Source organism: Microcaecilia unicolor, unplaced genomic scaffold (genome assembly GCF_901765095.1).
Source record: "Microcaecilia unicolor unplaced genomic scaffold, aMicUni1.1, whole genome shotgun sequence".
In the NCBI taxonomy this organism is placed as follows: domain Eukaryota; kingdom Metazoa; phylum Chordata; class Amphibia; order Gymnophiona; family Siphonopidae; genus Microcaecilia; species Microcaecilia unicolor.
In genome coordinates, this window is record NW_021962870.1 from 201,002 (window position 1) to 273,090 (window position 72,089).

The 72,089-nt window shown below is 41.6% G+C and overlaps 2 long non-coding RNA genes across 2 annotated transcripts; both read right to left on the reverse strand.

Moving 5' to 3' along the window:
- Nucleotides 1-23,816: 23,816 nt before the first annotated feature.
- On the reverse strand, nucleotides 23,817-27,407 carry LOC115458584. The gene is made up of 3 exons (XR_003940089.1): nucleotides 27,393-27,407; nucleotides 26,638-26,733; nucleotides 23,817-23,911 (listed from the first exon to the last, which is right to left on the reverse strand). It is a non-coding gene; the product is annotated as an uncharacterized LOC115458584 (long non-coding RNA).
- A 1,754-nt stretch (nucleotides 27,408-29,161) lies between these two features.
- LOC115458586 lies at nucleotides 29,162-38,589 on the reverse strand. The gene is made up of 3 exons (XR_003940092.1): nucleotides 38,396-38,589; nucleotides 29,377-29,414; nucleotides 29,162-29,201 (listed from the first exon to the last, which is right to left on the reverse strand). It is a non-coding gene; the product is annotated as an uncharacterized LOC115458586 (long non-coding RNA).
- Between the last annotated feature and the right edge of the window lie 33,500 nt (nucleotides 38,590-72,089).

Consider the following 72,089-nt stretch of genomic DNA (forward strand, 5'->3'; position numbering starts at 1 on the left):
TGGAATGAAGAGTTTATTTGCAAATCAGACTTTAATCAGGTACATTCAGCAGACAGATTCTGGGTACAACTGGACAGAGCGTTGCTGCTTCCAAGGCGTTGGGGAAAAGTTCCAACGAGGGCTTGCATGCACCCTGCTTTTATACAATTTGGTCACTATACAAGTCTATGGAGAGGGATTTTTTTTCTAATCTTGCTCAATCTCTCTGAATCATACCCGGTCAGGTGCCCTTCTTTCCGTTTTAGCTATTGCAAGTTATTGTGCAATTTCCCTTTTTGTAAACACTTCCCTAGATACGGACATCCAAACATCCAAACATGGTATCTCCCTAGAAAGGGACATCCAAACATGGACAAATCTGTCTTATATCATCTTGTGATCTGGCTTAGGATTTTAGCCATCAATTCCTTGATCTTGGCTTTTGCACTGCTTTTGAATGTCACACTAAATTCTAATGAGGCTTATCAAGCAGCCCTGCTTCTGCAGGTGCTTAGCAACAAGGCCATCATCAGATTTTTAGGCCTAGTCAGTGCCTTTTAGCAGTTTAAGCTGTTTAAGGTATGTAAATTGACCCACCACTATTCCAGTGGATGGATCCCAAGCGGGGACACATATTAACTTACAGGAAAAGCACGTCCTTGCTCAGCCAGTCATAGATTTTTAAACCTAGCTGGTATTTTTACAGCCTGAGTCCTAAAATCTGGCCTTCCACCCTTCCGGTGGTCATCCAGTGAGGGCCTCTTGCTGTACTATAATTATACATTCCCCACTTGTCACCCCCTCTGAGGAGGGGTGACACAAAGCTCGTCAAGCTTGTCATCATCCATTCCAGAAGGTGGCAAGCTATCAAACTAGAGGGGGAGTTTTGGTCTTACAAATTGCTAGAAGGTATGGTGCAAGACAGGAAACTTCATTCTTAGGTGGTATATTTTGGACATATGGAATTCCCTTTATATTACCCCACCCCTTGGGCTTAATCCTGATGTCATCTCTCTTGAGGTTTTATGAATGGGACAAATCCATGAGTTCATCTACAAAATCCCATGAAGTATAGGTATGTGGGTAATAGCAATTTCAGGTGGATCATACTAATAAACACTTTCAGTCTTTCTATGGCCTTCTATTATATCTGTTGTATAGCGCATGGAGAGATAATCTAATGTATCTATCTCAGTGGTCCTCGGAAAGGAATAGGTTGTTTGATTAAGCATTGTATGGTTGGCTCAACAATATATGGTTAGTACTCAGATGCAGGCTGTTTTAGGTTGTAGGTATTCAGAATCCTTAAAAGGTCGGAATTCCTGGACCTTACTATTACTCATCATTGGCATCCAATCATGAGCACTAAAATTGGATAGAAGTATGAGGTTGGCCTCATAAAGCAAAAGGGTCAATCCTAGGAAAATTTTATATTAACAAAGGTCATGCATGGAACTGACATATGCATAATGATCTGGAAGTATGGGAAGCATTTTTATATATCCGTTATCCCACTTGGAGCTTAGTCAAACTACAGAAAGATATGCAGCTTAAGTAAGCCTACACCAAAGTTAAACAATTGCATAACTGGTTGATACTAAACAGGGTTTACACCTACATTATGATATCATTAGCCGTATTTAGGCGTTTGATGTTACCCCTGTGTCTGAGCAATATCAACTTCAATTTAATTCACATAAACAGAAATAACGGGGAAACTCTTAGAAAACATTTAGAACAATAAAGGAAATAATAGGAAATAAAAAATAAACCTTTTGCAATATATAGACAGGATTACTGCGAAACTGAAAATAAAACAACATATGAATCTATAAGTCCATAAACAGCAACAGTAAATCTCAAGTTAAGTATCAGTTCTGAATCTCTTTCATCGATCATGGTTGAGGCGGTGGAAGCGCTGAAGAATCTGGACGGAGATCTGGGTTTTCAGGCTGGCCTGCTGAAGGAGTGGCTGGTCTTGAGATGGTTAGGCTGGTAACCTCAGGTTCTGTGGCTGAGTAAACCCGTATATCTTTCACATGGACCCAAAACTTGTGGTCCAGTAGTTGCAAGGTGTAAAGATTATTGCCACAACCTTGGGGGATCTAACATCATTTGGGCCTGGATAGATCTTGAAGATGTACTTGTGGTGTACAAACTTGGATCTTTCCATGTCTTTATTCTAGGCATGCCACCATCATTATTAGTCCATCAAGAGTCAAATAATACTATAGATGTCAAGAGAAGATGAAGACAATGTAAACATGGAGAAAACAGTGCTAATTAAGTGCAAAGCACAAGGGAAACCATAAGGTACAATAATGAAAAGCCAATTTACTAAATAGCAATAGTATATATGAAATTATATCTCCTGATTGGTAGGGATCAGAGCTTCAACTTCAACCCTCTTAATACCTAAGAATTGGGATTTGCATAATATATCCCCACTTCTGGCTTGCATATATGCAAGACAGATTGGTAATTACTACTAAGAGATGATAAATTGAAAATTAAGAGATTGATGTTGATTGTTCAAGTTATTGAGGTATGGAGGGTCAGGAATATGGTGCACAAAAATAGTCAAAAGGCACGGGCAATGCGTTGCAATCTATCGCCAGTAGGTATGAAATCTTCACCTGCGATGACTAAACATTCACCAAGGGTTTGGGCCCTCAGCTTGCAGGAGGCCAGCAGGACTTATGAGTTAGATATTCAGAAAGAAGGGTAGCTTAGGAAATAGTCCTAATCAAAGCAGAAGCCTAATGTGCAGTCGCTGTCTGTTGTAACAGAGAGCTCATACGTAAAGTGCCATGTAGGTTCTGAAAAAGAGGAGCCTGCAAAAATATTTAATACAATAGAATAGTTAAGAGCATAACCAAGAAGGTCTAAATTAATGACATCATTTGACAAAGAAATTCTCATTCGAGAAGTTGGCACTTCTTTTCTTGCCAGAGGTCAGTGGTAGCAGAAGTACCAAACTGGAATAGAGGCGGTTATGATAGATCAGGAATTGGATTAACAGTCTTCACTCAACCTACAGGACTTAATAAATAGAGATGAGATACGAGTAATGCCTAGTAGTTAAATCTTAGCACAGGATCATTAGAAAGAAAAGTCAAAGAGAGCCTTGCTAGTTCCTTGGGGGCACCAATAGGTGGATGCGTAGTTTCAATATATAAAATCATAAGTTACAAGTAGAGAAAACAATTTGTCTCTGTAGATTAGATGTTGCTGGCACAGGAAGTCAGCAGAGTCTGAGGAAACATTGTGGTCAGAGTGTGCTCTAGGAAAATGCAGACTTTAACATGATATTTTAAAAGATAGAGAAAAGCCCAATATCAGAAAAGAAAGATGTAAAAACTATATATTTCTATGAGGCCTCCTCACGTGACCTTTACAAGGTTTAAATAGGTCAAATGAGAAGGACAATAACCTATAGTCCTCTGTAATACTTCAGAGCCAAATTTGGAAATGAAAATTATATTAAATTCTAAAATGATCCTTTCTATGCTTTCACAATTTGAGCCCTAAATTATGAGAGCATATCAAGATTCACATTCAGAGGGATAGCTAAAAATAAGCGTATATATTCCCAGGAATCAATTTACAATTTAGAGTATATTTTAAATTACAGAGGAGGAGCAGCTTTATAAGCAGGAGACAAGTAGGAGCATTTCTTAAAACATTTTAGTAAAATTCAAAATCAAGGATATAATAACAATTTTTATTAATGCAATAAATGCATAAATTGACCTGTAGGATATGTTCATATAGACCAGTATGATAATGGAACCAGCTTGTAAGCCTACATTGTAATTGAATTCTAAACAAAGAGTAGCAAGGATAACATCAGAATCACAGAAAAACCCCATCCAGTTATTTAAAAATCTGAAACACCTAATGAATTACTGAGTTCAAAGCTTTTGTAAAATGAACTTAAGAGAAATAAAAACTACAAGGGTTAATCTCTGTCATTCGGTCCTAAGGAAATCACGAAATAACCGTGCTTCCTGTGCTTAATTTGAGTTTACTGCTCACTGCAAGCATTGGATATTATGGTGACTGAAAATAGGACTATACATCAAACAACAACTGTAAGTTCAAGTTTTCGTATTAAAACTTCTCGTTGGTGGAATTGGTCTTCATAGAATTAATACTTCAGGAGGGGAAAAGGAGAAAAAGAAGGTTATACTTTATCTGTTTCCAGAGATACGGTTCTCAATGAAGAGGAAATTGGCAATTGTAGCTAGTCTGATCTGAACATAGCTCTGAAATAATAGCAAACTAAATTTCTTTAGTTCTGATTTTCAACTGTGCCATTTGGGGTTTGAGAACCAAAAATGCTGGAACTCTATACAATAATATACAAAACTATTAATCTTTAAGAGGCAGGGAAGGAAGTTTGAAATTAGTAGATAAGACGTGAAAAGAAAATTTAAAACAGTTAATTCATTCTTACGGAACACATCCCCAATAAAAGCCAGGAAGTGAACATCAGCACTAGTTATTTTAAACAACGTCACAAATAAACAGTGTTTTAGATGGCATATAATATAGAACCTTTCATAGGAAATATCTGAAATAATATGCAATTTTCAATGAACACATACACGGAGGCACACCTATAAAATTAAAACTAAAAAGGTGCTTGTATTTCTAGTAAAAGCAATTACCAGAAGTCAAAAACAATCAGGTATTTAAACATCACGTCACAAATCAAACAAACATTGCTCAAATGAAATAACATACACTCCTGAAAAAAAACACTCCTTTGAGATTTTACTACCACTGCAGTTGATAGGCAATCTCTCAGGTAACCTTAGAGCACTAATTTAAAACTAAACAAATGATTCCTTAATAACTAGCTGGTTTAATTTATGCCATTTATCACAGGACCACACAGGAACATACAGACATAAAATTAAACAGTAACCTAATCCTGATACGTAGAAAATTTAAAGCTTAGAAGAGGAAGCAAGATATTCTAAATGTAGTTCAAAACCAATCATGGAATTGTGCACGGTTAAGGAATTGTTTAGGGTTTCAAAACAAAAAACATAAAAATAAATATTCAGTAGCCAATCACAAGTCAAAGCACACAGAATAGAAAAGGAAAACCACACTCATACACATACACAGTTATTGTCCCACATACAGAGGTGTCCCTGTGTATTGAGGACAAATCTTAATGCTAAATTTGGTAAATAAAACATTTAAATTAGAGCTAATCCAACAGGCTATGAAAGTATATAACGGCAAGCTTAATAGTAACACATATACTAAATGAAAATATACTCACGATTCGTGCAATGTAATCTCCAGTGCAGAAAATCAATTGAGAAAGAGAACAGTTGGCGGGATCACTACGCCCTTCCGAACTCTCGGTGGCATTGGGAGGTCAACCGCAAAATAGAAAGGTTTTGTTTCGGACGGAAAGTCTCTACCAGAGATCTGAATAGATGTCAGATCACAGTATCTGGTGTTTGGGTGCGGAGAGGAAGATATGAATATAATGGGTACGTGAACAACATCACCCAATATGTATAATACGGGACCTAGTGAGCAAGTGGTCTACAAATAAGTTCCAGACCTGTAACATGCTATAGGAAAAGAATTAGGGTAGTAATATATATATTGATTAGATCTAGAACTGGTACAAGGTCAGTGGTTCAAAAGGCAGCTTCAGGGATAGCAAGTAGACCTAGAAATGAGAATGTGCTAACAGTTTACAAAAACATGCAATGATTATCCTGATAGTAGAACATGCAGAGACATAACACAATCATACTCACGCATCTGCCAATGTACTCCAACATAGGGACCCAAAATAAAAATTACCAATTGGCGGGAAGCTCAACGCTTTTACCGCAGATTAAAATAACAGACAAATGACAGCCACAAAGAGAAAAGGAGAGTTTAAGAAAAAAGTACAAAAAGTGAATGGTGTCAGCTATTATGTATCTATACTACTCTACCCCTAATTAATGAAAACCACTCCCCAGAGTGTGCTTCTAAAAGCATAAAGAAAATCCGGTTTCCCTGCTGCCAAGAGCTATCCAGGTTACTTGGCCAGAGCTCCAGCCCATGATAGAGCCCCCAAAAAGGGACATTGCAAACACTCCCAAAAAGAACTCAAAAACCAGCGAATAAGGTGTCCTGAGTTGGAGAGCAGCGGTCCAATGGGTTTTCCGCTGATTAGAGAACTTCTCGTGTACAACTAACCACCCCAAGGGACCTGTGATTTGAGAACTTCTCGTGTACAACAATCCAGTCAAAAATTTGTGATTAGGAAACTTCTCGTTTAAAAGCTAACCATTCTACAACATTGAAAAGTTAGGAAACTTCTCGTTTAAAAACTAACCATCCAAAAATATTAAAAAGCCCTCGTCAACTAGTCCAAACTCGCAACGAAAAGCGTCAGACGTCTCTATATTGCTCCCACGCTCATCTGTACTAGGTAACTCATATGTGGGCAATAATGCCGAATCCGCAGGCCACTCCGAAAATGGAATGGAAGTGTGCTTCTACTAATTGAGATACCGTCATCCATTGAAGGGTCACCTCCAATGGGTGTAAGCCCCAGGCATCGATATCAAACCCAATGGTTATAGCGTGACACTGGTATATAAGAAAATAAAAATAAAAAATAAAATAAAAATATAGCATATCCCAGGGAAGAGCCCCTGAAACAAACTGCAAAAGTGGTAAAAATAAGTAGATGTAATAAAAAAAAAAAGGAAATTGAAAGAAAGATTTGTAACACTGAACACATGTAAGCTCTTGGGGAATGGTACAACCATAAAAGAGTCATTAGACAATAGATTTTCTATTAAATAATTCATAAGAAGGGACTCAAAGCATTAAATGAAACAGCCGACAGTAAGGAAGCCTGCAAAACCAGGACAATACAATACAAAATAAAATCATTCACACTGTTGTGCTGCATAAACTGCATTAAAGTCTGAAACAAAAGTGACACACGCAAAATAGGAAGTAGGTGGGACTTAGAGAGGGAGAAAAAATTAATTTTGATAGACAAGTAGAGCAAACCAATGAACAAACGACTTAGCATGTTCCCCATATCAGAGGAAGAAAAAGCTGTACAACAAAATTGGAATATCAAGTAAATGAACAAAAAACCTGGAAAAAACAGACTGTAAATCATTATTATTATGGAACTTGCAATATTACACTGCAGAAACAAAGGCCATTCTAGACAAGCAACGATCCAGCGCTGCAACCACAAAAATGAAACCGAAAACTTTCAAACACTGCTGTTCGTGGGAGAGTGCACATACAAAGAACCTAGAGAACCGGCAAGTGGATTAACAAAAGATAAGTGATTTAAAAGAAATATGTACCATTACATAGGAATATCATTATGCATGCTGAGAAAATGTGCCATAAAACAAGGGTTAAACTTGCAGAAAAACTGAATATATGATTGAACTGAAAACGATGGCGTACACCATTTATTTATAGAACGCGAACACAGTCTCGCAGCCTTAACTAAAAATGAAAACCCAAGCTTTTCACAGTAGAGCAAATCAGTAGTTTACAATCTAACTTGCATCCTGAAAAGTTACGGGCAAGCAGTTCTACAGGAAATAAGTGCATATTAATCATGCCGTTCAGAAACAATGGCATAAACTATGTCCCGGAGCCAAAAATAACATAGTAAGAAGGCTAAGGATACTGAAATTGCTTCTAAGTCATGTTATCATGAAACTACATAACGGGTTGTCACGTCAATTATCCCCTCACTGCTAAACAAATGCTGCATATGTTTGTCCTAATCCAAAAACGGACTCACACAATTACTGTTCCCAACATTACATAGCAAAGTATCAATTCTAAATATAATAACAATAATCAACGGAGGGCCACACATTTAAATGTTACTACTTTTGATATGAGGGACAATTTTGTAGGGAGGAAAATAAATAAAATTATGTAAGAGGAGAGCATCAGAGAGGAGGGCAGGGAGGTGTATTCAAAGTATGGAGCGTCACCAGTGGTTATGTCACAATAAAGCCCCATTTCAAACTACAATTCAGGAAAAACCTCAGCAATTATATATGAAATTATTGCAACAGCTTGGGAGAAAGAACATCGGCTGCATTGTCAACAACAGGAACACTTAATATAAAAGTGAATTCAGAACCGATTACACAAGCTAGAAGGGACCAAAAGCCAATGTCAAATAGGAAACAATGACAAACCTTAAGCATTATTAATTAAAAAGTATAACATTGTCCCAAAACAAATTGGTAATTAAAAGGGTGTGATAACAGCTACTAGACAAGTACAAATTTAAATTACCAACTGAAATAATAGCCAGAGACCTTTTGCAAGGAAAAAAAGTATAGGTGAAGTGAGATAAATTTAACAGTCGTACAGCCGAGGCTGTGACAGGAGAGAGTGGGTACAGGGAAAAAAAAAAGTGGCAAATTCACGTCAGAGAAGCAGTAACAACGGGAGCTTAAGGCAGACAACTGTCAGGATTAGTGCAGGACTTTTGGGACTTTTAACAAAGACAAAATACAAAGGAGGGCTTAGAGCATAGTAACAGTTTCATATATAGTGAGTATGGCAGAAAGGTGCCGAAAGTGGCAGAGACGGGGTCTATGCAGCGAAAATTAAACCCGGAAGCATCTAAAGTGGCTGCGGGGAACAGAGACAGAATACAGACCGGGGACTTCTCAAGCGGAGATTTCTAATGTCATGAAAGTTTCAGACGGGGGTTCCCAAAGCAGGCAGGCATAGAAATAAGTGTGGTTTATCAAGTATAAAGCTGTATGACAGGAAGGAAGGGGGGGGGGGGGGGGCAGAAAGAGTTATCAGAGCGGAAGATGGTGACAGTCTGTCAAAAGTAATGGCACAAAACATTTACAGCGCACGAACGGACAGCAAGCTCTCAAGGCATGAGACGCACTTGCAAAATAGAGACACCGGTTAACAATACTTAGAACTGGCAACAGACCTGTCATAGGGAATATTTATAATCAAAGAAATAACTGACAAAATGGTATGGCTGAGAAATAACTGACAGAGAAGGAAACGTAACCTTACTGACAGATAGCCTGTATATAGGAGCAGGGAACATAGCCAGAAGAAAAGGAAGGTGCCGTAGCAGTAACCAACGGAGGCAAATACAAAGTACAGGGCAAGACGTTATTACAAAAGATTATGATAGATTCCAAAGCTAGAGATTAGCAGATACGAGAAGGAGAAAATGCAGAGAAGAGGAAGGAAGTGGGCACTGCCCAAAGAGCTACATTGAAAGAGTCAGTGAAAGACTTTAGGTAAGGGGGAGACACTGAAAAGAGCAAGGAAAAGCAAAATAGTGCAAAGAAGAACCACAGCCATATATAGGAAACTGGTCATCCAGTGAGGGCCTCTTGCTGTACTATAATTATACAAAGTTTTAGATACATAAGAGCATTGGGTAATATGTGGAAAAATAACAGGCTATACTGTAAATACTGGGCTACATCTTTCTGTGCTAGTACTGATGTCATCAAAAGTTATATTACAGGAGGGAAAAAAACCTCAAATTGTAAGGGAACACTCTATCGTTGATAACATCAACATTAAGGAGGTCCCTTAACTCATCATGGGTAAAAAACCTCCTTTATTGTCTCAAAGAAATTTTCATTTTTATATATGGCTCATGCTCTACTTGAGACAACCCTCCGTCTATTTCTGTAAATATAGTACGGAATGGTGCACTTATCTTATTAAATCTGCAGTCAGCTCAAGACCCACCACGGCCCGACTTTGGCCACAGTTTCAAATCCTTCCTCAGGGTCCGTGGTGTCTGACTGGTAAAATCTGTAAATAAAGTGCATCAAGATCACATCAGTTCGCTTATCTCTCTAACTAGACTTCACAGATTCAAACTCAAAATCGGTTTAACTTACACAGTGCTTTCTTCACAGCTAGCTCACGCTTCATAGTCCATCAAAGATGGCTCCGATTTATATATGTCGACGTCAGACGCTGACTCAATAAACCCCTCCTATCTCAAACGTTAATCAAATGACGTCATTTTATGGTTACGCGTTAATTCAAAAAAATTTATTCCATTCGATCTTGGTGTTCATACCAAATGGACATAATGTATGTAAACGAAAAATCCAACGTTCTTGTCTTAACAAAAGGAGTTTCTTATCCCCTCCTCCAGTCTGCCATCCTGTTGCAGTACAAAGCACCTTAAGCTCTCAAAGGAGTGTTCTTCCTTATTACAATGAGCTGCTAGAGGTGCCGTTGTTTATTGATGTTAATATCACTTTTATGTTCATCAACCTCGTAGAAAGTCTTCTCGACGTTTGTCCAATATAAAGTTTATTGCAACTACAAATTATACAATAGACCACCCAATCAGACAAGCATGAAGTACTTTGTCGCAAACTATATTTTTTCTTAGACTGGGGATCTATAAATTCATTAATTTCAAGCATAATGTCACACATGTTACATCCTCCACATTTTTTGTGTCCAACTTGACTTTCTTGTCTGTGTATCGGTTGTCTTAATACTGAAGGGGCCAGAATTTCTTTTAAATTGCAGCCCCTACTATAAGCCAGTCTTAATGTACTGTTCTCAAACTCAGGTAAAGTCTGGATAACATGCCAATGGGATCTAATCGCTGCAGTGGCTCTATTCACCATAGTGGAATGCATAGCACACAGGTCATAACATCTTGTTCCTCTTCATCAATCCTTATAACAATCTGATCGTTGCCTCTCAAAGATTCAATCGCTCATTTTTCTTCTGGGGTACAATTAGAAGATTTTCCTCTGTGGCTACATTCTATTTTTTCTAATTCTTTGAGGATTAGTTGTTTAAAAATAGTCACAGCAGGTTCTGGTGGAGTTGGAGGAATCCACTTCGATTTTAATTTAACCCTTGAGACATCTTTCCTATCAATAGATTGTTCTTTAAAAAAAGATTTAATGTATATCGATTGTATAAATCTCTCAAGGTCTATTCTATTCTGAAATGGATCATAGGACAACCGTGGGTACATAAGATAATCCTTCGCAAGTACTTTATATTCACTGCTGACAGAGGGTATTTCGATAAATTAATTACCTTCGAATCTTCCTTTATTGTGACCGAGTTACTGGTCGGTCGGACCTGTCCGGTCCATAATTCCGATCTTGTCTGGATCCTCGTCTCGAGGCCCTGCGTCTGCCTCTGCGTCGACCTCGTTTCCCTCTGCCTTGTTCTAAAAAACGATTATCACTTCCCGAACTGGTGGAATCAGAGTCTATGCCATCGCTTCCTCCTTCAAAAGTAGGTTTCTGTTCGCTGTTATCTTTATAAAGCCAAGGATATACTGATTTATTTTCATAATCCTTTCAATCCCAACGGACCTTTTTTACTTTCATTTGCTGGATATCATATCTCAAACGATCCATCTTGTGTTTAATATCATCTTGTTGTTTATTAAACATTTCTAGAGATTCTTTTTGTTTCAAGAAAACTTCTGTCACCTCTATCAGTACATTAAGCTGGCTTATAGTAAGGGCCACAATTAAAAGAAATTCTGGCCCCTTCAGTATTAAGACAAACCGATACACAGACAAGAAAGTCAAGTTGGACACAAAAATGTGGAGGATGTAACATGTGTGACATTATGCTTGAAATTAATGAATTTATAGATCCCCAGTCTAAGAAAAAATATAGTTGCGACAAAGTACTTCATGCTTGTCTGATTGGGTGGGTCTATTGTATAATTTGTAGTTGCAATAAACTTTATATTGGACAAACGTCGAGAAGACTTTCTACGAGGTTGATTGACATAAAAGTGATATTAACATCAATAAAACAACGGCACCATCTAGCAGCTCATTGTAATAAGGAAGAACACTCCTTTGAGAGCTTAAGGTGCTTTGTACTGCAACAGGATGGCAGACTGGAGGAGGGGATAAGAAACTCCTTTTGTTAAGACAAGAACGTTGGATTTTTCGTTACATACATTATGTCCATTTGGTATGAACACCAAGATCGAATGGAATAAATTTTTTGATTAACGCGTAACCATAAAATGACGTCATTTGATTAACGTTTGAGATAGGAGGGTTTATTGAGTCAGCGTCTGACGTCGACATATATAAATCGGAGCCATCTTTGATGGACTATGAAGCGTGAGCTAGCTGTGAAGAAAGCACTGTATAAGTTAAACCAATTTTGAGTTTGAATCTGTGAAGTCTAGTTAGAGAGATAAGCGAACTGATGTGATCTTGATGCACTTTATTTACAGATTTTACCAGTCAGACACCATGGACCCTGAGGAAGGATTTGAAACTGTGGCCAAAGTCGGGCCGTGGTGGGTCTTGAGCTGACTGCAGATTTAATAAGATAAGTGCACCATTCCGTACTATATTTACAGAAATAGACGGAGGGTTGTCTCAAGTAGAGCATGAGCCATATATAAAATGAAAATTTCTTTGAGACAATAAAGGAGGTTTTTTACCCATGATGAGTTAAGGGACCTCCTTAATGTTGATGTTATCAACGATAGAGTGTTCCCTTACAATTTGAGGTTTTTTCCTCCTGTTAAAATTAATTTTTGAGACATCAGTACTATGCAAGGATAATCATTTTTGTTATTTGTATTATGAACTTTATGCAGATATCCATTAGAGCTCTTTTTGAGGTTTAGATTGATCTACGTCTTTCTGTGACAGGAAAAAGGATCCTTGAGGACAAATTCAGAGGGTATATTTCTAGACATTTAAACTAGAGGATGAGATGCGGGGAACCTGGGGAAAGGAAGAAGCTTTATGGATCAACCTAGAAAGAGAAGAGAGAACCTGTATCAATAGGTTAAACAAGGGGAGCATTGACTAACAGTGGAAAACTAAGCAGGGTGGGGAAACGTAAAGGGGAATATTAATCAGTAGGGGAACAAGGGGAGTAGGTGGCAACAAAGAAGTAAGTCTTCAGTAATTTCTTGAAGAGGGCGTGGTCCATTTGCATTTTGAGGTGCCTCGGCAGAGCATTCCACATTTTTGGGCAGCAATAGCGGAAAGACGAGGAAAAAATCGTCTTGTATTTGACGCCCTTGCAGTTTGGAAAGTGGAGTTGAAGATATGACCGGGCAGCAGGCACAGAATTCCTGAGTGGAAGATCAATCAAGTTAAGCATGTAGTCCGGGCCGAGCCCATAGATAATTTTATGGGTTAAACACAGACTTTAAAGGTGATACGCTCCTGTACAAGTAGCCAGTGAAGGTTGTAGCACAGAGGCTGCGCATGTGCAAATCGATTCTCACCCAAAATGTCTTGCAGCTGTGTTCTGGACTGTCTGGAACTTTTTTAGGAGAGAGAGTTTGCAGCCCACATAAATCCCACTGCAGTAATCAAGGTGGGACAGTACTAGCCAGTGCACAAGGGTGTGAAACAGCTCTCTTGGAAGGAAATGTCTAATGCGCCGGAGCCTCCACATAGCATTAAACATTTGTTTGCAGACCAGTTGCACGTGATTGTCTAACTGTAGGTGCACATCCAGATTCACACCTAAAAGACACAAACTGTTGGAAATTGGTAGAACATAGCCTTGAACTGGAAGAGTAGTTTCAGTGAGTGGGCTATGGGGGGGACGATAGTATGATACATTGGGTTTTGTCCTTGTTGAGTTTGAACCGAAACACCTGAGCCCAGTGTTCGACTGTGGAGAAGCTAGCTTCAATGAGATCAGCTATTTCGGATATGGTGGTATGAAAGGGGATGTAGATGGTTATGTCGTCGGCGTAGATGAACGGATTGAAGCCAAGGTCCGCTAGAGCTGTGACTAACGGTACCAGCATGATGTTAAATAATGTTGGCGAAAGGGGCGAACCCTGGGGTATCAATGCTTCTTATGTTTAGTACTCTTTTTTGCTTGATGATGACTTTGTACCCAGTCATCTTATATTGCATCAATGTAAGGATGCTTTTCAATTCTAGATGAAAAGTAACAGATTATCTTTAAATTATGACAGAAATTATGCTTATCAGTTAGGCGAGTGGTAGGCAGGTTAGTCCATTACAGCTCCAAGGCTGTTTTATTCCTGTTAAACATCAGATTGTGAGTCTTGAATTTTACATGTAACCCCACCTCCAATAGTGCAATGTTCACCTTACTTCACCTTAAACAGTTACCTCAGGTGAACATCATCAAAATGGAGAGCAGAGTACGTACATGCAAAACTATGATTTTGTGCACATTAGTCCACAAAATCATTCACGGCGAAGCCCCAGCCTACATGCCTGAGTTAATAGACTTACCACCCAGAAACGCCAAAAGATCATCCTGAACCTTCCTAAACCTCCACTTCCCCAATTGCAAAGGCGTGCAATACAAAGCGCTACATGCATCAACCTTTACTCACATGAGCACGCAGTATTGGAATACACTGCCACGCAACCTAAGAACAATCAACGAGCAAGCTTCCTTCCGCAGATCATTGAAGACCCATCTTTTCGAAAAGATTTACGGAAAGAACCAAAACACATAAAGTCCACACCTACTATTCACGAATGCATCACACAGTCACCTCTGAACTCTCATTCCCGTAATATCACATCATTCATACCTTCAATCACAGAAAGATATATATCATATGTCTTTATGCCTTTTTATCGCCCTCTAAGCTCCCATTGTTTCCTTCCAATGTTTCAATGTCTGTGCTCCATTGTTACATTCCTTAACGACACTTCAATTGTTTCGCATAATTCTGCAAAATGTAATCCATAACCAATCTGTAACAAATTGTATTTCCAACATTTAACTCATATTGTAAGCCACACTGAACCCGCAAAAAGGTGGGAAAATGTGGGAAACAAATGCAATAAATAAATAAATAAACTAGCCATGCCAGTCTATGCCTGTGAATAGGAGGGGAAATCATTTAAATTATTTTAATTCAGAGCCAAGCATTATATTTCAACTATGAATTAAATTTATTTTTACTTTATCAACAGTTCAGTTTATCTATTCTCAAACAGGCATGTTTGTGTCTTTTACAGGTTATACATAAACCACTAAAGTCAAATCTCACCACAATATTCACAGACATCTAACAGCACATTGTCAGATAAGTATATTTTGTTATAGCAGGAATTTAAAAAAAACAAAAAAAAAATATTAACTTGCTTAAACATACATTTAACCCCAGAATTTGATTCTTTTTGATTATCTTTATATTTTTCAGGTAGCACCAGATAACCATTCTGCAAAATCGGTAAGTATATATTTCCCTTATTTTTATTCCCACCATTTTTCTCAGTTTTTTCTTTTACTTTCTGTAGAAACTTAGGACTTAGCTGGTCTTCAAGCTTTCTTGAAAATTTTTCTTTCTTCTCCTTTCTTTATGTTCGGTACTGGTCTTCTTGCAGAGATGATCAGGAAACAGGTCCCGTGGTCCCTGCTACTTTGGCAGTAACAAATAAAAAAATTGAAACCTAGTCCCTAACAAATTATATTATTGCCCATACATAAGAATACTGGGTGAAATTAAAATTTAGATGAATTTTCCTCACTAATTAAACCAAAAAGTAAAAAGTAATTCTTCAGCCCTAAGCTTGCCCTCCCCCAAGAAAAGTTTTTAAAATATTCATACTCAGACATGCCACAGTGGTTTTTCTTTGCCTATTTATCTACTACTTCATTAACGTCTCTGAAATAAATATACAACAATGAATTCAGACTTCCTGCTTTATTAATACCTTGTTATTATTTTGGTTGTAATATTTTGTGATATGTATTTCATTATTGTGAGTGTTCAATTGTTCCCCACCTAGTTAATTGATAGACTATATATGAAATGAAATAAAATAAATAATACTGTGAATATGCGATATATATGTATTTTTACATAAATAAATACATTTATAAATTCAGTTTTGCAGTACTGGTTTGTGAAAATATCAACAGTGAAGTAAGATGTTGATAGGTATTGATACAGAATTAGGATTAATTACACACCAATGAAGCTACACCTAATGCCCAGGGCCGTGCCAAGGGTCTCTGGTGCCCCCTGCAGACTATCAGTTGGTGCCCCCCCCCCCCCGTCTCACTTCTTCATTAGATGTTTCTCCATTGCTACCTGTCTTTCCTTTAGACTGAAAACTACAGCCCCAGCCAGACCTGACAAAAGGGTCTACCACACCCTTCAATGTCAAGCATATACTAGAAAACTGTAAATTAGCTTACACAGGAAAGCAGTTTAAAAAAATAAACACAATTCCTGCTGTTTCTTAACACTGCTCTCCAGAGAAAGCACTGCCTTTATAAAGAGGCTTTTCAGTGGGACTTAGCCTATTAAAAACTATTAGCATAATTAGGAATGGCCAGCCCTTGTAACTGCAGAGACCTAAGCTTTGATTATGCATGTTCCTGTCTTTGTTACAGTGGGGGTGGGGGGTGTCTCTTCATCTCATTTACACAGTCTGACCTCCCTGGCTCACTGGGAGCCCAGTCTCTTGGAGACTGCTATACATTGCAAAATAAGATAGCAGATGTAAATTCTCAACGTGGACATATTCCAAACACTAAAATGAAAATAAAACGATTTTTTTCTACTTTTATTGGCTGGTGACTTTCTTTTTCTGATCATGCTGGCCCAGTATCTGATTCTGTTGCTGGTATCTGTCCTCTTAACTCTGTTTCCAGGGCTTCCTTTCCACTGTATGTATCCCTCATTGATAAGTCTCTGACTCTAAAGTTTAGCAATTTCATTAAAGCAAAATGTATTTTCAAATATCACAAACTCTCCCTATCCAAGCAGAATGTTTTATATAAAAACAAACACACAAAACAAGCAATCAGATTTTTACTTACCAGCTATTCTACACTATACGTCAGCTAAACTTCCTCTTTGAACCTCAGCCAATTAAATGGATTTTAGCTGTAGCTATGATAATTATGTACACATCATTGCAGTCATGCCTTGCCCTCCTCTCAGTGTACATGCTCAAAAAACAAAAACTTTGGACCACTTACAGATAACAATTACACTATTTATTTTTTATTTCTCCCCAGTCTCACTTGCACACCTGCCTCCAAACCTGTTCTCTTTAATATGAATGTTGTTCCAGCTCACCCTGAATGAAAGTTGTTCACACACCAAGGCCATAAATAGCTGCTGGTTGTACTCTTTGAAGCAGCTTTAGCAGAGCAGCGTGTCTGTCTCAGCACTGCTAGGCTACCTTCACTTCCTGATGCGGGAAGGGCAGGGGAGAGAGGAGAATCACAACTTCAGGTAAAAGATTTTGCAAGTGAATGGCACCCTCTAGAGGTCGGCGCCCCCCTGCATTGCTTACCTCGCTTACCGTGTCAGCACGGCCCTGCTAATGCCTTAAGACATGCAGGGTACTAAATTTAGCTAACACCCTTTTTTATACATTAGGATTATAAATTTAAGTTTATGTGTCCTTGAATGAAGGTATGTTGGTGTGAGTGTGAGACATTTCTTTTGGTTTAGATAATATATTTCTTACTGTTTTGGGGTAAATTTCATTTCTATGTGGTAAGAAATCTCTTTCAGTGCAGTGACAGATGTATCAGACTGCTCAAATGTTCTTTCCTGTGTTGTTACTGGAAGAAAATTCTGAGGCTCTGTTCCAGAGAGCAGTCAATCAGATCTCAGTAATGGGTGGTCCATGAGGGCCTGAACTCAGTGAGGCTTTCACAATGAATATGCATGAGATTCATTTGCATGTACTGCTTCTATTGTATATAAATTGATCTCAAGCATATTCATTATGGACATCTTGCAGACCCAACTGGGTTGTAGCTCTCAAGGATGGTGGCTTCCCACCCCTGATATAGATGTCAGACACAAGGTTGCTGTCTCGAATCACACGTTCCCTTGTGCTTGGGAGAGCATGTTTAAGAGTTTGCATGTTGGCAGTTTTGGGAGTTTAGAATTGGGATGGAACTATCTAAAGCCGTAACTGGGCTGCAATATGAATGCCATATAAGGGTCACTTATGTGCCGGACAGACTCGACTGCAGATGGAAGACCTACACACTGAAGCGGTTATGATTACAGGGGACAACAGGATAAAAACATAGGAACATACAAATAGCCATACTGAGTCAGATCAATGGTCCATCAAGCCCAGTATCCAAATTCTCCAGCCCACTATAGGTCACAAGAACCTGGCAGAAGCTCATATGTTAGCAACATTCCAATTCCAGGCAAGCAGTGGCTTCCCCATGTGTGTCTCAATAACAGACTATGGACCTTTCCTACAGGAACTCCAAACCTTTTTAAAACCTAGATACGCTAACCACTGTTCCACATCCTCTGGCAACGAGTTCCAGAACTTTATTATTCATCGAGTGAAAAAATATTTTCTTCTATTCAATCAAAAAGTATTTCCATGTAATTTCATTGAGTGTCCCCTGGTCTTTGTACTTTTTTGAAAGTGTGAAACATTTATTTATTTATTTATTGCATTTGTATCCCACATTATCCCACCTCTTTGCAGGCTCAATGTGGCTTACAATTCATCATGGAAATTGGAAATTGAAGAGAATATACATTTGGTTTACAGAGGGTATTGGTTACATGGTGTTGAAATACATAATAGTTTTAAAGTAAAAGACATTACAAGACATTTCTGGATATATTAAAGAATATACAGTTACACGTACTGGTCTTTGTGATATATCTTGTCGAAGAGATAGGTTTTCAATAGTTTACGGAAATTGGTCAATTCATAGACCGTCTTCAGGTTGCGTGGTAACGCGTTCCAGAGTGGTGTGCTCATATAGGAAAAGGTAGATGCGTGCATTGATTTGTATTTCAGACCTTTGCACTTGGGAGGATGAAGATTAAGGAATGTGTGAGAAGATTATTTTGCGTTCCTGGGTGGTAGTTCTATTAAGTCTGACATGTAGGCTGGGGCATCACCATGGATGATTTTATGGACTAGGGTACAGAGTTTGGACGTGATGCGTTCTTTAAGTGGGAGCCAGTGTAGTTTCTCTCGTAGAGGTTTCACGCTTTCATATTTTGGTTTGCCGAATATTAATCTGGCTGCCGTGTTCTGGGCTGTCTGGAGTTTTTTGAGTATTTGCTCTTTGCAGCCAGCCTAGAGTGAGTTACAATAGTCCAGATGACTGAGTACCAATGATTGTACCAGATTGCGGAAGACAGTCCTTGGAAAAAATGGTCTGATTCTTTTTAGTTTCCACATTGAATGAAACATCTTCTTAGTTATGTTTTTCGCATGACTCTCAAGTGTTAGGTGTCGATCAATGGTGACTCCAAGAATTTTTAGGGTGTCCGAGACTGGTAAATTTAGTTTAGGTGTGTTGATGGTGGTAAATTTATTCTTATTGTATGGCGAGGTGAATACTAGGCATTGGGTTTTTTCTGCATTAAGTTTCAGCTGAAATGCATCTGCCCAGGAGTTCATGATATGTAGGCTTTGCTTGATTTCATTGGAGATTTCCCTTAGATTTTGTTTGAATGGGATGAAGATCGTTACATCATCAGCATATATATGTGGGTTTAGGTTCATATTCGATAGTAGTTTGGCCAGGGGTGTCATCATTAGGTTGAATATAGTCGGTGAGAGTGGTGATCCTTGTGGGACTCCACATTCAGGTGTCCATGTAGCTGATGTAGTCGAGTTTGATGTCACTTGATATGAGCGTGTAGTTAAAAACCCCTTGAACCAGTCGAGAACGTTGCTTCCAAGTCTGAAGTATTCGAGGATGTGTAATAGAATTCCATGGTCAACCATGTCAAATGCACTTGACATGTCGAATTGTAACAGTAGTATGTTATTGCCGTTTGCTATCAATTGTTTGAGTTGGGTCATGAGCATAACTAGTACGGTTTCGGTACTGTGATTGGAGCGAAATCCTGACTGGGAATCGTGTAATATTGAGAACTTGTTTAGATATTCTGTGAGTTGTTTAGTCACGATTCCTTCTGTTATTTTGATGATTAAGGGAATGGATGCTACTGATTCACTTTTACCAGTTCTACAACACACAGGATTTTCCACTCAGTACAGATTTGTAGACACCTTCTTAAACTGGTCCCCTTTGTCATCTTTGAAATCGGCACAGACCACCAGTTATTTGTTTTGTTATACTTGAACCTTTATTTTAATACCAGCCCTCTCTTCCCTTTTCTCCCCTCTCTTTTTAATACTTCCCTTTTCTTATGCCTCTATCTATTGTTTTCTGCCACACAAAGTTCTTCAAAGTTGTTAAATTGCGAGCGGATTGTGAAAAATTGCAAGAGGAGCCTGGGAGACATTGAAACCCTCTGCTCAGTGTGCAGCGGTGGCTAAGAAAATAAATAGAATGTTAGGTATTATAAGGAAAGGAATGGAAAACAAGAATGAGAATGTTATAATGTATTTGTATTGCTCCATGGTGAGACCACATTTCAAATACTGTGTGTGGAATTCTGGTCAACGTATCTCAAAGAAGGTTTAGCAGAATTAGAAATAGTACAGAGAAGACTGACAACAGTGATAAGGGTGATAAGAAAAGACTAAAGCAGCTAGGATTCTTTAGCTTGGAGAAAAAATGGCTGAGGGGAGATATGATAGAGGTATGTAAAATACTGAGTGGAGTGGAATGGGTGGACGTGAATTGCTTATTTGCCCTTTCCCAAAACACTAGGACTAGAGGGCATGCAATTAATTTACAAAGTATTAAGTTTAAAACAAATCAGAGAAAATATTTCTTCACTCAATGTGTAATTAAAATCCGGAATTCGTTTCCAGAGAATGTGGTAAAAACAGCTTAGCGGGGTTTAAAAAAAGGTTTGGCTAGCTTCTTAAAAGAAAAGCCCATAAGCCATTAAAATGCTTTGTTCTAGGATCAGCAACATAAAATCTTTTTTACTGCTCTGGGATCTTGCCACATACTTGTGAACTGGATTGGCTACTGTTGAAAACAGGATACTGGGCTTGATGGACCTTCGATCTGTCCTAGTATGGCAATGCCTATGTTCTTGTGTATTGTTAACTGCCCAGATGGTATATCCCAGAGTGGTATATCAAAACTGAAAATAAAATTTTATTTCATAGACCTCTATCATATCTCCCCCTCCCCCTTTTCCAAGTTGAAGATCCCTAACTTCTTTAGCCTTTCCTCATTTACGAGGAGTTCCATCGCTTTCATAATTTTGGTTGCTCGTTGAATTTTTTCTAATTTTGCTATAACTTTTTTTTGATATGGCAACCAGAATTGAATGCAATACTTAAGGTGAGGTCACACCACAGAGTGATACAGAAACATTATAATATTTTTGGTCTTATTTACTATCCTTTTCCTAATAATTCCTAGCATCCTGTTTACTTTTTTCACCATCGCCACACACTGGACAGAAGATTTCAGGGTATTGTCTAGAATGACTCCACAATAAATCTCATCTGCCATTTGGTTATCTAGTCTTCCAATTTGTTAAGGTCTTTCTGCAATTTTTTCACAGTCCACAAGTGTTTCAACAACTTTGAATAGTTTTGGTCATCTGCAAATGTATTAATCACCTCACTTGTTCCAATTTGCAGATCATCTATATAAATAAATCCCACCTCGAACGTTCTGAAGCTCACTCCAAGGCACTGAAGCACTGAACTCCTGTAGTCTTCGTAGGCTAGGTTATCAGGACCAGTCACCCTCACTCATAGACCCGCCCTCAGCCATGCCCCATCTGTACATAAAACGCTACCTCAACGTTCTGAAGACAAAACCTGATGAAGCCATCTGCACACTCCCTGAAGGGTTCGTTATTTCTTGGTGGTGAAGCCATGAAACTCACCATGTCTGTGTTCCCCGCCCTCGCGTCAAACGTCATGACGTCGAAGGCGCAACACAGACAGCCATCAACACACCAGCCCCCGCCCACACACATCTCACTCCCTCCATCCCTCCCACTTCAAGGCCCGTCACACCCCTAACAACCACTTACACGCTCCCCCCTCCCTCCGATTCCAACACCCCCCCTCTGCATTACTGCCCCCTGGACCCCCCTGCCGCGACCCTCTGCACACCACCCCTTCCTCCAAAAAACCTCCCCCGAACCCTTCCCCTACCTCTGCTAACGCCGATGAACTTCTCTTCTCGCCTGCGGGGCCTGCCTTGATGAAGGATTATCTGTCATCTCTTTGCGTGCGTCTGACATCAGACGCACGCACAGACAAGTCAACAGATGCTCCGTCAACAAGGAATGCCCCGCAGCCCTGAAAACAACTTCACCTCCCTCAGCACAAGTACGCAGAGGCTTTGGGGCATGTTTTCCGGAGCTAAAGGTGGTGTCCACAGGGTCGCGCCGCAGGGGGGGGGGGGCAGGCAGTAACGCGAAGGGAGGGGGTTGTAATCGGAGGAAGTCTAAAACTCGCTGGGAGGGCCTTGAAGGTTCAATTTCGAGCGACAGGGTGTGCAGCTCGGGAGGGAGGGAGACACGAAGGGACGGAGGGGGGCCTTGCTAGCACTCGTTTCATTGTGTTTTGAAACGGGCCTTCTTTACTAGCTTATAAATATGTTTAATCTCACCGGTCCCAGTACTGATCCCTGTGGCATTCCACTATTCACCCTCCTCAATTAAGAAAAATGGCCAACTAAACCAATATTCATTTTCCGAACTTTGGCCAAAGCTGGAGCTGTAGAGTGTAAATAGCTTAATGCAACAAGAGACAGAATCCATCCATGGACTTATCCACAAACCAGTTCTAAAAGGGAAAATTTAGCACTGGGTAATGTAGAACCACAGAGGATTGAGAGATAGGGGTGTGTAGGCAAAAATATTTCAGTTTGTTTAATTTCCTGTGGGTTGTTTATAGATTTTTCCAGCTTTCTGCAAATCACCCCGAACTCAACTGATCACAACCTAAATCCCTGATGGCAAAGTGCAACCCTCATACAGCATCACCTAACTCAGCCCCTACCAATCTGGCAACAAAAGTTGGCAATGTTCATCCTTTCCCAAAACCTGAGTCATTCTATCCCCCCCCTGCAATTTATAGGGGATATTTGTTGTATACTTTGGGGCAAGAGCAATCTCACCCTGTTCTCGGCCCCATTGCACTAAGCAAAGGTAGTTGTAATCACTTGACAGGACTCTTTGGAGTAGGGAGAAGAAGGGCATCCCCAAACCTCAGGATCATGGCAGTAAGAAGCATTGAAACAGAGAAAAAATGAAGGCAAGTAAAGACCCTGTGGCCTAACCAGTTACAACGTCTTCCAGATTGCACAGAAGTAGGCTGCTCTCTTCGAACAAGGGGATAACCCAGGATAAAGGTGTTTCCTTGAAGAGCAGAGAAATGAATCCTCAGAAACCACTGGAAACACTTTATAGGGAACCTCTAATGCAGAGCTGCCAAGTTACCTAGTTCCAGGAGGGAGACATTTGGCCAATCTTGGTTTGGAATTTAAACCCTAAAGCATTGTGGGATATATAGTCCATGATTCTACCCTTTAAAATCCAGGCTGCAGACCCTGTAATATATTAGGAAGTAAAATATAAGTAGAAACCAGTTTCATACCCACAGTCAGAGAGAGGAGAAATATTGGGCTTAACCACTGCCCAAAGGGTTTCACCATAAAAGGGAGGGTGAGGATTTTCACAACTATACCCTCTGTGAAGAAGGGTGGAAAATGCTTGAGAATGAGCTGGAGAATATTTGTGTACTGCCTCTGGGGTATCTCTCACCCTGTCAATCTGAGATACTTGCTACAAATATTAACCTCATTGTATTTAGACAACAATAAGACAATCACTGAATGATGCTGCAAAGGTTTTATTTACTCTACTAGAAAGTAACCAGAGCTCCGGTAATGTCACCGGGAGTCCCTGGAGGGCTGTTGGAGTAGAGGGTACAGGGGTGGTGTCCTCAAGCGGGAGAAAGACTCTTCTGAATTTCAACAGTGAGGCTGGTCCAAAATCAAGTACAGGTCCGGTTCACTAGAGGAGGAGAGAGAGGTGGAAAAGCATGAGCAGAACCAGGGGGAATATCTCGCCCCCACCTCACAACATCATATAGAGCACTAACACTCCTACCTAGACCCTGAAACTCAGAACAGTGGAAGGAGTTCCTGATATGTCCTCAGCTAAGTAGAGTCACAGAGCTCAGAGCAGGAGTTATTAAAACAAACTTGGCTACAGTCCCAGTAAAGAGTCCTCAGAGGAGTCTCAAGTTACAGTAGAGAACATTTTGAAGAGTCCCAACCTTATTAATTTTTGAAATATGACCTATTAGATCCCACGACTGCCCTCATTAATAAGTCCTGTGACTCTAAAAAGGGCTTCAGTTTATCCTTTATTGAAGGGGAGTGTTCTGGATCTTACTCAGGTTGAGAGCTATCGTCCTATTTCATCTTTGACATCATAAATATTGGTGGCGGAGCTGGTGGTGGGAGGCGGGGATAGTGCTGGGCAGACTTGTACGGTCTGTGCCAGAGCCAGTGGTGGGAGGCGGGGCTGGTGGTTGGGAGGCGGGGGATAGTGCTGGGCAGACTTGTACGGTCTGTGCCAGAGCCGGTGGTGGGAGGCGGGACTGGTGGTTGGGAGGCGGGGATAGTGCTGGGCAGACTTATACGGTCTGTGCCAGAGCCGGTGGTGGGAGGCGGGGCTGGTGGTTGGGAGGCGGGGATAGTGCTGGGCAGACTTGTACGGTCTGTGCCCTGAAAATGACAGTTACAAATCAAGGTAAGGTATACAGAAAAAGTAGCACACGTGAAATTATCTTGTTGGGCAGACTGGATGGACCGTGCAGGTCTTTTTCTGCCGTCATCTACTATGTTACTATGTTAATTGGATTTCTCCTTCTTCCTATATTTTCAAAATTAAATCTCAGTTCACTTGTGTGGTAAACAGGAGTTTCAGAAAAAGTGTGAATTGTCTCTCTCTCTTCCTCAATTTCCTGTATTAAGTTGTTTCCTTCTTCAAGAGATCTCTCCTTTAGAAGTTGTCTTTCATCGATTTGACTACCTACAGCAGGAACCTGGACTGTGCCAAGCTAAAGAAACTTCCTACCCTCTAATTTTCCTGACTCAAATTATTAAACTGAAAATTTATAGCCCTATCTATGTAGATGGAGAGCACTTCTTCCCTTTTGAAGCTCCTAAAATGAATGAAACTCTCTCACTCACACACTCATAGATGCATTCCCCTCTCTACTCAGTAAGTTTACTAATCTGGCTAATTCAAAATGTGAGCAAAGTCTTTTTTGAACTTATAGGATTTAAACACTCTTAAACTGAAATTCTCCCTTTTCTATTTTTCATAAGCTTCAAGTAATCCTGAAATATTCAGATCCTTTTCTCAGAAGAAACCTCAAACTTGTAAATCTCCACCAATCTCTTTTCACACATATAAGGCACTCTTTTATAATTTCAGTCAACTTAGATCAAACAACAATTCTTTCTTTCAATTCTTACACACACGGAGCTCACAGCTGCATGTCTGTCTTGGCCAAATCGTCAGTTGCTCTCCCCTCTCTGTTCCTGGGCAGCAGGGTTGCCAGGTGGAACATTTTTTCCCCACCCAAACCAGCCCAAAACCAGCCCAAAACCTGCCCAAAGTTAAACCCCGCCCCTGATACCCCCACCCCCACCGTCATCAACCCCGCCCCTGCCGTCATCGGCCCCGCCTCACCATCATCGGCCCCGCCCAAAACGTCACTAACCCCGCCCAAAACGCCACTAGCCCCGCCCCCACGGCCCGAAAAATCGCTGAAAAAAACGCAACCCGCCGCGGGCAAAAATTTCCCGCGGCGGGTCGCGGAAAACCGCCCAATAGGGCGGGAAAACCGCCCACCTGGCAACACTGCTGGGCAGATTTCTAACAGGAGCTGATCATCCAATCAGAAAGCTCTATTTGATTGCAGATTAACATACAGACACTCTAATGGGAATTTTTAGTCAAAAACACTAGATAAACCCTTCGTTTTTGTATCAAACTTCACATTTTGGATCAGAGCCATGCCCTAACATTAAGGCTGTAAACATTCCCATCAATGTTTACCCACAAATATGCAAATGAGAACCTCCCAAAAACGGACTAATTTGCATAAGGCTTGAGCAAATTTGAGTACATAGCATACCAATCCCATTTCCTAGCACCTAAATTCTGCAATTAGATTTAATGCAAATACTTTTAAAACTTCTTTTAGCACTTTTAAAATCTCAGGTGTCAGTGCAGGTCTCCTTGGAATGAATTGCTCATGTGCAGGAATTCATCCTAATTAAACATCTCCCTGGCAACCCAGGACACCTCCATCCGACCCCCCTGCTCTCCCAGCAGTAAGGTAAACAAATTAAACCAATTCCTACAACTATGGAATTTATTAATTTCATTTATCTGAGAGAACTAAGCAGGACTGTGAGATTTTCATGTACATACTACCTAGTTGTATATATGGTAATGGAATTATACTAATTCACATTCTATTGGTCTGGTGTCCTTTTCCTGCTTCCCTGGGTTTCCATCTCAGTCAGATTTAGCCTCCTTTGGGCTGTGGTGTCAGGAACCTTCATTCAGGTGTTGCTCCCTGAGGTTTAATCCCCCTCACTGGTAACCCCATTTCCATCCCACCCACCCATTTCAGCTCCAAAACTCTGCCTGGGAGGCACAGATGCAGGTCCAGGGATACCCTGAATTATTTTCTTTCTACAGAGCTCAATACTCACATTTTCTCTCATGGTAGACTAGAAGATTCTCCCGTATACATTGCACAACAACAATCCAGAGCTTCTATAAATGGTAATTGGGACTCATGTTTAGCTCTGTAAATATAAGACACAGAGATTGAGGTTTGTACACAGAACACACACCAACCCTCGCCGATGACAGAACATGGGGCCAAAATTAGGAATGTTTTGCGCAATAACAATGATGGGCCCTGACGCAGCTTTATGAAACATGTCATGTTGGCTCAAGTCCAAAATATATAATAAACAAGCTTTAAGATATGTGAAGTATGAATTTTAAAATAATTATGACAAGATAAGTTTTGATATTTTGGATTTCTGTGATAAATTTGGGACCGAAGATGAGACAAGTGAGTTGTCGTTATCAAGAATATTTTGCCTGTTCTGGAGTCTATACAGGGGAGAATGTTTCCTTTTACAGCTTACTAAAAAAATGATTCAGATCCTGGTATCACCTCAGTGGCAGCAACACACAGTCCCTCCACTGCCAACTACTTGTCAAGCAAACCACAACCCTGCAAGGAAGGTTATTCCGAGTCTGTAAACCTTCCAAACCAGATTCATACCATCTCCACGTCATGTCCCACTCTTCTACAACTTGTCTCAATTTCCCCAGGCATCTAATCACACTTGCAGATGCGACAGGGGTGGTCACACAAGGCCCCATGCTCCTTGGGGCCTTGCATCTCTGCTACGTCTGTCCTCCTGTCTCGGAACACCTTCCTTCTCCGTACCTTAATGTGCATCTACATTTCCTTTTGATGCCACTTCCTGTTTCTGCAAGGGTAGGATGCAGCAATGAAGAAACTCTGGGCTCAGCAGCTGATGGGATATGAAAATCACTGCTGCTGTATGCCACTTTCTACTGAAATGTGGTGGATGTACATCAAAATATGGGTAGAAGTGGGGTTTCGAGAGCTTTGAGCCTCCTTTTACACTCTGATAATAGCTTATGGTGGTGGGCGCTGGTAGGGGTCTGCATAGGGCCCCCCAATTGCTAAGACCGGTCATGGATGCATTCTTCCTCTTGCCTTGTGGGCAGGGACTGAGAGGAAACTTGCCGTGCACTTAAATGTATGACCTGGTAGCACAACACTGTACTTTTCACTGCTGACCCTGTCAGAGACACACAGAGGATCTGCGATGAGAAGGGCAGACAATGAGGGAGTGTTAAGAAAAGGAGATGCTGGACTGAGGTGGACAGAGAGGGAAGCTGCTGAGCCAACAGAGAAGAGATGCTGGATAAAGGGAAGGAGAGAGAGAGAGAGAAAAGGAAACTGATGATTGCATTTGATAGGGTGGTAGAGGGTCTGATGCTAGGGTTGAGGATGGGAGAAAAGGGCCGATGGTGGCAGATCTAATCTAATCTAATGTCAAGTTTATATACCACAAAAATCCCAACATGAGATTCTAGGTAGTTTACAATGCAAGAAGTTGCACAGAAGCAGGAAAGAACAGAACAGTAGGATTAACAAAAGGTCTTCAGTTTCTTATACAACCATCCATAGTTACCTAACGGTAAAGAATTCCATTCAGTAGTAGCATCAACCTGATGTTTAAATCTTATATTTCCAAAAACCGGTACCTCAGTACTAAATTTTCCTGCATTCTGACAGAATTATTTTTAAAAAAGAACTGAGTTAACAGTTCATAATTCCCATACAGCACTTGATAGACTAAACAAATAATTTTAAAAATGATTCGTGCAGGAGTGGAAGTTAGTCGGATCTGATGTGGGGTCTGGGAGAAAGGGGAGATAACTGCAGACCTGAGGATTGGATAAGGGGGCTGAAGTGGGAGATTGCAGAGAGATGAGAGAAGAGGTGAGTAGAGAGGAGAGATAATTGGAAGGAATAAAGGTGGAGAGAAGAAAGGAGAGAAAGGGTGGTGAAGAAACAGAATCAAGAAAGAGGTTAGGGTAGGGACAATACAAGTGACTGACAGATGTACTTACTTTCTAGGGACACATATTCTACATGAATTGTCCAAGATTTCCGGGTGAAAGTCACATTTAGCGATCTTTATTAAGCCATCAAATCTGAGGGGAGATATGATACAAGTTTATAAAATACTGAGTGGAGTGGAATGGGTAGAGGTGAATTGCTCGTTTACTCTTTCCAAAAATATTAGGACTAGGGGGCATGCAATATAGCTACTAAGTAGTAAATTTAAAAAGAATCATAGAAGATATTTCTTCACTCAATGTGTAATTAAACTCTGGAATTTGTTTCTAGGGTAAAAGCAGTTAGCTTAGCAGGGTTTATAAATGTTTTGGATAGTTTCCTAAAAAAGAATCAATAAGCTAATATTAAGATGGACTTGGGAAAATCCAAAGCATATTCTAGGATAAGCAGAATAAAATTTGTTTTGCTCTTCTGGGATCTTGCCAGGTACTTGTGACCTGGATTAGCCACAGGATACTGGTCTTGATGGACCTTCTGTCTGTCCCAGTACAGCAATGCTTATGTTCTTATGTTCAAAATATTCTTATAATCTTACCTAGGTGCACAAACCTTGTCCATCCTCAAGTCTACACAAATCATCTGTAAAGAATAAAAAAGAAGAGTCAAAGGTCATAGGAATCTTCACATAGATGGTGCCTGGGAGGGTTTGAGAATGTGGAGTGAGTAATAATTCGAGTGTTGGGGGTGTGAAGATGGGGAGATTTAGTATCAGAGGAGTCCTTAGACGTATGGGGTTAACTAAATTTATATCTACCTCGTGAGTCACTGCACGGACACTCAGACTCTCTAAACCTAGAAAGAGGAAAAATAAAAATATTTAAATATCATAATTTGCTTGAATAACACTGAAAGCTACAACTCTGACAGTCTGCACCTCTCTTCCTAAAGTATTACAACATTCTTCTGAGGACCAGGTCTAGTTTAATGCTATATTGGACCTAGGGAAACATATTTTTCTGAGCCCCACCCCATGACCCCTGCATTGATCTTTATTTATGATTTCTTCCCCACCCCAATATTTGATTAATATCTATATGCAATTGCCAGAACCCTAAGAAATGAAGATGGGAGAGTTAGAACAGATTGCACTAAATTAGATATAATTGTCATCTCTAAGACCTGGTAGAAGAATAACAGTAGGACACTGTCATACCAGGATACAAATGATATCGTAGTGATAGGGTGGATCGAATTGGTGAAGTAGTCACTTTGCATGTTACGGAGGGCTGGAATCAAAACACATCTTGGAATCCCTATGGATTGAAATTCCATGTGTAAAGGGGAAAAGGATAGTGATTGAAGGGTACTACTGTCAACCTGGCCAGAATGGACAGATGGATGTAGAAATGTTATCAGAAATTAGAGAGACAAACAAACAAGACAACACAATAATAATGGGTGATTTCAATAACTCTGATATTGACTCAGTAAATATAACACCAGGGCAAAGTAACATAGAGGAGCATTTTTGAATGGGGACGCCCATCTCTGAGGATGTCTCCGCAAAGGGGCGGGGCATCCCGTAATATGGAAACAAGATGGCGTCCATCTTTCGTTTCGATAATACGGTCGGGGATGCCAAAATCTTAACATTTAGGTCGACCTAAGAGTTGGTCGACCTAAATGCTGAGGTCGCCGGCGTTAGACATGGGAGCCCTCAGTTTTTGCCGATAATGGAAACCGAGGGCACCCATCTCAAATACGACCAAATCCAAGGCATTTGGTCATGGGAGGGGCCAAGATTCATAGTGCACTGGTCCCCCTCACATGCCAGGACACCAACCGGGCACCCTAGGGGGCACTGCAGTGGACTTCACAAATTGATCCCAGGTACATAGCTCCCTTACCTTAGGTGCTGAGCCCCCCAACCCCCCCCCCAAAAAAAAAAAACCCACTCCCCACAACTATCCACCACTACCATAGCCCTAAGGGGTGAAGGAGGGCACCTACATGTGGGTACAGTGGGTTTCGGGTGGGTTTTGGAGGGCTCCCATTTACCACCACAAGTGTAAGAGGTGGGGGGGATGGGCCTGGGTCCACCTGCCTGAAGTCCACTGCAGCCACCACAACTGCTCCAGGGACCTGCATACTGCTGTCAGGGAGCTGGGTATGACATTTGAGGCTGGCATAGAGTTGTTTTTATTTTTGGTGGGAGGGGGTTAGTGACCACTGGGGGAGTCAGGGGAGGTCATCCCCGATTCCCTCCAGTGGTCATCTGGTCTGTTCGGGCACTTTTTTTGACTTGGACCTGAAAAAAAGGGACCAAATAAAGCGGACCAAATTCTTGCTGGGGCGCCCTTCTTTTTTCCATTATCAGCCGATGACGCCCATCTCTTCTCGGCCGATAAACATACCCCTATCCCGCCTTCGCTATGCCTCCGAATGCCCCCAGGAACTTTGGTCATCCCCGTGACGGACTGCAGTTGGGGGCGCCTGTTGGCACTGAAGTAGTGAGCCCTTGCGCCTTGACAGAGTGTGGAGGATCTGCGAAGCTCCGCACTCAGTCAGGCAGCCGGACGGACAACTCCTAGCTTCACCTGGGAAGCGACCACCGTTCCCCAGGAGTTGAGCTCCCAGGTGCAAGTGGCCCCCAGGACTTCCGGATACGGTCGGGGTTGGACGGCCACCCGCCGTGGCAGGCAGGAGTAGAACAGATCCGGAACACAGATTGGGTAGGCAGCCAGTAAAGAAGGCTCAAGTTCAATCTACAGGTCAGGGCAGGCAGCAAGCAGACAATGGTCAGGTTCAATCCAAGTCAGCATCAACAGGAAAGTAGGAAGAAGAATGTTCAATCACCAGCACCAACCTCTAACAAGATAGAAGCCGAAGCAAAGATGGTGTCACAGGCCAGCTCTTAAATAGGCCTCCAATCAGAGGATCCTGGTCACAGCTGAGAGGTGAGAGATCTCATAGGGCACGCCCAAAAGATATTCAAGATGGCTGCCTCGTTGATGAACTACCTAAGATGGCTGCTCCTCAAACAATCCTTCCAAGATGGCTGCCCCTCAGATGATCTTTCCAAAATGGTTGCTGCTCAGATGATCCTTCCAATATGGCCGCCACTAGAAGAACAAGGTAGGGAATGCAACAGCGCCCAAAATCGGCTGTCGATTATACCTAGGGTTACCATATGGCTCCAGAAAAAGGAGGACGGATTGAGCCAGCCGGGTTTTACTTCCATTGCTTTCCATTGAAAGCAATGGAAGTAAAACCCGGCCGGCTCAATTACTTCCATTGAAAGCAATGGAAGTAAAACTCGGCTGGCTCAATCCGTCCTCCTTTTTCTGGAGCCATATGGTAACCCTAATTATACCGATTTGGGCGCCTGCGGGAGAAGGACGCCCATCTCCCGATTTGTGTCGAAAGATGGGCGTCCTTCTCTTTCGACAATAAGCTGGATAGTAACATAATAAATGACAGCAGATAAAGTCTGCCCAGCACTGTTCTTGTACTAAAAGTTCTGAAGATTCTGGAATCCCAATTAGTAGCAACATTCCATGTAGAATCCCAAAGAGTAACATAGTAAATGACGGCAGATAAAGACCTGTACGGTCCATCCAGTCTGCCCAACAAAATAAACTCATTTTTCATGGTCGGGTCGCCGAGAGCCAGAGCCGGGCCCGGGACAAGGCCGCCCCTGGCCCCCCCCCACCCGAGGTCGCCGCCCACCCGAGTTCACCGCCCACCCGAGATCACCAGGCCCCCCCACCCGAGGTCGCTGGCCCCCCTCCACCCGCTATCGGGCCGGGCTCTCGGAACTAACCTTGAGCCTCCTTTCACTTCGCAGCAAGCAGCGGCAGGGCAGACCTCTCCTCTTTCCTTCCGTGCCCCGCCCTCGCGGACGTTACGTCAGAGATACCGGTGCCAGAAATGGTAATCAAAGCTGACGAGTCAGAGAAACTGAATGAAATCTCTATAAATAGTAGATATTATTATAAGGAACAAAATTACAGAGCATATTCGAAAGCATGGATTAATGAGACAAAGCCAACAGAATTACTGAAGGGAAATCTTGCCTCACCAATCTATTACATTTCTTTCAAGGGGTGAATAGACATGTGGATAAAGATGAGCCAGTCGAAATTGTGTATCTGAATTTTGAAAAGTAGTTTGCCCAGCACCAACGTCAGGCTCACCGGTCTATAATTTCACGGATCTCCTCTAGGACCTTTTTTTTAAAATTCAGCGTTACTTAGGGCACCCTCCAATCTTCGTGTACCTCACTCGATTTTAAAGATAAATGACATGTTACTAATAAAAGTACCTCATGAAAGACTCAAGAGGAAATTGGAAAGTCATGGGATAGGAGGTAGCTCCTATTATGGATTAAAAACTGGTTAAAAGATAGAAACAGAGAGTAGAGTTAACTGATCAGTATTCTCAATGTGCTGTGTCCGCTGGTTTTTTAACTGGTAGACCTGCCATCCAAATGGCAGATGACAAGTGCAAAGTGATGCATATGTGAAAAAGGAAGCCGAACTATAGCAAATAGAATGATAGGTATTATTAGGAAAGGAATGGAAGCCAAAAATGAGGATGTTATAATGCCTTTGTTTCACTCCACAGTGCAACCGCACCTCGAATATTGTGTGCAATTCTGGTCACCACATCTCAAAAAAGATATAGTGGAATTAGAAAAGGTATAGAGAAGGGCAATGAAAATGATAAAGGGGTTGGAATGACTTCCCTAAGAGGAAAGGCTAAAGTGGCTAGAACTCTTCGAGGTCTATAAAATAATGAGTGGAGTGGAATGGGTAGATGTGAATCACTTCTTTCCAAAAAATACTGGACTTGGGGGCATACAATAAAGATCCAAAGTAGTAAATTGAAAATGATTCAGAGAAAAAGTTTCTTCACTCAACGTGTAATTAAACTCTGGAATTCGTTGCGAGTGAATGTATTAACAGCACTTAGCTTAGTATGGTTTTACAAAGGTTTGGATGGCTTCCTAAAAGAAGTCCATAGATCATTATTAAAATGGACTTGGGGAAATCCACTGCTTATTTCTAGGATAAGCAGCATAAAATATATTGTACTGTTTTGGGATCTTGCCAGGTACTTGATTTTTTCAGATTTTATACACTTTTAAGAGGTGACTATACCTGGGAGGCTGGAAAGTGTCAGGGTGATCAGCAGAAAAGTGACAGCTCCCTCCATGATCTAGCTCAGGAAGTCTTTCTCTCTTGTCTCTGAGTCTTCAGATTCTGCTCTGGATCTGCGAACTGTGATCTATATATACTGGAAGAGTCATTCCACCGTCACTGGGGGAAGAAACCAGAGGAAGGCGGAGATTGGTTCGTGTCTAGAATCCTCCCTCTCTCAATTCAAATTATTTGAAAGAGCCGATCGAGGGGCTCGTGTGGGAATTTAAATGGAGCATTGTGTCTTGACGTCACACGCTCTGAATTGAGAGAGGGAGGATTCTAGATGCGAACCCGCCCGGGGTTTGTGTCCGCTATTGGAGTTTCAAGTTGAAATTTGTTTTGTAAGTAATGAAGTTTTGAATATGAAAGGTTTCTAAGAAACATTGAAATACTAGTAAGAAAGGCCCGTTTCTGAGACCAATGAAACGGGCGCTAGCAAGGTTTTAATCATAGTGTGTATGTTTGAGAGAGTGTGTGTGAGAGTGACTGTGTGAGAGAGAGAGACAGAGTGAATGTGCGAGTGTGTGTGTGACATAGAGTGAGAGTGTGTGTGAGAGAATGGTTGAGCACAGTCCATTTTAATAATAGGCTATGGATTTTTCGTTTAGGAAGTCATGAAAACCTTTTTTAAAGCCTGCTAAGTTGAGCACAGTCCATTTTAATTTTAGGCTGTGGACTTTTCCTTTCGGAAGCTATCCAAACATTTTTTAAACCCTGCTAAGTTATTTCCAGTTTTTAGTTACGCGTGACCTGATTAATTAGGAAGTTGATGTTTCATTAAGTGATTGTCTTTTTTGGACATCCAAATTTGGTTGATCTATATAGAATGCAGAGGTATGTGTATATCATGACTTTCACCCACACTCCAAACCGTAGAGGCATGCTGTATGTACTTGAACATAGGGCAGGGTAATTTTATAAGTAGTAAATATGCACCAAAACCCCGTTTTTAAATTCCCCTTCCCCCATGTATGCACATACAGCAAGGACGAATCTAGCACAGACTCAGCTCATGTCCGTTTCCTTGGCTTCCGGCCAGCACAGATGCTCCTTTACAGAAAGTTAACGGGCCATCTCTGCCCTGCTACCCCCTTCCCCAGTCTGGCTGGCACTGGTTAATTAGCTGTGCTGTTTGCTGTGAGGAAGCGAATGGCAGGGCTCAGCTTCTGCCTGCAGCATGGCAGAGCCTGGAAAGAGGTTAGTTGTGAGCTACAAGTGTGGTAGAAAAGAGCTGCAGGGCACAGCACAGAAGGTAAGATTTAATGAATAGATCTGTATTTGTCACAGCATGCTGTTTTTTGTTTCTTTTAATGAGTGAGTAAAGTACCCTCACCTGTTTAGAAGTTGGTATTGCTACATGGGCAATAGAGGTATGAAGAGGTTGTGTTACTGAAGCTGTTGAAATCCAAAGTATTAGCACTTTTTCTAACAGATGTTGAATTTGTAGCAGCTCCATGTCCAGCGACCCTCTCCTCCCCTCCTGCACCCCTCTGCTGTGTACGGAGCCCTGTTGCAGGGTTTTTTTTCTTAGCTTTTTTCTTTGTGTACCGTCGGGTGGCTTGGCTGAGGCGGGGAATGCTTTTGCACGGTCGGTTGGTGAAAAGGTGAAGACGAAGGGGGGGGAGGTGGAGTTACCTGCATCGGCGTGAGCAACCGTGTTTTTTTTTCTTTTTGATATTTGGTTACTCCGTGGTTTTGTATGTTTTGTTTTTTGGGGTTTTTTTTAGCTAATGATGGAGCTTGGCAGCCAGTCTCCGGAGCGTGTTTCCCTACTCCTCCCCCGCCTGGCTCGCTGGAGACTGGCTGCCAACCTCCATCATTTGTTCCACTGTTCTGCCCTCGTCATCATCACGGGAAGCATTGTGGTGGCTTCACCACCATGAACTTCCGAACCCTTTCTCTAGTGGTGTGACTTCAGAACTTTTGTCTTCAGAACGTTGAGGGTGCGTTTTATTATAGTAGATACCCTAGTACGTGGGGAAACTATAGTATTGTTGATCAGTACTTTATGTTTGCCGTTCCCTTTCTGATGAAGTCATTCAAAACTCGACCAGAGTTAAAGGGAGTTCTGTCTGAGCTGGCGAGAATGAAGAGTATTTGTGGATTAAGTCCCATGCATGGGCACGTTTATGTCCCCAAGGGAAGTGACCATAATATCTTAGATTATAGTATTGATATATTTCATCTGGGTCATGACTGTCTTATACATTGTTATTTATCAGCTGTGTTTACATTTATGTGAATATGTGGTATCGTTGATTTAGATCAGAAGGGTGAATAATAATATATGTGTACACCTATATAAAGGGCAGTCTGTATCTATGCCACATTTTGTTTAATGTGACAAGGCGACAGCCATGGCTAGAAAGATGCTAGGCTGCATAGAGAGGGGTATAACCAACAGAAGAAAGGAGGTGTTGATGCCCCTCTACAAGTCATTGGTGAGGCCCCACTTGGAGTATTGTGTTCAGTTTTGGAGGCCGAATCTGGTTAAAGATGTAGAAAGCCTGGAAGCGGTGCAAAGAAAAGCTACAAAAATGGTACGAGATTTGAATTGCAAACCATACGAGGAGAGAATTGCCGACCTGAACATGTATACCTTGGAAGAAAGGAGAAACAGGGATGACATGATACAGACAAACACATTTTGAAAGGTTTAAATCTGCATATGAACCTTTTCCTGAGACGGAAAGGTAGTAGCACTAGAGGACATGAATTGAGGTTGCAGGGGGGCAGACTCAGGAGTAATGTCAGAAAGTATTTTTTCACAGAGAGGGTGGTGGATATGTGGAATGCCCTGCTGCGGGAGGTGGTGGAGATGAAAACAGTAATGGAATTCAAACATGCGTGGGATAAACACAAAGGAATCCTGTTTAGAAGGAATGGATGTATGGAATCTTAGTGGACGCCGGTATTTGGAGAATAAAACCGGTGCAGGGTGGACTTCTACAGTCTGTGCCCTGAGGAAGGCAGGGACAAATCGAACTCGGATATACATATAAAGTATTACATACCATGTAATATGATTTTATCTTGTTGGGCAGACTGGATGGGCCATTCAGGTCTTTATCTGCCGTCATTTACTATGTTACTATATGTTGACATTGTAAGTATTATACTTTGCCTTACTTTGTATTGCTATTTGAACATTTTTACTGCTGTAATTGCCTATTGCTCATGTTCGATCTATTCTTACTGTACACAGCCTAGAGTGAATTCCTTCAAAAAGGCGGTAAAAAAATCATAATCAATAAATAAAAATAATAGTAACTAAACAATAAGAAATATAAATAAAATAGAATACCAAACAAAAATCTATTGAGTATGCTAGGTCACAATGCATATAAAAAATCAATTGTGGAAGACAAAAATGGCACCAAATGTAACTGTCAATCATATTACCAGTATATTTATACACAAGTACTTTCAACGTGTTATGATCAGAATAAATTAAAAACATGTGAATATCTAGTGGACACCAGTAACATATAAAAGATCACATATAAAATACAGAAAGGGGACACACACCTAATAAAAAGCAAAAGAGTGTTTCCCCTTAATTAGTAAATCTACATACAAGACAGCCTAAAAAGTTAAAAACAAAATAAAAATTCTACAATGAGTGCTAACCATATTAAATAAAAAAAAAAAGAGCAGACAGCACATACAAGTAGCAGCTCTTGAACACGGAAAAACAGCATGAATGCTGATCAGCAGTTCTCTCTCTCTCACTATGGCTGAGCAGGGTCTGCCATCTTGAATTAGGCTGGTGCTGTCACGTTTTTCAAAGCAGGAACTAGATTTGTGAGCCCTTGGGCCACTGCCGAGGAGCGGCAGCGGCAGGCAAAACCACCCCCAAACCAGGGACCGGGCAGAACAGGACTGGAACCCCGGACTGGAGTTGCAGCTAAGGCAAGCAGACTGGAACAGGCAGAACAGGAACAGCTTCACCTGCGCTTGACCACCGTTCCCCAGGAGTTGAGCCCCTGGGTGCAGGCGGCCGGCAGGACTTACTGGACAACGCAGCCCCTAAACAGAAACACAAACACTGACAAACAAAAGACAGAACTGAAAGCTGCCAGGCAGCCACTAAACAAGAAACACAGAGAACCCAGAACTAGACACAGAAATACAAACAAGAATCAAGACTAGGACAGTACAATCTAAGCTACACAAAGACTAAACTAGAATCAGTCAGGGAACTAGAACAAGAAACTAAACTAGGCAGAAGTGCAACAAGCACCAACATACCAGGGCCTTAGGCGATGCAAAGGCAAAGCAGAGAGTTTCCAAATGGCTAATAAGCCCAGCAACAGTTGAGGCTCAGCTGTAGCAATCACCAGGCAGCTACGGGTGCTGTGCAGGCTCAAACAAAACAAGCAAGCCTGGCCGCCTGGAAGATCCGGACCGGACTGGGCTGAAATCTGGAACGGGTGACAGTAACCAGACAGTCCATTGCAGCCACCAGGTATGGCCACCAGGTGGCCAGAAGAAGGAGAGCAAGAAACATGGGCACAACCGTGACAGTTGCCTTATACTCTCTATGTAAAGGTTAAAGGTTATAGAACACTTGCAAAATTTAAATTCGTTAGTTAATCATAAAAAAGTATACATCTTTACGCTACCTACCTATAGAAATAATTCCGAGTTCTGGTTATTTATTGAAGGATGTCACATGGAAATTCAGGATTTCAGTTGACGCACCTTCTTGAAGCACTTGTCAGGGCAGACTTCTTTGTTGAAGGATGTCAGTGACAGTGGCTGTCTATTGCTGCATCCGTTTAGGTCCCAGGAGAAGGGCACAATCTAAGCATAGGACGTAAGGCACATTATGTTTTTCTTCATTGCAGGATGTTGCATCACCCTTTGGCGACTGCCTATTTGCATAATCCTATAGTCCAAGAAATGGAACAAAGGAACAATTCAAACATAGGACTTAATGGCACTTTATGGTCTCCCTGGTCAGGATATTTTCTTGTTTATTCATAGAAATATTTAATATCCACATAATCTAGTGCAGTTACCTTTGCAAGTGAAGGACTTATGTCGCCTTATTGTTGGTTTCGTCGGGGTGGAGGGCTCAGAGAGGTAGCAACTGCGGTTGAGGGGGACTTTAAGAAAATAACTGGAGTATTCCAGCTTTTCTCCCAGCCATCATTACTTAGGTTAGTTATTTTGTCTGGAGAATCCAAGAGGGTCATCCACCTTTTCTCTTTACTACCATGACATCATTTCCATAAGAGCTGTTTTAACTTGGCTACTATGAAATATTGTGCCCAAGATGAAGAGCTAATAACGCCCCCCTAGGAGCTGTGTGACTCTAAATGCTATACACCCTAACAAAATGCTCTATATTCAGATTGATTTATGTATTTAATTACTAGATATCATAATTGTTGCATGAATGTACAGTAGAATGCTGAGGGTGGTCCGGATAATCATAAATCAGGATAAAGAAAACAAGATTACAACATTACATATTAAACATTAGTTTTATTTTCATCAATATGTTTGCAGAAAAAAGTATAAAATGCAGTACTTCTATTCAAAAAGTACTATTTTAGTGCAGTGCTGTATTTCTTGTACATTCTGCATATACACTACTGTACACTAAAAAAGGAAGTAATTCTTAATTGCTTCAAGGCCGATTGTCATTTCTCTGCTGCAAGATCATGTAGTCTTTTTAGAAAAAGGATCTGGATTGACAAAATTCCTCATGAGAGACTCCTGTCATGGGATAGGAGGAAATGTCCTTCTCTTGATTATTTGACAGAAAACAGAGTATAGGGTTAAATGGTCATTTTTCTCACGTGGAGGATGGTGAATACTTGCATGCCTCAAGGATCTGTGCTATTTAACATATTTATAAATGATCTGGAAATCAGATCGATGAGTGAGTTAATTACATTTACAAATGACACAAAGCTGCCCAAACACATGCGGATTACAGGAAGACCTTAGGAAATTGGGAAGAATAGTCCAAATCAAAGTTACCTGATGCTAGGGTTCACCTTAGCAATCAGCACTCAAGAAAATGATCTAGGTGTCATTGTAGACAATACGCTGAAGTCTTCTGACCAGTGTGTGGCAGTGGTCATAAAGCAAACAGGATACTACAAAGTAATAGGAAAATGATGCAAAATAAGAATATTATAATGCCTCTGTATCACTCCATGGTGCAAACTCACCTTGAGTAATGCGTTCGATTCTGCTCACAATATCCCCCCAAAATATATTACTGAATAAGAAAAGGATAAAAAAAGAACAACCAAAATGATAAAGGGGATGGAACTCATCTCATACACTTGTGACCTGGATTGGTCACTGTTGGAAGCAGGATACTGAACTAGATTGACCATTGGTCTGATAGAGTATTGCTATACTTATGCTCTTAAGATATTCTGAAAAACAAAAGGACTGGCCATATAGATAGATGTGAATAAATGGGGCACATCCAGCACGTATTTGTTAGATTATTTTTAGAGATGTTATTAAGCATATCCAGCAGACTGATCATGGATCATCTTTGACACACTCTCGATCGACAACATCTCCCAATTGCTTGGAAGATACGCCAAGTCGCAATGCAAACTAGACATCTGCCCTACTAACCTTATAAGATCTGCCCCCCTACAACTCAAAACAGACCTCACGAGGCACCTGAACTACGTGCTACAAAATGGCCTCTTCCCAAAGGATAAAGGAAGCATTCTACTTACACCTTTACCTTTAGATGCAAAGAAAAGTACAAATGACCTAACCAACTATCGCCCAGTAGCATCTATCCCACTGATAACCAAACTTATGGAAGGCGTAGTGATGAAACAACTCACTAACTACCTAAATAAATACTCAATTCTTCACGAATCTCAATCAGGATTTCAGTCAAATCACAGCACTGAAACAGTACTAGTGACTGTAATGAATACATTTAAACAAACAATTGCAACTGGCAATAACATACTTCTCCTACAATTCGACATGTCCAATGCCTTCGACATGGTCAACCATGGAATATTACTACATATCCTAGAATACATTGGAGTTGGAGGTAACGTTCTTAACTGGTTTAAAGGATTCCTGACCACAAGATCATACCAAGTAATAACGAACGCGGACATATCAGCCCCATGGACACCTGACTTTGGAGTCCCCCAAGGATCCCCCCTCTCTCCAACCCTCTTCAACCTAATGATGATACCCTTAGCCAAGCTACTATCCAATCAAAACCTCAATCCCTACATATATGCAGATGATGTCACGATCTATATCCCATTCAAACATGATCTAAAGGAAATCACCAACGAGATCAACCAAAGTTTCCAAATCATGCGCTCCTGGGCGGATGCATTCCAGCTAAAATTAACGCAGAAAAAACTCAATGTCTTATACTCACCTCACAACATAATACAACTAAATTTACCACCATAACCACACCAAACTTTTCCCTTCCCCTCTCAAACAATCTGAAAATTCTTGGAGTTACCATCGACCAAAATCTCACACTCGAAACCCATGTGAAGAATACAACTAAGAAGATGTTCCACTCCATGTGGAAACTTAAAAGAGTAAAACCTTTCTTCCCAAGATCCATTTTTCGCAACCTGGTACAGTCAATGGTGCTAAGTCACTTGGACTATTGCAACGCACTCTACGCTGGCTGCAAAGAACAGACTATCAAGAAACTTCAAACAGCCCTTAACACCGCAGCCAGACTCATATTTGGAAAAACAAAATATGAAACTGCAAAACCTCTAAGAGAGAAACTTCACTGGCTCCCACTTAAAGAACGTACCGCGTTCAAGATCTGCATGATTGTTCATAAAATCATTGACGGCGATGCCCCGACCTACATGCTAGACCTCGTGGACCTCCCTCCCAGAAATGCTAAAAGATCAGCTCGCATATTTCTTAATTTACACTTCCCCAGCTGCAAAGGATTAAAATACAAACTAACACATGCAAGCAGCTTTTCCTATATGAGCACGCAGCTGTGGAATGCACTACCAACTAACTTGAAAACAATTAATGAAATAACTAACTTTCACAAATCTCTGAAAACCTATCTATTCAACAAGGTTCTGTACTGGGACTGGTGCATTTTATTACAGTAATTAGTAACATAGTAAACGTCCATTTTTTCGAAAATACAGTTCGGCCTGCCTCTTCACGGACCCGTTCTCGGAGATAAACGCCCATGGAGATAGGCATTTCCATTCGATTATGCCCCTCGTGTACGTGTCCTTCTGTCTGTCCTACCCTTATCCTTATTAGTCCTGTCTGTCTGTCCTGATTTAGATTGTAAGCTCTTTTGAGCAGGGACTGTCTTTTCTTCATGTTCAATTGTAAAGCGCTGAGTATGACTGGTAGCGCTATAGAAATGATTTATAGTAGTAGTAGCATAAGAATATCTAGCTCAAAGCTATAATTTGTGGGCTTCGTGTATTAGATAAGTGTCCCTTTACATTATTTACCAATCCCCCACATTTAATATTTCTTGGGATGATTACCTCTGCATATGGGACAGATAGCACTTACTCCTATGCCCAAATCAAAAGGTTTAGATGTATCATCATTGTACAACATTAGGCCAAGAGTTGGCATTCCTTTATTCACTGCAGGTTTATTCATCAGTGCATGCTTTTGCCATCTGCACATGATCCTGTCTGACTCAATTTATTCTAATTAAGTCTTATGCTTGACTTACTTAATTTACAGATGAGGATAATGGATATACCGTGCAGATCTTTATCTGCCTTGATCTATTACTACTACTACTTAACATTTCTAAAGCGCTACCAGGGTTACGCAGCACTGTACAATTTAACACAGAGGACAGTCCCTGCTTGAAGGAGCTTACAATCAAAAGGACAAAAAGTGCAGTCAAACAAGATTGGGGCAGTCTAGATTTCCTGAATAGATGTATAATGGTTAGGTGCCGAAAGCCACATTGAAGAGGTGGGCTTTGAGCAAGGATTTGAAGATGGGCAGGGAAGGGGCTTTTCTAATTCCACTATATCATTTTTGAGATGTGGTGACCAGAATTGCACACAATATTCGAGGTGCGGTTGCACCGTGGAGTAAAACAAATGCATTATAACATCCTCATTTTTGTTTTCCATTCCTCTCCTAATAATACCTATCATTCTATTTGCTATAGTTCGGGTTCCTTTTTCACATATGCATCACTTTGCACTTGTCATCTGCCATTTGGATGGCAGGTCTACCAATTAAAAAACCAGCGGACACAGCACATTGAGAATACTGATCATTTAACTCTACTCTCTATTTCTATCTTTAACCAGTTTTTAATCCATAATAGGAGATAGCTCCTATCCCATGACTTTCCAATTTCCTCTTGAGTCTTTTATGACGTACTTTTATTAGTTAATTATACAAACCAGGGTATAATATCATGGAGATAATACCAGTGAAAGGATTGGCCCAAAAGTGTACTGAAATATATTTTTGTGTTAATATATGGAAATCATAAGGAAGTTCTCAGAGTATAAAATTACCCAAGCGAGGCTACACCGAAGTGATTTACGTCTCTAAGGGTGGACAAGCTTCTCGATCATAGAACTTCTCTTTGAATCTTTTCAATTTATATAAGCAAATGTACACCTGTGCTCTTAATTAATTTCAATTAATAAAGTGAAATAAATGTTCACCTTCCTCAAAACTAAAGAACTAGTGGGTCAATCCTATCACTTACTCCAACTACCTCGAAACTCTCTTAATCTAAACAATGAACCATACTCTTTCACTGTTTTCTATAATATAATAAATCCAGGCACTTAACGTTATATGGTCAGAGATGCCACGTCCACACTGGGTTCAGTCCATGTCCGTATACGATTGCCAGCTCTATCACGCGGCTTGCCATACTGCTCTCCAATTATGTTAACTCGCTGTTGGACGAATCCTGTTGGAACTGTGGCAAGCTATTCAACATGACAAGAAGGATGTTGTAATACCTTAGGAAGAGAGGTGCAGACTGTCAGAGTTGTAGCTTACAGTGTTATTCAAGCAAATTGTGATATTTAAATATTATTTTTCCTCTTTCTAGGTTTAGAGAGTCTGAGTGTCTGTGCAGTGACTCATGAGGTAGATATAAATTTAGATAACCCCATACGTCTAAGGACTCCTCGGATACTAAATCTCCCCATCTTCACACCCCCAACACTCGAATTATTACTCACTCCACATTCTCAAACCCTCCCAGGCACCATCTATGTGAGGATTCCTATGACTTTTGACTCTTCTTTTTATTCTTTACAGATTATTTGTATAGACTTGATGTTGGACAATTTATGTGTACCTAGGTAAGATTATAAGAATATTTTGAACATAAGAACATAAGCATTGCTGTACTGGGACAGACTGAAGGTCCATCAAGACCAGTATCCTGTTTCCAACAGTGGCCAATCCAAGTCACAAGTACCTGGCAAGATCCCAGAAGAGCAAAATGAATTTTATTCTGCTTATCCTAGAATATGCTTTGGATTTTCCCAAGTCCATCTTAATATTAGCTTATTGATTCTTTTTTAGGAAACTATCCAAAACATTTATAAACCCTGCTAAGCTAACTGCTTTTACCCTAGAAACAAATTCCAGAGTTTAATTACACATTGAGTGAAGAAATATCTTCTATGATTCTTTTTAAATTTACTACTTAGTAGCTATATTGCATGCCCCCTAGTCCTAATATTTTTGGAAAGAGTAAACGAGCACTTCACCTCTACCCATTCCACTCCACTCAGTATTTTATAAACTTGTATCATATCTCCCCTCAGATTTGAAGGCTTAATAAAGAACCCTAAATGTGACACTCTCCAGGAAATCGTGGACAATACATGTAGAATATGTGTCTCTATAAAGTAAGCACATCTGTCAGACACTTGTATTGTCCCTACCCTAACCTCTTTTTTGATTCTGTTTCTTCACCACTTTTTCTCTCCTTTCTTCTCTGCACCTTTATCCCTTCCAATTGCCTCTCCTCTCTACTCACCTCATCTCCCTGCAGTCCCCCACTTCAGCCCCCTTATCCAATCCTCAGGTCTGCAGTTATCTTCTCCTTCTCCCAGACTCCACATCGGATCCAACTAACTCCCACTCCTGCCTGAATAATTTTTAAAATTATTTGTTTAGTCTATCAAGTGCTGTATGGGAATTATGAACTGTTAAGTCAGTTCTTTTCACATTTACTTTAAATAATTCTGTCAGAATGCAAGAAAATTTAGTACTGAGGTACCCGGTTTTTGGAAATATAAGATTTAAACATCAGGTTGATGCTACTACTGAATAGAACTCTTTACCAAAGTTAGGTAACTATGCATGGTTGTATAAGAAACTGAAGACCTTTTGTTAATCTTACTGTTCTGTTCTTTCCTGCTTCTGTGCAACTTCTTGTATTGTAAACTGCCTAGAATATCATGTTGGGATTTGTGTGGTATATAAACTTGACATTAGATTATATTAGATCTGCCACCATCGGCCCTTTTCTCCCATCCTCAACCCTAGCATCAGACCCTCTACCACCCTATCAAATGCAATCATCAGTTTCCTTTTCTCTCTCTCCTTCCCTCTATCCAGCATCTCTCCTCTGTTGGCTCAGCAGCTCCCCTCTCTGTCCCCCTCAGTCCAGCATCTCCTTTTCTTAACACTCCCTCAGCAGTAAAAAGAACAGTGTTGTGCTTTCAGGTCTCACATCTAAGTGCACGGCAAGTTTCCTCTCAGGTCCTGCCCACAAGGCAACAGGAAGCATGCATCCATGGCCAGTCTTAGCAATAGGGGGGGCCCTATGCAGACCCCTACCAGCGCCCACCACCATAAGCTATTATCAGAGTGTAAAAGGAGGTTCAAAGCTCGCGGAACCCCACCTCTACCCATACTTTGATGTGCATCTACCACATTTCAGTAGAGAGTGGCATACAGCAGCAGCGATTTTCATATCCAATCAGCTGATGAGCCCAGAGTCTCTTCATTGCTGCATCCTACCCTTGCAGAAACAGGAAGTGGCATCAAAAGGAAATGTAGGTGCACATTAAGGTATGGAGTAGGAAGGTGTTCCGAGACAGGAGGACAGACTTCCAGAGATGCAAGGCCCCTAGGAGCATGGGGCCCTGTGTAACCACCCCTGTCGCCCCTGACTAAGACTGGCCCTGTATGAGTCCGATGGATCGGGACTTAGAAGAGACTTGTCGTACACTTGAATGAGATATCATGTGGCATGGTACTGTTCTTTTCAGCACTGATGCTTTCAGAGCAACAAGGAGGAACTGGGATGGGAGAGACAGACTGCAGAGGAGGGGGAGGGGAGGTAAAGGGGGGATGATTGACCACTGAGAGTTAGGGGAGGAGAATGACAGAGAGGCTTTCTGTTTTACAATGACTGAGGGGGCAATGCTCCCCTTACCTGCCACACCATGCAAATGTGCCCACCCCTTCAGGAAAAAAAATGCAGAACTCAGGGATGTGAATTTGTGACTTAATGAGGAAGACAGATATGGGCATTGGCAGACTGAGTAGGGATTCGGCTACTAGGCAGCTGGTGGGGCATCTGCAAGTGTGATTAGATGCCTGGGGAAATTGAGACAAGTTGTAGAAGAGTGGGGCAGGGCTTGGAAGGTTTACAGACTCAGAATAACCTTCCTTGCTTGACTCCAGAACAGGCAACATTTTCTTGATAACAACAACTCACTTGTCTCATCTTCGGTCCCAAATTTATCACAGAAATCCTACTTATTTTTATTTTCAAAATATTAAAACTTATCTTGTCATAATTATTTTAAAATTCATACTTCACATATCTTAAGGCTTCTTGATTATATATTTTGGACTTGAGCCAACATGACATGTTTTGCAAAGCTGTGTCAGGGCCCATCATTGTTATTGCACAAAACATTCCTAATTTTGGCCCCATGTTCTGTCATCGGTGAGGGTTGGTGTGTCTTATATTTACAGAACTAAACATGGGAAACAATTGACAGTTGCACAAGCTCTGCAGCATAAAATCTTTGCATAAATTTTATAGTCAGTATTTAAAAGCGAAATTGGTCTGTAATTCTGTACGAGGGTGCTGTCTCTGTTCGGCTTGGGCAGCACTATTATGTTAGCATCCAGAAAGCGTCCTGAAGAAGTAGACTCTAGCAGATGAATTGATATAGTGGAAGAGAAGGCCTTACAAAATTCCGCAGGTATGCCATCTGGGCCTGGCGCTTTACCTAAAGGTAGTTTATTAATTGCAGAAATTATTTCATCAAGGGAGATAGGTTTGCTAAGTTGCCTGATGTGATTGTCCGAGACACGTGGTAATTGTAGTGTGGGTAGAAAACGATGAACATCATTATCCCGAGCTACAGAATCAGAAGAATATAGGGACCTAAAGAAGGATTCAAAAGCCTCTAGAATTTGAGGAGAAGTTAGTGATAACCCTGTGGGGGATCTAACCATTACAATGCTCGGACTTGTTTTCCTGCCCTTTAAATAAGTTGTAAGTAGTTTACCAGCTTTATTTGCTTCTGAATAATATACAGCACTCTGTTTAAAGGTTATCACATTAGATATATTTGACAGCAGTGAGCTGTACTGTATTTTGAGCGACTGCAGCTGTTGTAAAGAAGACTTGGATGATGAGGTGTAGAGCGACGCTTCATGCTGGTGAATTTCCTCTTCCAGATCAGTAATTTTAGCAGTGTTGACTTTGTGGATGAATAGCTGATTACTTCCCCCTTAAGCCAGGATTTAAATGCCTCCCAGACTACTATAAAAGAGGATACAGAGTCTTTATTGTCGTTAAAAAATTCAGCCGCCTTTTGGGAGATATGCTGTAGAAATAAAGCCTCCGACAACAGGGTGACCTTGAATCTCCATAGAGATGAGCTAGGCTTACTGGCTGTCCAAGCAAAGTCACAAGTTATGGCAGCGTGATCGGAAACTGAGATTTCATGTTTGGCAGGCCTGCAGTTTGAAGATCTATCCAAAAAAGGAACAATTGGAAAGTTGAAGTCACCCCCTATTATGGTGTGACAGGCCCAGAACACCAGTAAACCTGGTACTGTATGACTCATTAAAGGATAGTGACATTGAAAGGATAACACAGAAGGTCGGCCCTATGCCTTTTAATATGAATGAATGGTGCAAATGGGCCACTGATTCACTGGGGCCTAGGAAAGTATAAGAGAAAAACGTCTGACTTTGACAGACTTATGCACGTGGCTTTAGGACCCCACTATTTTAAAGTAGGATCTGTCACCCACCCATACCAGTTATTGAAAAAGGGTCTTGAGCAATTATTTCGCTGTACTCAAATGCAAGCATTTAGAACACTTGCACCCCTGCCAAATGACACACTAGAAGAATTTGCGCACAGATTGTGGGTGCTAGAAGCAGCCTTTCAAGACCAGGAGGGTTGGCCCAAAACAGAAGATTATGGTCAGACACATCATAAAGAATTTTTGTTGGAAATCCTTTCCCCCGAGATTACTAAACATCTCAGATTGTTTGCTGAGGACCCCAAAGAAACTCCTTTTGACACGCTAATGCTTAGGATTGCATCTGTGTGGAAAACTCAGCCATCCCAGGTAATTACTGTGTCAGAAGCAAAGAAATGGCAAGCAGAAGGGCCCTCCCACAGCAATAGGTCAGGAAACTCAGGACAGGCCCCATGGAGAGGGCAGAGCAGAGGTAATTTTAGAAATTCCTCAGGCTACATCCCCTTTCATGAACTCAAAGCACAGACAGACCAGTTGAAACAGCAACAAATTAAATGGGAACAAGATAAATATACCATGCAGCTAGAATTAGACAGAATAAAAAGCGAATTGATAGCTGCCCAGGATAAGCAAGAAAAAAAGGAATAGGGATGTCCTGATCTCCAGTGTCCAAATATCAAACAATCCGAAGTATTTTGTGCCCAGCCTGACTCTTTTCACTTACCTGAGCATGCACTTCCAGCACCTCAGGAGAAGGGAAAGGAGACAGATTCAGAATATAAATTAAAGTTTGTGGCACCCTTGATTTTGGACACATGTGGACGCCCCAATGTGAACAGCAGGATAGGGGGTCAGGATAAATTAGCGTTGATTGACACAGGGGCTGGAATCAGTTTTACAAGCAAGGTTTCTCCCACTTCAGACCAGGAAAATGTGCAAACATATAAAATCCAAGGGGTCGATGACACAGTTACCAACTGTGTGGTTATCCCAGTTAAATGGGGTATCCCGGTGCAGATGCCACTATAGTAAGCACATTAAAGGAAATAATTGGAATTGATGTCCTCAATATGGCTAATCTTACCTTGTGGCAATGTATTGGATCTGCAAAAATGTCTACAGTTTTGGTGCACGAAGCAATTCCCATGCATTTGGCCACACAATGCACAAAAGCTGACCAGCAGTATGATCTGAGTGTAATTCCCACCGAGGTTATAGACATCCCTGTCTGGGCCCAAGACAAACTAGAATGTGGCAGAATGTCCACAGAAATCCTGTTAGATCCTCTGCCACAAAAGCAATATCCAGTACCTCATCAGGCGATAGAACCCGTAGCTAAGATTATACAGGTACTGGAAGAGAGGGGCATAATTAGACCGATCTCTTCTACATGCAACTCTCCAGCATGGCCAATAGTTAAACCAGGAGGCTCCTTTAGACTGACCATAGATTTCCGCGCCCTAAATCAAGTATCAAAATCTGTGGTACTGGTGGTAGCCTCATACCTAGCAATGATCTCTAAATTAAACCCCAACTGTAAATTTTTTTCTGTCCTAGACATTTCAAATGGGTTTTGGAGCCTGCCCCTGGCCCCGGAATGCCAGTACAAAACAGCATTTCAGTATGCATGGACTGTGTTACCTCAGGGTTATAAGGATTCTCCATCCATTTTCCACAAATACATACAGGAAGCCCTAGCCCATGTGTCTTGTAGAGACAATATAATCCAATATGTTGATGACATTCTAATTCAATCTGAAACTGAATCTGACCACTGGGCCCATGTAAGAGAGATTTTAAAAGCTCTTTTGGAAGCTGGACTTAAAGTAAATCTATCCAAAGCTCAAATTTGTAAACCACAGGTTTCCTTTCTAGGAGTCACCATTGGCCAGGAAGGGAAATCCATAGATTCTCAGAGAATAGATCTTATACAGAAATTACCTCTTCCTACAGACCAGAAATCCCTCCAATCATTTCTAGGGCTTACAGGGTTCTGCCATGATTTTATGCACAACTATGCTGAAGTGGTATCAGTTTATTACTGAAATATGTAGCATATTTGCTGGATTATATATACACCAATATATTTGTGTATCTTTTAAAAATATATATTTGTGCAGCTGTTAGAGAATAGTTTCATTTCAAGCCCCTCTCTCTCCATTCCTTTTTCTGGGAACTTCCGAGAGCAGGGATAGTTAATTACAAACACTTAACAAACACAAAAGAGCTTCCTCTGCCCTCCCACCTAACAAAGGCATGACTAAGGTGGACACCTGAATAAAACAAAAGAACTCAGAGGAAGCATAAACAGGACATTTGCTTGTCAAAGGTATACCTGCCCCTCCCATCAGCTTCCAGACATGTGCAGAAAGGAAGGACTTGTAATGTGTATCTGCCCCAGAGACTGAGCAGGACATCAAAAGAAAATCCAGACTGTAAGTCTGGTGATGTCATAAGACTCAGGGGTTGTGTGCAGACATGAGACCAAGATACCACAATGCTTTGCAAATGCCCAAGGGTCGTGTGGAAACCAGGACAAAGATCCACATGGCATATCCTCCTGCAGCTTGCAAGATATAAAAGGACAAGCTGTTTCCCAAGAGACAGATTCTCTTCACTGCAAACAACTCAGATTATCTTGGGACCTGCCTCCTCTTGGGACCTGCTGCTCTCTTTGGGGTCTGCTGATGCCTTGCTCCTGAAACATGTGCTCATCAATCAGCTGGACCACAGCATGCTTGTAATAAGGAATTGTAAGTTAACCTACCTGCTACTTTGTTCTATTTTATGCACAGATTACCTGTAAAGATCTCTTAAAACCTACCTCTCGTGTGAAATTGTATATTAAATCAACCTTTTTGGAAGCTAAATACGGTCTCTTTGTGTTCTGATACTTAATTTATTTAATTTATTGCAATTATCACCTTTGGTGATTGGTGGAGAAATTAATATCCTAAAACTTATAAATACAGCAGCTGCTCTTAAATTATAAACAGTGGCGAGTTGCTCTAGAGCTATTTTCCCCAAAATAAATCATTTCTTGTAACAGCTCCACTATACTCCCTGCTTAAATGAAAAGAATATATTTGGGAGGCAGTGACTAAACTCAAGCAGACTTTGACTTCGGCTCCTGTCCTTGCTCCCCCAGATCACAGGCAGAATTTTTTCCTATACCCAGTGGTTGGGGAGAACAGTATAGGAGCTGCCCTAACACAGCGCTTAGGAGGGACAGACTGGCCAATTGCTTTCTTTTCCAGAGTTCTCACTTCTCCAGAACTTAAAATGGGAACCTGTGAAAAACGTGTTCTGGCTGGATAGAATATCCCCTTTCCTTCCTACAGTATATATTGATGGCAGTAGCCAATGTGAGGGAGGAAGGAGATTAGCAGGGTTTGCAATTGTACAACTGGGCCCAGATAACAAAGTAATCCTGCAAAGGCAGTACAATACTGTGAACTGGCTGCCTTTGTGGCCTGTTTGCAGCATTATCAAGACTCTCACCCTGAAATACAGATAATCTTAGATTCAGGTTATGTATTCAGAAGTGCCATTGCATTGCTGCCATGGTGGTTAAGCCACAACTTTAAATCCACAGATGGGTCCGTGGTAAAACATTCAACATTATGGGCTATGGCACAAGAACTCGGTGAAAAATTAACGAAAGTTCATTTAGTGAAGGTGAAAGCACACAGAAAGAAAGGCCCTTTAGTGAAAGGAAACACTCTAGTGGATTCACTAGCGAAGGAAGCATGTCATGGTAGCCACGGCCACACGGTCCACTGATTACGATCAGGTGGTACCACCAGATTATTTCAGTACACTGCAGGAGAATGACGCAGAGCTTTCCAATCTGAAGCAGCTAGTGCAACAAACCCCAGATAACACTTACCAGCATACACCCTTTCTCACACTCACTATACAGAAAGACATACTGTGTGTGAAGAAGGAGGAAGGATTGGTTATAGCTATCCCCAGAGCGCAAGGGAAAGATTGGATGCATTGGGTTCATGGAGCAGGTCCCATGGGGCACCCTAAAACTCTAAATATGTTGGTCTGGTGGCCAGAAATGAAACATGACATACAGGATCATGTGGCCTCCTGTGTGATTTGTGCTTCATTTGGGAGACAACCTAAAAAGAAAAGGGGACAGCTGATGAGAGCACCACCACGGGGACCATTTGAGAGACTACAGATAGATCATGTGGGCCCTCTCCCTTTAACAGCTAGGAAAAACAGATTTTTACTCACAGTAGTGGACTCTTTTCCCCACTGGGTAGAAGCTTTTCCTGTATCAGATCAAACTGCTAGAACCACAGCTGAGGTCCTAACTATGCAATTTTGTACACGTTGGGGAATTCCTAAGACTATTGAATCTGATAATGGTCCTGCTTTTGTTTCTCAGCTAGTCAAGGAATTGTTTGATTTTCTAGGCATAGAACAGCAATTGCACATTTCGTACCATCCCCAAGCAGCGGGGCAGGTAGAACGTATGAATCAAACAATCAAAGCACATCTCAGCCCTATGCTGAATCTGACAGGGAAAAATTGGGATCTGGCCCTCCCTTTGGTCCTTATGCGTATCAGAGCCAATGTCTGTAAGTCCACAGGTTTTGCCCCCTATGAAGCCTTAATGGGCAGGCCAATGCCTCGATGGGAAAACCTGTTACACCCTTTTCTCCCGGAGGATCAGACTGTAGTTCTTGCCTAAAAGAAATCCAGACCACTGTGCTGGCAAACACAGAAAAGTCTAGGGATTATCTGCAGGAGGTCATGCTCCTAAACCCTAGACCAAACCTCCCCTTTGGCACAGCAAAGTGGGATGGACCATACATGCTTACAGATGCTCTAGGCCCAAGCCTATATCAGATCCTAAGGCCAGACAACCAGCGATGTTGGAAACACATCACTCAGTTGAAACCTTATGGATAATTAGTGGTTACCAGTTTTGTTCTCAGATTCCACCTGAAAACAGCACAGACGACTGATCCTGAAACAGCACAGACGACTGATTCCTGAAAACAGCACAGTCGCTGCCCTCTGAACAAAAGATGTTTGAATAGTGGTAACTATAATAGCCACTCATAAATATAGTATCTGTATAGTTGATACAAGCATTCAATAGTGATAATAATACTTAGTAAACATTAGTAAACATAAGTAAGTAAGTTAGTTAGTATACTTTAATAATCAGTGTGCTTCTAGTATGGCACATTTTCTGTTTAGTGTGGTATGTGTTCTCCTTTACCCAAGTCTCATTACAGGAACTATCGTCCGAATATGCACAACTGGTTGGACCAATTGCACAGATGGGGTATATCGCTATCAAGAAATACCCCCACCATTCCCTGAAGGAAAAGACCTGGTTATCCTGAGTTTCTGCTCGGTGCAAGACAGACCAGTCTACTATTCCCTGAACATCACGCACGCGAAGTGGACTCCACCAATTTCCACTTCCCTAGACAGAACACAAGAATTGATTGCACCCCCAGATAAATACTTTCTAGGCCCTCCTGCCTTGATTCTATACAATATTTCCTGTCAGGATAAAGGGACTTGGCAGATCACTTATATGTGGATTCAAAGTAATCAACAGCACATTACTGAGACTTCTTTCTTTTTTGATGTACTTTGTTTACCTACCACTCCTCCCCCCACCTCCCCTACCACTCAGATATTAATTTGTTCCAGGAGGGGAAACCATTTCAGATTAAATACGATGCACCCCATGATGTAGAATTCCACTTTCTTACTTGGCATCTGTATCCTAAAGTATTTCTAGTCACTACCAAATATCCAAACTGCTCTCAATTTATTGCCAACCACATACATATGCTTAATACATGGTTGGATATGCAGTCAGCCACACATAAGTACATAAGTACATAAGTAGTGCCATACTGGGAAAGACCAAAGGTCCATCTAGCCCAGCATCCTGTCACCGACAGTGGCCAATCCAGGTCAAGGGCACCTGGCACGCTCCCCAAACGTAAAAACATTCCAGACAAGTTATACCTAAAAATGAGGAATTTTTCCAGTCCATTTAATAGCGGTCTATGGACTTGTCCTTTAGGAATCTATCTAACCCCTTTTTAAACTCCGTCAAGCTAACCGCCCGTACCACGTTCTCCGGCAACGAATTCCAGAGTCTAATTACACGTTGGGTGAAGAAAAATTTTCTCCGATTCGTTTTAAATTTACCACACTGTAGCTTCAACTCATGCCCTCTAGTCCTAGTATTTTTGGATAGCGTGAACAGTCGCTTCACATCCACCCGATCCATTCCACTCATTATTTATACACTTCTATCATATCTCCCCTCAGCCGTCTCTTCTCCAAGCTGAAAAGCCCTAGCCTTCTCAGCCTCTCTTCATAGGAAAGTCGTCCCATCCCCACTATCATTTTCGTCGCCCTTCGCTGTACCTTTTCCAATTCTACTATATCTTTTTTGAGATACGGAGACCAGTACTGAACACAATACTCCAGGTGCGGTCGCACCATGGAGCGATACAACGGCATTATAACATCCGCACACCTGGACTCCATACCCTTCCTAATAACACCCAACATTCTATTCGCTTTCCTAGCCGCAGCAGCACACTGAGCAGAAGGTTTCAGCGTATCATCGACGACGACACCCAGATCCCTTTCTTGATCCGTAACTCCTAACGCGGAACCTTGCAAGACGTAGCTATAATTCGGGTTCCTCTTACCCACATGCATCACTTTGCACTTGTCAACATTGAACTTCATCTGCCACTTGCACGCCCATTCTCCCAGTCTCGCAAGGTCCTCCTGTAATCGTTCACATTCCTCCTGCGACTTGACGACCCTGAATAATTTTGTGTCATCGGCGAATTTAATTACCTCACTAGTTATTCCCATCTCTAGGTCATTTATAAATACATTAAAAAGCAACGGACCCAGCACAGACCCCTGCGGGACCCCACTAACTACCCTCCTCCACTGAGAATACTGGCCACGCAATCCTACTCTCTGCTTCCTATCTTTCAACCAGTTCTTAATCCATAATAATACCCTACCTCCGATTCCATGACTCTGCAATTTCTTCAGGAGTCTTTCGTGCGGCACTTTGTCAAACGCCTTCTGAAAATCCAGATATACAATATCAACCGGCTCCCCATTGTCCACATGTTTGCTTACCCCCTCAAAAAAATGCATTAGATTGGTGAGGCAAGACTTCCCTTCACTAAATCCGTGCTGACTTTGTCTCATCAGTCCATGTTTTTGTATATGCTCTGCAATTTTATTCTTAATAATAGCCTCCACCATCTTGCCCGGCACCGACGTCAGACTCACCGGTCTATAATTTCCCGGATCTCCTCTGGAACCTTTCTTAAAAATCGGAGTAACATTGGCTACCCTCCAGTCTTCCGGTATTACACTCGATTTTAGGGACAGATTGCATATTTCTAACAGTAGCTCCGCAAGTTCATTTTTTAGTTCTATTAATACTCTGGGATGAATACCATCAGGTCCCGGTGATTTACTACTCTTCAGCTTGCTGAACTGACCCATTACATCCTCCAAGGTTACAGAGAATTTGTTTAGTTTCTCCGACTCCCCCGCTTCAAATATTCTTTCCGGCACCGGTGTCCCCCCCAAATCCTCCTCGGTGAAGACCGAAGCAAAGAATTCATTTAATTTCTCCGCTACGGCTTTGTCCTCCTTGATCGCCCCTTTAACACCATTTTCGTCCAGCGGCCCAACCGACTCTTTGGCCGGTTTCCTGCTTTTAATGTATCTAAAAAAGTTTTTACTATGTATTTTTGCTTCCAACGCTAATTTCTTCTCAAAGTCCTTTTTTGCCCTCCTTATCTCCGCTTTGCATTTGGCTTGGCATTCCTTATGATCTATCCTGTTACTTTCAGTTGGTTCTCTTCTCCACTTTCTGAAGGATTGTTTTTTGGCTCTAATGATTTCCTTTATCTTACTGTTTAGCCACGCCGGCTGACGTTTAGTCTTTTTTCCCTTTTTTCTAATACGTGGAATATATTTGTCCTGAACCTCCAGGATGGTGTTTTTAAACAGCATCCACGCCTGATGCAAGTTTTTTACTCTGCGAGCTGCTCCTTTCAGTCTTTTTTTCACCATTTTTCTCATTTTGTCGTAATCACCTTTTCTATAGTTAAACGCTAGCGTACTTGATTTCCTAGTTTCACTTCCTTCAATGCCAATATCAAAACCGATCATACTATGATCACTGTTATCAAGCGGCCCTCGTATCGTTACCCCCTGCACTAGATCATGAGCACCACTAAGGACTAAGTCTAGTATTTTTCCTTCTCTTGTCGGCTCCTGAACTAGCTGTTCCATGAAGCTGTCCTTGATTTCATCAAGAAATCTTATGTCCCTTGCGTGTACAGATGTTACATTAACCCAGTCTATATGCGGGTAATTGAAATCCCCCATTATTATTGTGTTGCCCAGTTTGTTTGCGTCCCTGATTTCCTTTAACATTTCCGCATCCGTCTGTTCGTCCTGGCCAGGCGGACGGTAGTACACTCCTATCACTATCCTTTTCCCCTTTGCACATGGAATTTCAATCCACAGTGATTCCAAGGAGTGTTTTGCTTCCTGCAGAATTTTCAATCTATTTGATTCAAGGCTCTCGTTAATATACAATGCTACCCCTCCACCAATCCGATTCACCCTATCACTACGATATAATTTGTACCCCGGTATGACAGTGTCCCACTGGTTATCCTCCTTCCACCAGGTCTCAGAGATGCCTATTATATCTAATTTTTCATTTAGTGCAATATATTCTAACTCCCCCATCTTATTTCTTAGGCTCCTGGCATTCGCATATAGACATTTCAAACTATGTTTGTTGTTCCTAAGTACATCATGCTTAGTACTTGACAGTATTAATTGGCAATCTTTTGTCTGATTTTTGTTATTTAAAGATACCCGATCTACTACAATCTCTTTTGCAACCTCACTATCAGGATACTCTATCTTCCCTGTTATGGTGATATCTTTGAAAGATACCTTATCCCGAACCATGCTCTTTTGAGCGACTGTCGGCCTTCCCCCCATTTCTAGTTTAAAAGCTGCTCTATCTCCTTCTTAAACGCCGATGCCAGCAGCCTGGTCCCACTCTGGTTAAGATGGAGCCCATCCTTTCGAAATAGGCTCCCCCTTCCCCAGAATGTTGCCCAGTTCCTAACAAATCTAAAGCCCTCCTCCCTGCACCATCGTCTCATCCACGCATTGAGACTCTGGAGCTCTGCCTGTCTCTTGGGCCCTGCGCGTGGCACAGGTAGCATTTCAGAAAATGCTACCCTGGAGGATCTGGATTTCAGCTTTCTACCTAAGAGCCTAAATTTTGCTTCCAGAACCTCTCTCCCACATTTTCCTATGTCATTGGTACCCACATGTACCAAGACAGCGGACTCCTCCCCAGCACTATCTAGAATCCTATCTAGGTGACACGTGAGGTCCGCCACCTTCGCACCAGGCAGGCAAGTCACCAGGCGATCCTCACGTCCACCAGCCACCCAGCTATCTATATGCCTAATGATCGAATCACCAAGTACAACAGCTGTCCTAACCTTTCCCTCCCGGGCAACATTTGGAGATATATCCTCGGTGCGAAAGGATAATACATCCCCTGGTGGGCAGGTCCTGGCTACAGGAGTACTTCCTACTACACACCCCCAGCCAATCCCTCTAGATACAAGCGGGAATTATTGGACACCATTTTAGGGGGCACAGGAACTGTACTGGGAGCCCTTAATACAATTGATATGGAAGTGCTCCGAAATAAGATGGGATCCACAGCACAACATGCTTCTGAAGGGTTTACATCACACCATATTGTTAATGAGGCTTCAGCTAAACACTCTAATGTAATTGTAGATACTTTTGCTCTTATATCACCCATTATAGAACAGAAAATTGTGACTTTAGCACATGAAGAATACAGGTTGGGAAAGAATATTTCATGGGCTATGGCCTGTGATCAAATACAGATCGAGCTTATTACTATCTTAAAGGAAATTCTAATCACGTCTAAGTTAGGCCACTGGCCACCATCTCTTGTTCAGATGGCTAGCACCAAATTACCAGAATTTGCTATAGCTCACCTTGATTGGTGGACGGTTAGTGTTCCAATCTGTTCACAACAAGGATGCTCTATCTGTACTTTGGTCCCATGGTCAGGACAACATACAGTTATTTACCCGGTAGTTAATATTGGTGTGCAAATTAATAATGTGATAATGTATCCTCTGGACCATCTCGCATGGGTGCAGCCCCTGGACAATGACTGGACATCATTCAGACCAATGGACCCTAGCCTGTGCCAGCGGACACCCTTTCATTTCCAGTGTGAACCTCATCAGTTTAAAGAGAGTGACAGCTCCTGTTGAACTTTTGTATTCACCCACTGTCTCACATAGGGTGTACTACCTTGGAGCTGGACACTTTTGTTTTAATCTGTTCTTTCCTCTATTGCTCCCCAAGTACATGACATCCGCCTCCCTAAGAACACTGTGCTGTACAGTTCGAACTATTTACAGAACAATACTTGGTGCAGTCATATACCCCTGGTGTCCATCACCATTAATGAGACAACATATTCTGCACCTCTGGTTACCAATGACTCTCTTGACATTCCAGATTTTATTCCATACGCTGTACATCCACTCCCTCTGGGCATGGGAGAAGAGACTTTACACAACCTATTGAACTTTACTAAACTCCATGCCTATATGGACCATTTGAAAACAACCTCCACAGAAGTGAATCATTCCATCACTTATGAGAATGGCCAAATTAGACAAACTGGTCAAAATTGGGTACAAGACTCCCATGTCTCAGTATGGGAACTATTCTTTGGATATTCACCTACTGCTGATCATGTCTTTAATGCTTTAATTCACCCTATCATTATTTTAACTATGCATTGGTATGATTTTCATGTGTTGTAAACTTAGACATATGTACAACTCTGTGCAAAGTTTAACCTATAAAATACCCTCACCCCTATAAGGCAGCTATGCACACACAAACACACATACACACTACTTTCCTTCCCAGCATTTACATTTTTAATCTGGCATGGTAATTTGGCTTTTTTTTTTAACAGTCCCATCATCTACTTTGGAACCACTCTAGTCTGGCAGGTTAATTTGAGCTTTGTATAACTGGGCATCCTGGTACCTGTAGGCCTTAACCTCCCAAATGCCTGCATCCCTTATGCACTGTCCATTCTGCTCTAAGACGGGTAAGGTGGCATATTAAGGACTGCCCAACCTAAGAAAGAAAAAAAGAGGTGTGGAGATGTCAGGATTGCAGGAGGTCAAAATTATTGCTGGACATACTTATATTAATATGAAATCAGTTTGACAATATTAAACCACCTTCTGACCTCTGATAAACTCTCCCCCCTCTCCTGCAGGAACCATTGAGGATGAAATGGACCAAATGGTGCTCAGAGAGCCCTGATAGCCCTTTGGGTTCTCAATTACTCCTGATTAACATACCTTTTGTTCCATCTGGGAGCAGGGCTTCAGAGCAACCAAAGCCAGACAGTCAGGCTCCACCACTAGGGACTTCAAACAGGACAACCTGTGAAAGTTGTCACCTTTCCTGACTTCAGAAGTCTGTAAAGGAAATAACTGGGAAAGAGAAGTTTTTGATCTCTCTCTGCTCCTGTTCCCTCTAAAGCAGAGCTCACTAGGGCTCTCTCTCGCTCTCTGTCTTTCTCTGTGCAGCAGAGCACAGAGCTCAGCTTGGGGTCTACTTCCCCCCCCTCTCTCTGTCCCCGGGCACTTCTCTGTGTCCAGGGCACTAGGTCTCCCTCTTTCTTTCTCCCTGCAGCAGAGGGCACGGGACTCTGCTGGGCTGTCTTTGTTTCTTCTTCTTCTTTCTCTGCACACCTCCATCTTTAGCCACCAGAGCACCTGGCTCTGCTCCCCCCCTTCTCAGACAGCTGTAGTCCAAGGTTTCTTTCTTCCTATGAACAAACACCCTATCCTTTCTTTCTCCCTCCCTCTAAATACACACCCCAAGACAGCTTGTACCCTTTTTCCTGTACTAAGTGCTGTGAGCCAATACATATATGCAAATAGAATATACTTTATATATCCAAATCCGTGTGGATTGCTTATTCTTTGGGAACCCACTGCCTCTGTGAAGTGGACCCCGGGACCAACCCTAGACAACGATAGCTGACAGAAGTCACCCCCTATTATGGTGTGACAGGTAAGCGCTTTTTGCCCTGATGTGTTAACTGTAGGGAAAAATTTGGGGTCATCAGTATTTGGAGCATAGACATTTATCAAAACAATGGAGTTGCCCTCTAGAATTCCTTCCAGACGGGACCATCTACCATCCCTATCATTGACATGAGAAATTAATTGAAAAGGCAAGGACTTTTTGAGGAGAGTAATAACACCATTCTTCCGCCCGGTTGCAGGACTGAAGAAACCCTTGTCAAACCATTTACCCAAAAGTTTAGAGCTTTCCTTGGCATCAAGATGAGACTCCTGCAAAAGCATAATCCGCTTTTTTGTTCCTCAGATATACCAGTAGTTTTTTCCTTTTCCTGGGATTTGAAATTCCCTTTACATTAAGGGAGAGGATACGCAGATTTACCATTGAAATAATGAGTTATCAAATCAAATTTGCCATTCCACACAGGGGAAACATATGAGGTAGCAAGGAAAGGTAGTAACCTCCAGCAAGGTTGGACAAAAATAGAGGGATACAAGGAGCAGAAATAAATAAGAGAAATATGCTCCGTTGAGGAAAAATTAGATTAAAAGTAAAACATATCAGACCGTGGCGCATAAGACCAGCTTCTAATCCAAACAACACAAAAGAAAAAATCACATAGCAGCCGTAATTACAGAGCCTGAGAAGCAGTGAAAGGCTGCAGACAAGTTGGACCACAAAGAGTTAATGAACTGTTAAGGAAGCTCTGCAACTCTGCAAGGTCAGTGTAGTGCTTTGTGCTGTTGTGTATTAATACCCGCATAGTTGTACTGAGCCCCTACTGCGTTCAATTTTGGGTGCACGGCCAGAAACAGCTTTCGTTTTTTAACAGTCTCTTTTGAAAAATTGGGAACCAGTAGGAGCTTTGCCCTTCCATGATACAAAATTGGGCAGGGGACGGGGTAGTTTTTCCCAGGGATCGGCCATTGCAAAATACGCTGAGCACTCTTTAACTCAATTGCGGACTCAGCTGGAAGTGGGGTTATATTTGCAAAGAGGGTTTGTAAAAAGAGAAGCAAATCTTTCCCCTCAGCCTGCTCAGGGAGCCCCAGAAGCCGAACATGATTCCTCCTCAGCCTATTAGACAGATCCTCAGAAAGGTACAGATTTTTTTGAGAAATATAATTTAAGAATAGTGGATTCTTTTCGGTTTAGCTCTTTTTGCTATTAAATCCTGTGACGAGTCCAAAAATTGAGATAAATCTAAACTTTCTACAGGACTAGACAGTACTTGGTCCATTTCAGCCTCTCCTCGTATCTGGATTCAGCTTCTTTGAACATAAAATATACCCTCGACAATTAGAGGATACCCAACAATATTCTTTAGGTACAGTTTCAGACGCTGTAAAGGACCCAGATGAGTCGCTAGAAAATGTAAGGGTCTTAAGGGGCCCTTTTACTAAGCTGCTTGCAGAGTCTCCCATTTTACCGCAGCGAGTAAAAATCCCAAAATAGAAATGGCCATGAGATAAGTATCTAGGTGGGAGTAAGGGTTTCGTCACTAACTTAGTGGTAACCCCCTGCAGGAAATGCTGCGCGTTCGGGTTGGAACTGCCACCCTTTAGTTAAAAGGACCCCTGAGATTTTATTTTCCAGAGCTTCCAGGTGTGAATGAATCGGCCAACTGTCCTTAACAGCAGAAGCTGCAGTGGATTGCAAAGTAACAACAGTTTATTCAGTCTTTCGAAATGCTGTTTCAACTTTTATAAGTCTCTGATCCATCTCTTTCGTTTTAACCAAACGTTCTCGAGAGAATTTACACAATGAAGGAGTAGTTCCGTGTATGGATTGTTCAATCCTCTTTACAACTTGCCAACTATCTTGAAGCTAAACCACTCCTTTCTTACTAGAGAATGACATGGAGACAAAGTTTGTCCCCGTGGGCTCTGTTCTCATCTGTAGAAGCCTCGAACACTTTTGATTTTATATTAAATCTTTTTATTAAAGTATAAAAAGGAACAAGATGCTGTGCAACTGTTGTTTATAAATCACCAATAGAAAACAATAAGACCAAAGGCCCATCGAGCCCAGCATCCTGTCCCCGACCACAGCCAATCCAGGTCAAGGACACCTGGCAAGCTTCCCAAACGTACAAACATTCTATACATGTTATTCCTTTTTAGTAGCGGTCTATGGACTTGTCCTTTAGGAAACCGTCCAACCCCTTTTTCAACTCTGCCAAGCTAACCGCCTTCACCACGTTCTCCGGCAACGAATTCTCTGATTCGTTTTAAATTTACTACTTTGTAGCTTCATCGCATGCCCCCTAGTACTTGTCATGATTGTGGTCATGACTTCTCTCAGAGTCACCTTATTTCCGGCGGTCAGCTTCTGTTTTTATTCTTCCTTTCTATCCCGGGAAGAATTGCCCCTCTCCCACAATGGACATGTGTCCAAATGGACAAGGGGAGTCTCCCAGAAGGCATAAAATATATTCCCCTAACATGACCTCTTTTATCTGACTCCTGTTTTTATGTACCCCTCTCTAGATCTCCGTTGGACCCGTGCCCACAGAGGTGAAGAGAGGGTTTCAGAAGGCTCATTCTAAGTCTGTTAAATGAGATCTTGGCTTTCTGACTCCTAGCACCTAAGTGCATCTTTGTGTATCTACGCTCCCACATAGTGGGTAAATGGGTAAGAGTTTCCTCACTTATGTGCATATCATAGAGAATAATTTTGTCTGTGTAGGTGTATTCAGAGAAATAAGTATGTAGCCAAGAAATAGATACCGACTAGAGAGATAAGTGGTAATAATCATTTTAATTCTTACCCAATGCAAGTTCAATCAATCTGCCCTCTGAGTAGAGTTGGGGAAAATTCCAAACTCCGCCTAAATTGGCAGATCTTAAATACCCTCTCCTTGCCCATTAAACCTAGTAGCAACATTCCATGTAGAATCTCAAATAGTAGCAACAGTGGAGGAGTGGCCTAGTGGTTAGGGTGGTGGACTTTGGTCCTGAGGAACTGAGTTCCATTCCCACTTCAGGCACAGGCAGCTCCTTGTGACTCTGGGCAAGTCACTTAACCCTCCATTGCCCCATGTAAGCCGCATTGAGCCTGCCATGAGTGGGAAAGCGCAGGGTATAAATGTAACAAAAAGAAAATAGATACTATTGGAGATTCTACATGGAATGTTGCTACTGTTGGAGATTCTACATGGAATGTTGCTACTATTGGAGATTCTACATGGAATGTTGCTATTCCACTAGCAACATTCCACGTAGAAGGCTGCGCAGGCTTCTGTTTCTGTGAGTCTGAGAGTCTGACGTCCACGTACGTGCAGGATGTCAGACTCACAGAAGCAGAAGCCTGCGCGGCCACATTGGTGATCTGCAAGGTTCTGTTGCTACTATTTGATACCGAGACAAGTATTCATATTTCATGAACAGGACTCCATCTTACAAAACCAGACTCCATTTTATTGACCTAACTTTCTACTATCCTAGCCATTTATTCCTCCATCTTGGCCCTTACACTGTATTTGGATGTCACACCAGATTCTGATAAGCCCTGCCAGCTGGGCCCTGCTTCAGCAAGTACTTAGCTGCAAGGCCAGCATCAGATTTCTGGCCTAGTCAGTGCTTTTTAGCAGCCTAGGCTTTAGAGCACGGCCCACCACTATTCCAGTGGAGGGGTCTCTAGTTGTAACACATATTAACATTCCCCTCTTCACCCTATCTCATAGGGTGACATTAGGATTGTCTAGCTTGGTTCCATCTATTCCAGAAGGTATCCTGCAAAGCTATCAAATTTGAGAGTCTGAATGAAATCTGGTATGGCAAAAATGTTGGAATCCTAGTCACAACATGGATACTATCTCTGTCTCATTCTAACCCCTCTTGGGACTAACCCATAACTGCGGTTCAGCAACAAAATACAATCACAAGGGTAATATCGTTAAACCCATTAACATGCAGGTTTGATTATACTCTTCCCGAACAGTATATGCATATATTACTAAAAATTATTCAAGCTGATTAATGTGTCGGTTATATACTGGTTATACATTTGCATTGGTTACATGATTATATTTCTTCATTACCCTCTTAGCCTCAATCATGATGTCACCCCTCTTGAGACTTGCTCTGTCTCAGTGGTGTTGGGAAGGAATTGCAGTTTCGATTAAGCATTGTTATGGACTCAACAAATATATGATTAGTACTCTGATTATAGGCTGTCTTAGGTTGCAGGTATCCAGAATCCCTAAGCAGGCTGGAATTCTTGAGCCTAACTTTAGCCGTCATGGCCATCCAATCATGAGCATTAAGAAGTGGATAGCAACTATGCAGTTGCATCATATCGCAAAGATAGTAATAGCAATTTCTGTGGGTCTATAATTATGAAACTCCATAGGAAGAGAACCTAGGAAAATTTATATTAAGAAGGGCCATACATAGATCTTGACATATGCATAATAACTTGGGAACATGGGAGGCATTTTATATATCCCTTACCCCACTTGGAGCTTAGCCAAACCTACAGAAAGATATGCAACCGAGTCTATAAATATCTACTCTGTTATACCATAGTATTATAGGTTTTGGTGTTATCCTGTTTGAAGCAATATCAGTTTGAATTACATAAACAGAAATAACGGGGAAACACTTAGAAAAGCGATAAGAACAATAAAGGAAATAATAGGAAAATAAAAATAAAACCTTTTCAATATATATAGACAGGATTACTGCTAAACTGAAAATAAAACCAAATATGAATCTTTAATATCCATAAACAGCAACTGTAAATCTCAAATTTAAGTATCTGTTGGTTGTGAATTCTCTTTTGTTGATCGTGATTGAAGCGGTAGAAGCCCTGAAGAATCTAGACGGTCTATCTGGACGGTCTAACAGGACTGGATTTTCACAGCGACTTGGGCAAGGAATCAGTAGAAGTGACAGTCGCTGCTGGCCTGCTGAAGGAAGTGGCTGGTCTTGAGATGGTTGGGCTGGTAACATCTGGTTCTGCGGCTGGGTAAACCTGTATATCTTTCACATGGACCCAAGGCTTGTGGTCCAGTAGTTTGCAAGGTATAAAGATTATTGCCACCACGACCTTGGGGGATCTAACATCATTTGGGCCTGGATAGATCTTGAAGACGGAATACTTGCGGTGTACAAACTTGGATCTTTCCATGTCTTTATCCTAGGCATGCATAATCATAATTAGTCCATCAAGAGTCAGAGGTTGGTAAAGGAACAAATTAGCCTCAAGGTATTGTATGATTGAAAGAGCAAAATAACTGTATGCCTGAATGATACCTAAATATCTAAAGCCTCTATAACAATACATTGCAATCTCTTTGTGGACATTGGCAGCCTGAATTGAATAAGCAGAAGTAATACATATATTTCAAGAAACATGCTAAAATGAAAATACACTGTTATTAAATATAAAACCAAAAGGGAAACCATAAAGGCCATTTACAAAGGACTCGACTGAAGTAATTAAACAGGGGAAAATAAAATTGAAGGAAAGATGAGTCCATTAATAGCAATAGTGGAAATGAAATTATTTATCTCCTGATTAATTGGGGTCAAAAGGCAAAGTCTCATATTATTCAAGGAACAAGGGTCCGCAGATTATATCCCCACTTCTGGCTTGTATAATGTGCAAGACAGATTGGGAAAGATAGGTAATAAGAGGATGTAGGCAGTTAATATGGTGATGTATGCAGGTACAGGCTCAGGAAAACATGATGCACAAAAACAGTCAAAATTGCGGGCATTGTGTTGCAGGAGGTACGTGAGAAAGACAAAGAAAGTGGGATGGAGGCATGGAATCTTCACCTGCAATGACTACCATTCACCAAGGGTTGGGCCCTTAGCTGCAGGAGGCCTGCAGGACTCAGAAGGCAGACTATTCAGATAGAAGGGCAGAGGTCAAAGCTTCTTGCAAGTCCAGTAAGTGGAGTGCTGGTCTCTTTTCCTCATGGACCAATTGATGCATGTGTGCAAACTCTCGAACAATGATATCTTGTAGCTGACACTGGGTTATATTGGGGTCTGTGAAGTTGTCCTCCAATTTGGCGATCCATTTCAGAAACGTTGCCCCCAGGTCTGCTACATCATGTGGTAGCTCTTCTTTGCTGACGGAGGTTCCCCTCTGTGGAAGACGGCAAGGTGACAACTGTATCCATCTGGGGAAAGGCAAAACTTAAACAGACCGGTAGTGCAACTTATGTGGTTAAAATATGGAAAGAAGTCATTACGTCTTGCGAGAGTCATGGAGAACAAGTGCATAAATACAAAAATCAGAAAATGAGCACACGCTCTCCACTTACGGGAAAATTTCAGACAAGGGAGGGTCAGGAGGCGGGTAACAGAAATAAGGAATGTGTCAAAACAATGCCTCTTCAGGAGAGGAGATATAAAAAGCCAAAATGGATGTGAATCGATAAATGTATAAAAATATTATACACCTGCATTGTAGCAGGGCGTATTTGGATTGCAATGCAATAAAAAGGTACCTAGAAAAAAGGAAAATGGAATGCAAAAAAACATTTACAAGAGCAGAGTTTAAGTAACCCTTTGCAATCAGTCAAAAGAAGTAGGAAATAGCACATTGCTTCAAGACACAACACAACGTGACAAGAGTTAGTTGAACCAAGGAGAAAGCCGAAGACGGGCAGCATAAATTCAATTCACACAAACAGTTTAGTAGATTCAGACACCAGCGTTTCAAGCTTTCACTCTCCTTGAGAGGAAGAGAGATAGGAAGTGCAACAGTTGTGACTTCCTGTAATAAAGGAATCAGGAAGTAGAGCTCTTAAATTTTTTTCCCCTCTTATCTGAAAGCTGCACCAACTCTCTTTGTAAGAATAGAACAGAATGATACATCAAAGGTGCAGTGCAAAATTCTCCCCTGAATGGCCAGTTCAGGAGAGCATTACGCATGCTAATAGTTATTAAGTACTTCTGATTCCTGTAAATGAGGAATTGGTGAAAGCTTTCAGACCTCAAAAGGCTTTAAATTCATAAAAAACTAAAAAGGAGGTGGAGATGAAAACGGTAACGGAATTCAAACATGTGTGGGATAAACATAAAGGAATCCTGTGCAGAAAGAAGGGATCCTCAGGAGCTTAGCCTAGATGGGTGGCAGAGCTGGTGGTTGGGAGGCTGGGCAGCGATCAGTATCAAAAACGCAGGAGCAAATAACAAAGTATTTAAGCTGTGGCTTTTCATAGATTAACTTCTAAACATGCAGGGGCAATATCACAACTAAACAGTGCCGGGAATGGCGAAGTAAATTGAATACGTGAGTGGGGAGTTACAGGAAAGAGAGGAGCAGGAGGCGTACCCGGGGTGTAGTAGACAGAGAGAAGCCATGCCCAGTTGCCACGCCCATAGTGGGCGGCGAACAGCAAACGAAAAAGTAATGTCTATCCGGAAGAAAAGAGCATGGTGTGATAACAAGCCGTGGGTTACAGTATAAAGCATTTGCAATTAGTGACAGAGATGCCTGCTTCTGGAGTTCAGACAGCTTAGAAAAAACAAGTCGCGGAGCCAGGGGACAGGCCAAAAGACCCCTTTTTTTTCAAAGAGAAAGTACAGATGAAAGTGAGATTAATAACCACGGAATCTGAGGAATCTCAGAGCACAGTAACAGTTTTGCAGCTATGTGTGGAGGGGGAGCAGGGAGAGAAATAGCTGATTCACTGATAGAAGCAGTAACTACGCAGTTGTAAGTCAAACCGGAAACACAGCTTGAGAGGGGGACGGAAAGTTGAATCAAAAGACAGACAGGAGCTTTCTCAGCTAAGATTATGAGCTGGTGCTCAGTTCAGAACTGCACACACAGAATACTCATTCCAGGGGAGGCTCAGACGGGAGTGTGAAGAGAGGAAAATAGATCAGGTGGGAGGTTCACGACTGAGGAAGCACGGGATAAGAATATAAAGCGTAGGAAAGTGCAAAGCAAGGGAGTACGTTGCTACAGAGTATGTGAGATAAAAATCTGGAAGCATAGTAACAGTTTCGAATGTACAGCTGTATGATAGGAAGAGTGTGGGGGGGGGGGGGATGCCCGTAGAGCCTGGCAGTAACGGAGATAGGGGAAGCCAGGGTAATACGCACTTCTAAATCTAAAGCAGGAAGTACCAGTGTGGAGCTAGAAAACTGGCAGGGAATTTTAAAGAATGAAAGCTACAAATAGTTCACCCGCCGATTGGCAGGGCTGTAACAGAGACACATCAGGACAGTTTCAGACGGAGGTGGTACGGTGGGTAATCAGGGAGCATTGAAGGTAGAGGTTAAGTACTCGGAGGTTAAGTGAAACCCAGAGGAAAGGAGCTGGGTCGCTGTGAGGTGCAGCAATCACAGGGAAAGACCGGGGAAGGAATGTTTCAGAGGGGAAGCAATAGAGAAACAGTTCATTAAGAGAGGAACAGGCTTCAAGTCAGAGGCAAATCTGTATAGAGAGACTAGCCTTAGAAGGATATTAAAAGACAGCAGCAATGCAGGGACGGTCAGAGGAGTGCAGAATTTCACATGCAAATCACAAGACCTTTACAATACAGACAGTGCAGCAGCATACGGAGTTAAAAGCAACCCATTGACGCTGAGCAGCACAATGACATACACAGAGGAAGATTTCTGGATCTCATTCAACCCGAGATCAACAGATTAGGAAGGGTAAAAGCGGCCACAGATAGGGAAGCCAAAAAGTAAGAAAGGAATGGCAGAGGACACAGAGAGTAAACGTGTTAGGAATAGGAAAAAGCACGAAATCTCAACAGCGTTCAGCGAGAGTTGCTGGCATGAGTCCGCTGAAGAGGATCGTACTCGATATACGCAAATACCGCCAATCATACATCTATCATACACTTGCACACGCCACGCAAATCAAAAAGGGCCAGCAAATAGACAATAAATATAAAAATAGATATAGAGGCAAGTAATACACGGGTAAGGAGAGAGAGAAAGGGAGCAGATGAAGAGCTGCATAAAGAGCAAAAATGTGCAGGTTAAACATGAAAAGAGTAACAGGGTAGAAGTCAAAACCACAGAGCAGAAAGAGGAAGAAAGCATTTCACATAAATGTGTTTTAAAAGTCAAGCTAGAGAAATATGGTAATCGCACAGGGAAAATATTAGCGCGTACTGTCAAGACTTGGGCGGGGAACTCGTACATTCATACGATACAAGCCCCGGATGGGACTAGGAAACATCGCCCTGAAGACTTGATACACTTATTCCGAGAATACTTCTCAGAGGTTTACAGAGCAGAGCCTGAGACAGAGGTCTCAGTAATTACAGACTATCTGGATGACTCCGGAATCCCATGTCTAACACAGGAAATGAAAGAGCAGCTTAATGCCCCTTTGAAAGCTCAAGAGATACAAAAGGTAATAAAATCCCTGTTTAGGAAGAATGGCTCTGTATGTGACAAACAATGTAAAAGTGACTGAAATGCAGGGAGTCTGGGCAAAGGAAGAAGCAATTTATATCGCCTTGAAAAGAGATGATGGAATAGCTGTCCATATGGGTGTTGTCTACAGACCTCTGGCACAATCACAGAAACATAGAAACTTGACAGCTGATAAAGGCCATATGACCCATCCAGTCTGCCCATCCTCTATAATCCCTAACTCTTCCTTTTCCTAAGCGATCCCACATGCTTATCCCATGCCTTTTAAAATTCTAGAACAGTCCTCAACTCCACAACCTCCACCGGGAGGCCATTCCACGCCTCCACCACCCTTTCCCTGAAATAATGCTTTCTTAGAATACTCCTAAGCCTGTTCCCTCTTAACTTCATCGTGTGCCCCCTCATTCCAGACCTTTCCTTCAGTTGAAAAAGGCTCACTTCCTGTACATAAATGCCCTTGAGGTATTTAAACGTCTCTATCATGTCTCCTCTCTCCCTCCTCTCTTCCAGCGTATACATGTTGAGGTTCATAAGCCTGATCCTATAATTTTTGCGTTCAAGACTGCTTACTAATTTTGTAGCCGTCCTCTGGACCGACTCCATCCTGTTTATATCTTTCCGTAGGTGCAGTCTCCAGAACTGCACCAGAGACTTATACAACGGAACTATCACCTCCTTTTTCCTGCTGGTCATGCCTCTCTTTATGCACCCAAGCATCCTTCTGGCTTTGGCTGTCGCTTTTTCTACCTGTTTGAAAGCTTTAAGGTCATCAGACACACCCCCAAGTCCCGCTCTTCCTTCGTGCACTGAAGCACTTCACCCCTATACTGTACCGTTCCCTTGGATTTTTGTGACCCAAGTGTATGACCCTGCATTTTTTGGGATTAAACATTGGTCGCCAAATATCGGTCCGCAAAACTTGATGGTCGCCACCGTTATGGGTTGTGTGGCACTTGCTGCTGCTTCCAATTGCTATATCAGATGGAAATCTAACATGAGGCTTCCCCAGGGTGAAGGAACCCCAGAATCTCTGCTTCCGAATGGAGTCACAGGCAGGAGGAGAAGAGACATCTTCAGTGACCACATCTGCTGTAGAGTGTAATGGTGCCTGTGGTCAGTTGCAGATACCGAGGAGACAAACACAGCTCTTTCCTTATTCCAACCGCCCAACCACAGCACAGCCACTGAACCGAACCAGCTCTCACCGACTTTTTAATGTTGCAGCGCCACCTGGTGGGCTGAGCCTGTAACCTTCCTACTCATTTTCTCCTGTATATGGTTGGATGTTACTTTTTTTTTTTTTTAATTTTTTATTTATAAGATTTTAATTTTTACATCAAGTATACATGATTATAATAGTTCCTTTTCCAATTATACAAGAGAAACAATACAGGCAAATACAATAAACTAAATTATCATCTTTAGGCCCCTATTAATTTAAGGAAAAGATTAATAAATCAGAAAAGCAATTTCTAATTAAGAATAAAGTGGCTGGTGAGAGCAATCGGGATTCTTAAATCAATCATGGGGTTGAAATTGTTACAGTTATTGGAAATGGGGACGAGGAATCTCTCAGTTTAGCCTCTATAAAAGTATTTAGTTGCTTTGCCTCAAAAAATACATACTTTACGGAATTCAATTTTATTACACACTTGCATGGGAAATTCAGCCAAAAAAGTGCACCTAGTTGTAGTACCTTCGGCCTTAATTTAAGGAATCCCTGTCTTTTTCTCTGGGTCGCCCTAGAGACGTCTGGATACATTCTAATTTGGCAACCTAAGAAATCCTGACTTTTATTAAGGAAATATTGCTTGAGTATCCAGTCTCTATCTGGCTGAAGTATGAAAAATACTTGAAGAGTCGCAGTTGTTAAACCCACATTCTCTCCTTCTATTATTTGAGTCAAATCCAAATTCAGGTCCAAAGTCTCTGCTGGAGGAACCACCTTTTTTCGATAAGGTTCTATATAGTAAATCTTGGATATCGGAGGATGAGATTTTTCTGAAATCTTTAAATTCTCAGTTAAATACTGTTTAAGGGTTATCAGTGGTGAAATAGCAAGCTGCTTAGGAAAGTTTATCAGTCTCAGAGTATTTGATCGTTGGTGGTTTTCTAAGATTTCAATCCTGTGTTGTAGAAAAATATTTTCCTTGATCAAATTCATCTGAATCTGTTGACAGCTTTGAACGGCAGCTGAGTTATTTTCCATACTTCTACCCAGAGAAGTTACTTTTGTCTCTAATTCAGATATGTTTCCGATATCTAAATTACATTTCTGGGTAAATTAGGTAAACTTCTGTGCAAAAGAGGCTTCCAGTCCCACAAGTGCCTCCCATATATTTTCTAGTGTAATAGTTTGAGGCTTACAGGGCAAAAACGACTTACTTGGGGATCCCAAGTCAGGAAAATAGGAAAGATCCGAGTCTCCTCCTGTATCTCCATGGTCTTCCCCAGTAACCTCTTCTCCTCCGCTCGCACCCGCTTCCATCGATGTGGGGT